Source organism: Brachionichthys hirsutus, unplaced genomic scaffold, assembly GCF_040956055.1.
Source record: "Brachionichthys hirsutus isolate HB-005 unplaced genomic scaffold, CSIRO-AGI_Bhir_v1 contig_453, whole genome shotgun sequence".
NCBI classification, from domain to species: Eukaryota; Metazoa; Chordata; class Actinopteri; order Lophiiformes; family Brachionichthyidae; genus Brachionichthys; species Brachionichthys hirsutus.
The window spans coordinates 3,239-74,670 of record NW_027180494.1 but is presented as its reverse complement, the minus strand read 5'-3'; the positions used below and the strand labels follow the sequence as shown (position 1 = coordinate 74,670).

General features: G+C 47.5%; 1 protein-coding gene, 2 long non-coding RNA genes and 2 pseudogenes across 3 annotated transcripts; 2 read left to right on the top strand and 3 right to left on the bottom strand.

Moving 5' to 3' along the window:
- Positions 1 to 22,133: 22,133 nt before the first annotated feature.
- LOC137915578 (uncharacterized) lies at positions 22,134 to 22,663 on the bottom strand. The gene is made up of 3 exons (XR_011106439.1): positions 22,588 to 22,663; positions 22,404 to 22,498; positions 22,134 to 22,316 (listed from the first exon to the last, which is right to left on the bottom strand). It is a non-coding gene; the product is annotated as an uncharacterized lncRNA (long non-coding RNA).
- A 3,254-nt stretch (positions 22,664 to 25,917) lies between these two features.
- On the top strand, positions 25,918 to 27,678 carry LOC137915582 (ankyrin repeat and MYND domain-containing protein 2-like; annotated as a pseudogene).
- Positions 27,679 to 54,870: 27,192 nt separating this feature from the next.
- Positions 54,871 to 58,600, bottom strand: LOC137915581 (zinc finger CCCH domain-containing protein 11A-like). The gene is made up of 14 exons (XM_068758777.1): positions 58,547 to 58,600; positions 58,325 to 58,444; positions 58,007 to 58,133; positions 57,739 to 57,918; positions 57,581 to 57,646; positions 57,305 to 57,496; positions 57,129 to 57,188; positions 56,945 to 57,031; positions 56,664 to 56,867; positions 56,534 to 56,568; positions 56,073 to 56,448; positions 55,847 to 55,962; positions 55,593 to 55,744; positions 54,871 to 55,135 (listed from the first exon to the last, which is right to left on the bottom strand). Exons 1-14 carry the CDS (start codon positions 58,598 to 58,600, stop codon positions 54,871 to 54,873), a joined length of 2,034 nt encoding a protein of 677 aa, XP_068614878.1.
- Positions 58,601 to 60,587: 1,987 nt separating this feature from the next.
- Positions 60,588 to 61,087, bottom strand: LOC137915586 (uncharacterized). Its single transcript, XR_011106440.1, has 3 exons — positions 61,025 to 61,087; positions 60,841 to 60,935; positions 60,588 to 60,753 (listed from the first exon to the last, which is right to left on the bottom strand). It is a non-coding gene; the product is annotated as an uncharacterized lncRNA (long non-coding RNA).
- Positions 61,088 to 64,686: 3,599 nt separating this feature from the next.
- On the top strand, positions 64,687 to 66,447 carry LOC137915580 (ankyrin repeat and MYND domain-containing protein 2-like; annotated as a pseudogene).
- The last annotated feature ends 4,985 nt before the right edge of the window (positions 66,448 to 71,432 follow it).

The window sequence follows — 71,432 nt, the reverse complement described above, 5'->3', positions numbered from 1 at the left end:
CTCGCAACATTCGGCAAAGACGCTGGACTTGTTGCACTCGTGGAGGCGATCGGGTTAAGTATGATGACTGACATTGTGTTTGTGTTGTCCTGAATTATGGCCGCCGCCGTGTCCAGATTGGATTTGGTTGCCTCGGCTCTGAAAATGCTGCAATCACAGGTTCCAAAAGGAAAGTCCTGTTATAATGCTCGCCATGCAAACAAACACATTTCCAAAGACTCTGAATACTGCGTACTGTTTTAACACAAAACATTAAATACATGCAGAAATATTCAGTATTGTAATGGGAATATTTATTCAGACATATAGATAATGTTGGCAGTTCACAGCCCCCTCTAACAGACGCAGCTATCGGCTACAGCGCTAATGCTAGCACTGTCAGTTTGCTTGTATGATGATCTGACAATGTATCATGGGTAAAACGAATTGTGTGACTTGGAGTTGGACATGGCCATAGGTGAGTTAAACTTTTGTACACATGCATGTACTTCAGATTATTTTTACTCCAAGTTTTTTATTCCTGCAGTTGTTATTGTGTAGAGTTGTAGTCGTAAAACACAACTGTGTATAAAATCTGTAGCTATGAGAAGGATTCGTTTTACGGCTGTTCTGCTGGGTTTGGATTGTGGCCAGGCCACAGAATAAGGGACCCCTGAAGTGGACTGGTAGTGAAGTTTAGTCTGTGACTGATGGAGTGAGGATGGAGACAGACATAGGGTGAACTCGGATGTACTCAAAGATTACAGACAGCCTCTTCAGTGATGTGTAGGCATCTACTGCAGAGAAGCGCTGCGGCATCGTTCCATTATGATCACACTCTTCTATTACTTTGGACTTATAATGTACCGCTTAGAGACTTTGAATGCATCATTATGTAACCCTCTATTTACTATAATGGACTTTTGTTCTCTCTAGACCTTTTTCAGGCTTTGAGGATAGATTGAAAGAAATGCAGTTGACAGTGCCACCAGTTAAATTAGAGTTAGTCGTTCCTTAATTCATTCTTACTAGGTGGGACCTGCTATCGCTAAGTCATATTATACAATACAATACAGCAAAAGTCAGAAGATCATATGTAGTTAATGAAAATCTGATCTGAGCTATGAGTTTTCCTGCGACAGTGAAGTAATTCCTTTGTGTGTCTACATAGTCGCTACTTGTGCTCACTGTTTAGTTCTTATGCTAAAGACCGTTTACAATGGAGCAAGTTTCTTTGAGGATGACTTCGGGAAGCGTTATATATTAAGGATTATTTTCCAATAACTTTTCAGATATTGTAGTGAATGACTGCTTTGCTTGCTTTTAGATATATATCCCTTACATCAGATATCAGACCGATCCACCTTCCTCAGTTAGTGCATGATTACAATCCACACAGACAGACTGCTTTAGGTGCATATCAGGACATGATGTAGTTCAGTTAGCTGCAGGATACTATTAAGTCTTTGGTAATCAATGCTGCATAAGGCCCTTCTGTGAGATCAAACAATGTACAGGGCTTCTGTCCTGATGTCTCATTTACTGAAAACCAGAGTGAATGCCATGCAGACTGACGTGTGGGCATGGATCAGGCGTCTCCTGCCGTCTGAACATCCTCATTCTAACCAGAAACAGTCAATGCAGAACATCGGTGGTTCACCCTGTTAAGTTGTGACAACAATACTGTATTTCTTCAAACATCAAAGTGATGATGAGTAAACTGGAGCTTAGAAAGCATCTTCTTTCATTCACAGTGGACTCCAGTAGGGGGCTCGTTGATGTTCTTGCATGTTGATGGTAGGATGGTGACAGTAGGGTGGGGATGGTAGGATGGTGATGGTAGGATGGTGATGGTAGGGTGGTGATAGTAGGATGGTGACAGTAGGGTGGTGATGGTAGGATGTTGACGGTAGGGTGGTGATGGTAGGGTGGTGATAGTAGGATGGTGACAGTAGGGTGGGGATGGAAGTGTGGTGATGGTAGGATGTTGATGGTAGGGTGGTGATGGTAGGATGTTGATTGTAGGGTGGTGACAGTAGGGTGGTGATGGTAGGGTGGTGATTGTAGGATGTTAATGGTAGGATGGTGATGGTAGGATGTTGATGGTAGGGTGGTGATGGTAGGATGTTGATTGTAGGGTGGTGACAGTAGGGTGGTGATGGTAGGGTGGTGATTGTAGGATGTTAATGGTAGGATGGTGAGAGTAGAATGGTGCTGGTAGAGTGGTGACAGTAGGGTGGTGACAGTAGGGTGGTGATGGTAGGATGGTGATGGTAGGGTGGTGATGGTAGGGTGGTGACAGTAGGGTGGTGATGGTAGGATGTTGATTGTAGGATGGTGATGGTAGGATGTTAATGGTAGGATGGTGATGGTAGGGTGGTGATTGTAGGATGTTAATGGTAGGATGGTGAGAGTAAAATGGTGCTGGTAGGGTGGCGATAGTAGGATGGTGACAGTAGGGTGGTGATGGTAGGGTAGTGATGGTAGGGTGGTGATGGTAGGATGTTGATGGTAGGGTGGTGACAGTAGGGTGGTGATGGTAGGGTGGTGACAGAAGGGTGGTGATGGTAGGGTAGTGATGGTAGGGTGGCGATGGTAGGATGTTGATGGTAGGGTGGTGATGGTAGGGTGGTGATGGTAGGATGTTGATGGTAGGGTGGTGACAGTAGGGTGGTGATGGTAGGGTAGTGATGGCAGGGTGGTGACCATTTGGTGGTGATGGTAGGATGTTGATGGTAGGGTGGTGATGGTAGGATGTTAATGGTAGGGTGGTGAGAGTAGAATGGTGCTGGTAGATGGGGACAGTAGGGTGGTGATGGTAGGATGTTGATTGTAGGGTGGTGATTGTAGGATGTTAATGGTAGGATGGTGAGAGTAGAATGGTGCTGGTAGGGTGGTGACAGTAGGGTGGTGACAGTAGGGTGGTGATGGTAGGATGTTGATTGTAGGGTGGTGATGGTAGGATGTTAATGGTAGGGTGGTGACAGTAGGGTGGTGATGGTAGGATGGTGATGGTAGGGTGGTGACAGTAGGGTGGTGATGGTAGGATGGTGATGGTAGGGTGGTGACAGTAGGGTGGTGATGGTAGGATGTTGATTGTAGGGTGGTGATGGTAGGATGTTAATGGTAGGATGGTGATGGTAGGGTGGTGATTGTAGGATGTTAATGGTAGGATGGTGAGAGTAGAATGGTGCTGGTAGGGTGGTGATAGTAGGATGGTGACAGTCAGGTGGTGATGGTAGGGTAGTGATGGTAGGGTGGTGATAGTAGAATGTTGATGGTAGGATGGTGATGGTAGGGTGGTGACAGTAGGGTGGTGGTGGTAGGATGGTGATGGTAGGGTGGTGACCGTTTGGTGGTGATGGTAGGATGTTGATGGTAGGGTGGTGACAGTAGGGTGGTGATGGTAGGGTGGTGACAGAAGGGTGGTGATGGTAGGGTAGTGATGGTAGGGTGGCGATGGTAGGATGTTGATGGTAGGGTGGTGATGGTAGGATGTTGATGGTAGGGTGGTGACAGTAAGGTGGTGATGGTAGGGTAGTGATGGTAGGGTGGTGACCGTTTGGTGGTGATGGTAGGATGTTGATGGTAGGGTGGTGATGGTAGGATGTTAATGGTAGGGTGGTGAGAGTAGAATGGTGCTGGTAGGTGGGGACAGTAGGGTGGTGATGGTAGGATGTTGATTGTAGGGTGGTGACAGTAGGGTGGTGATGGTAGGGTGGTGATTGTAGGATGTTAATGGTAGGATGGTGAGAGTAGAATGGTGCTGGTAGGGTGGTGACAGTAGGGTGGTGATGGTAGGATGTTGATTGTAGGGTGGTGATGGTAGGATGTTAATGGTAGGGTGGTGACAGTAGGGTGGTGATGGTAGGATGGTGATGGTAGGGTGGTGACAGTAGGGTGGTGATGGTAGGATGGTGGTGGTAGAGTGGTGACAGTAGGGTGGATATGGTAGGATGTTGATTGTAGGGTGGTGATGGTAGGATGTTAATGGTAGGATGGTGATGGTAGGGTGGTGATTGTAGGATGTTAATGGTAGGATGGTGAAAGTAGAATGGTGCTGGTAGGGTGGTGATAGTAGGAGGATGACAGTCGGGTGGTGATGGTAGGGTGGTGATGGTAGGATGTTGATGGTAGGATGGTGATGGTAGGGTGGTGACAGTAGGGTGGTGACAGTAGGGTGGTGATGGTAGGGTAGTGATGGTAGGGTGGCAATGGTAGGATGTTGATGGTAGGGTGGTGATGGTAGGGTGGTGATGGTAGGATGTTGATGGTAGGGTGGTGACAGTAGGGTGGTGATGGTAGGGTGGTGATAGTAGGATGGTGACAGTAGGGTGGTGATGGTAGGATGGTGATGGTAGGGTGGTGACCGTTTGGTGGTGATGGTAGGACGTTGATGGTAGGGTGGTGATGGTAGGATGTTAATGGTAGGGTGGTGAGAGTAGAATGGTGCTGGTAGATGGGGACAGTAGGTTGGTGATGGTAGGGTGGTGATAGTAGGATGGTGACAGTAGGGTGGTGATGGTAGGATGTTGATTGTAGGGTGGTGATGGTAGGATGTTAATGGTAGGGTGGTGACAGTAGGGTGGTGATGGTAGGGTGGTGATAGTAGGATGGTGACAGTAGGGTGGTGATGGTAGGGTGGTGATGGTAGGATGCTGATGGTAGGGTGGTGACAGTAGGGTGGTGATGGTAGGGTGGTGATAGTAGGATGGTGACAGTAGGGTGGTGATGGTAGGATGGTGATGGTAGGGTGGTGACCGTTTGGTGGTGATGGTAGGACGTTGATGGTAGGGTGGTGATGGTAGGATGTTAATGGTAGGGTGGTGAGATTAGAATGGTGCTGGTAGATGGGGACAGTAGGGTGGTGATGGTAGGGTGGTGATAGTAGGATGGTGACAGTAGGGTGGTGATGGTAGGATGTTGATTGTAGGGTGGTGATGGTAGGATGTTAATGGTAGGGTGGTGACAGTAGGGTGGTGATGGTAGGGTGGTGATAGTAGGATGGTGACAGTAGGGTGGTGATGGTAGAATGTTGATTGTAGGGTGGTGATGGTAGGATGTTAATGGTAGGGTGGTGACAGTAGGGTGGTGATGGTAGGATGGTGATGGTAGGATGGTGATGGTAGGGTGGTGACAGTAGGGTGGTGATGGTAGGATGTTGATTGTAGGGTGGTGATGGTAGGATGGTGATGGTAGGGTGGTGATTGTAGGATGTTAATGGTAGGATGGTGAGAGTAGAATGGTGTGGGTAGGGTGGTGATAGTAGGATGGTGACAGTAGGGTGGTGATGGTAGGATGGTGATGGTAGGGTGGTGACCGTTTGGTGGTGATGGTAGGATGTTAATGGTAGGGTGGTGAGAGTAGAATGGTGCTGGTAGATGGGGACAGTAGGGTGGTGATGGTATGATGTTGATTGTAGGGTGGTGACAGTAGGGTGGTGATGGTAGGGTGGTGATTGTAGGATGTTAATGGTAGGATGGTGAGAGTAGAATGGTGCTGGTAGGGTAGTGATGGTAGGGTGGTGATAGTAGGATGGTGACAGTAGGGTGGTGATGGTAGAATGTTGATGGTAGGATGTTGATGGTAGGGTGGTGACAGTAGGGTGGTGATGGTAGGATGTTAATGGTAGGGTGGTGAGAGTAGAATGGTGCTGGTAGATGGGGACAGTAGGTTGGTGATGGTAGGGTGGTGATAGTAGGATGGTGACAGTAGGGTGGTGATGGTAGGATGTTGATTGTAGGGTGGTGATGGTGGGATGTTAATGGTAGGGTGGTGACAGTAGGGTGGTGATGGTAGGGTGGTGATAGTAGGATGGTGACAGTAGGGTGGTGATGGTAGGGTGGTGATGGTAGGATGTTGATGGTAGGGTGGTGACAGTAGGGTGGTGATGGTAGGGTGGTGATAGTAGGATGGTGACAGTAGGGTGGTGATGGTAGGATGGTGATGGTAGGGTGGTGACCGTTTGGTGGTGATGGTAGGACGTTGATGGTAGGGTGGTGATGGTAGGATGTTAATGGTAGGGTGGTGAGATTAGAATGGTGCTGGTAGATGGGGACAGTAGGGTGGTGATGGTAGGGTGGTGATAGTAGGATGGTGACAGTAGGGTGGTGATGGTAGGATGTTGATTGTAGGGTGGTGATGGTAGGATGTTAATGGTAGGGTGGTGACAGTAGGGTGGTGATGGTAGGGTGGTGATAGTAGGATGGTGACAGTAGGGTGGTGATGGTAGAATGTTGATTGTAGGGTGGTGATGGTAGGATGTTAATGGTAGGGTGGTGACAGTAGGGTGGTGATGGTAGGATGGTGATGGTAGGGTGGTGATGGTAGGATGGTGATGGTAGGGTGGTGACAGTAGGGTGGTGATGGTAGGATGTTGATTGTAGGGTGGTGATGGTAGAATGGTGATGGTAGGGTGGTGATTGTAGGATGTTAATGGTAGGATGGTGAGAGTAGAATGGTGCGGGTAGGGTGGTGATAGTAGGATGGTGACAGTAGGGTGGTGATGGTAGGATGGTGATGGTAGGGTGGTGACCGTTTGGTGGTGATGGTAGGATGTTAATGGTAGGGTGGTGAGAGTAGAATGGTGCTGGTAGATGGGGACAGTAGGGTGGTGATGGTATGATGTTGATTGTAGGGTGGTGACAGTAGGGTGGTGATGGTAGGGTGGTGATTGTAGGATGTTAATGGTAGGATGGTGAGAGTAGGGTGGTGATGGTAGGATGTTGATGGTAGGGTGGTGATAGTAGGATGGTGACAGTAGGGTGGTGATGGTAGGATGTTGATGGTAGGATGTTGATGGTAGGGTGGTGACAGTAGGGTGGTGATGGTAGGGTGGTGACAGTAGGGTGGTGATGGTAGGGTGGCGATGGTAGGATGGTGATGGTAGGATGTTGATGGTAGGGTGGTGATGGTAGGGTGGTGATAGTAGGATGGTGACAGTAGGGTGGTGATGGTAGGATGTTGATGGTAGGATGTTGATGGTAGGGTGGTGACAGTAGGGTGGTGATGGTAGGGTGGCGATGGTAGGATGTTGATGGTAGGGTGGTGATGGTAGGATGTTGATGGTAGGGTGGTGACAGTAGGGTGGTGATGGTAGGGTAGTGATGGTAGGGTGGTGATGGTAGGATGTTGATGGTAGGGTGGTGACAGTAGGGTGGTGATGGTAGGGTAGTGATGGTAGGGTAGTGATGGTAGGGTGGTGATGGTAGGATGTTGATGGTAGGGTGGTGACAGTAGGGTGGTGATGGTAGGGTAGTGATGGTAGGGTGGTGATGGTAGGATGTTGATGGTAGGATGGTGATGGTAGGGTGGTGACAGTAGGGTGGTGATGGTAGGATGGTGATGGTAGGGTGGTGACCGTTTGGTGGTGATGGTAGGATGTTGATGGTAGGGTGGTGACAGTAGGGTAGTGATGGTAGGGTGGTGACAGAAGGGTGGTGATGGTAGGGTAGTGATGGTAGGGTGGCGATGGTAGGATGTTGATGGTAGGGTGGTGATGGTAGGATGTTGATGGTAGGGTGGTAACAGTAGGGTGGTGATGGTAGGGTAGTGATGGTAGGGTGGTGACCGTTTGGTGGTGATGGTAGGATGTTGATGGTAGGGTGGTGATGGTAGGATGTTAATGGTAGGGTGGTGAGAGTAGAATGGTGCTGGTAGATGGGGACAGTAGGGTGGTGATGGTAGGATGTTGATTGTAGGGTGGTGATGGTAGGATGTTAATGGTAGGGTGGTGACAGTAGGGTGGTGATGGTAGGATGGTGATGGTAGGGTGGTGACAGTAGGGTGGTGAGGGTAGGATGGTGGTGGTAGGGTGGTGACAGTAGGGTGGTGATGGTAGGATGTTGATTGTGGGGTGGTGATGGTAGGATGTTAATGGTAGGATGGTGATGGTAGGGTGGTGATTGTAGGATGTTAATGGTAGGATGGTGAAAGTAGAATGGTGCTGGTAGGGTGGTGATAGTAGGAGGGTGACAGTCGGGTGGTGATGGTTGGGTAGTGATGGTAGGGTGGTGATGGTAGGATGTTGATGGTAGGATGGTGATGGTAGGGTGGTGACAGTAGGGTGGTGATGGTAGGGTGGTGACAGTAGGGTGGTGATGGTAGGGTAGTGATGGTAGGGTGGCAATGGCAGGATGTTGATGGTAGGGTGGTGATGGTAGGGTGGTGATGGTAGGATGTTGATGGTAGGGTGGTGACAGTAGGGTGGTGATGGTAGGGTGGTGATAGTAGGATGGTGACAGTAGGGTGGTGATGGTAGGATGGTGATGGTAGGGTGGTGACCGTTTGGTGGTGATAGTAGGACGTTGATGGTAGGGTGGTGATGGTAGGATGTTAATGGTAGGGTGGTGAGAGTAGAATGGTGCTGGTAGATGGGGACAGTAGGGTGGTGATGGTAGGGTGGTGATAGTAGGATGGTGACAGTAGGGTGGTGATGGTAGGATGTTGATTGTAGGGTGGTGATGGTAGGATGTTAATGGTAGGGTGGTGACAGTAGGGTGGTGATGGTAGGGTGGTGATAGTAGGATGGTGACAGTAGGGTGGTGATGGTAGGATGTTGATTGTAGGGTGGTGATGGTAGGATGTTAATGGTAGGGTGGTGACAGTAGGGTGGTGATGGTAGGATGGTGATGGTAGGGTGGTGACAGTAGGGTGGTGATGGTAGGATGGTGATGGTAGGGTGGTGACAGTAGGGTGGTGATGGTAGGATGTTGATTGTAGGGTGGTGATGGTAGGATGGTGATGGTAGGGTGGTGATTGTAGGATGTTAATGGTAGGATGGTGAGAGTAGAATGGTGCGGGTAGGGTGGTGATAGTAGGATGGTGACAGTAGGGTGGTGATGGTAGGGTAGTGATGGTAGGGTGGTGATGGTAGGGTAGTGATGGTAGGGTGGCGATGGTAGGATGTTGATGGTAGGGTGGTGATGGTAGGGTGGTGATGGTAGGATGTTGATGGTAGGGTGGTGACAGTAGGGTGGTGATGGTAGGGTGGTGATAGTAGGATGGTGACAGTAGGGTGGTGATGGTAGGATGGTGATGGTAGGGTGGTGACCGTTTGGTGGTGATGGTAGGATGTTAATGGTAGGGTGGTGAGAGTAGAATGGTGCTGGTAGATGGGGACAGTAGGGTGGTGATGGTATGATGTTGATTGTAGGGTGGTGACAGTAGGGTGGTGATGGTAGGGTGGTGATTGTAGGATGTTAATGGTAGGATGGTGAGAGTAGAATGGTGCGGGTAGGGTGGTGATAGTAGGATGGTGACAGTAGGGTGGTGATGGTAGGATGGTGATGGTAGGGTGGTGATTGTAGGATGTTAATGGTAGGATGGTGAGAGTAGAATGGTGCGGGTAGGGTGGTGATAGTAGGATGGTGACAGTAGGGTGGTGATGGTAGGATGTTGATGGTAGGATGGTGAGAGTAGAATGGTGCTGGTAGGGTAGTGATGGTAGGGTGGTGATAGTAGGATGGTGACAGTAGGGTGGTGATGGTAGGATGTTGATGGTAGGGTGGTGACAGAAGGGTGGTGATGGTAGGGTGATGGTAGGGTGGTGACAGTAGAGTGGTGATGGTAGGGTGGCGATGGTAGGATGTTGATGGTAGGGTGGTGATGGTAGGATGTTGATGGTAGGGTGGTGACAGTAGGGTGGTGATGGTAGGGTAGTGATGGTAGGGTGGTGATGGTAGGATGTTGATGGTAGGGTGGTGACAGTAGGGTGGTGATGGTAGGGTAGTGATGGTAGGGTGGTGATGGTAGGATGTTGATGGTAGGGTGGTGACAGTAGGGTGGTGATGGTAGGGTGGTGATGGTAGGATGTTGATGGTAGGGTGGTGACAGTAGGGTGGTGATGGTAGGGTAGTGATGGTAGGATGTTGATGGTAGGGTGGTGATTGTGTAGAGGATGGTGATGGAAGAACCTGCTCTTCCAGGACCGTCCACCCTTGTTGTGTCCTTGGTGTATGTTCTGCTACTGTACAGGGGACACATACACCCTCTGCGGATGTAGCATGATTTAGTACATCAGTGAAAAATGTCCTGCCTGGTTCGGGTTCCTGGAAACATGTGACATAGTATCCCGTCTGTCTGTCCTCCCTGTCCATATTATTGCATGTCCCTTCTGTGGAAGTGTGACCTCTTTGCTGTTGAGAAATGTGCTACTGTGTGTGGATTATTGTTCACTATACCGCACCCAGTTCCTATATCTATCCTCTAATTATAACCTGTTCTTCTACCTGCATGGTAATTCTTGATCCTGTAAACCAGTCTGACCCCCTATAGCTGGATCCTGGCCTCCCTTTCTTGACCTGGTCGAACCCAAAGACAAAAACACCCCGCATGAAACATCCTCCCTTTAACTGAAATTTGGTCTGTCAGAACTCCAACAAAAGAGATCATTAATTAATCTTATTATGGTTTGTTTTCAATGGAACAGAGACACCCAGAGATGAAGGCCAATATCAGATGCTTATTTAGAATATACCTTCCTCTCTTCCTATAATGTCCTAAAGTCGCTCTCTTTCTTCTTTATTTTCATGTTAAAATCGCCACATCTAATGTGGACATTTTAATAATAAGTGCCTGTCCTTCTCAAGACTGTGTAAGTAGGTGATCTAAGTTACAGAAATAATTCAGTTCCAGATTCTCTGTTTTATTCTCATTCTAGGTTTTACTGCAATAATCCGTTTTCAGTTGAACCATGCTAACTTATTTTAACATCTACTCTTCCTCCTCAGAAGCATTTATATTCCTCGTGTGTTCCTGGGTTGATCCTCCTTTGCCCTGTATTGATCTAATATATAATTGTGCAGCTCTTATTGTACAAACCTAGCCCTATTTTCTAGGTAAGTTTTATAATGCATCGACATCGTCTACATGCAGTGTTCTGTTCATATTTAAGATCTTCATTCAGTGCCTGCAGGGCTTCTAATGATCTCATTCTGCTTTATTTTGGACTAATGTTTTGCATTAGTTTATGGTCGTATCTAAACGCAGTAGGAACGAGTAACTGGTCACCGTTGACTATCATCAAAACCCTCTCATAGCAGTGTCCTCATTCACACTTGTTCGTTTTGTTTAAAAAGGGAAAATGTATTTCATTCACTTCATTTAATTCAGGAAGTCTGTGTCTAAATTAGGGCACTGTATGTGTGTATACAGTGCACCCCCCTGTGTATATGTGCACCCCCCCCCCCCCCCGTTATTCTGTGGGTAGTCCCGGCCCGAGCTTTAGCAATGGCCTGCTGCTAGAGGGGATGGCTGCTGTCCCTCTAGTCAGTGCATGTATCCTTGTCCAGGGATCCAGAGTCGATACAAAGGATCTGGACCTTCCCCTCCTGAGGGCTGTGTTTAAAAACACAGCACTCACTAAATCATCGATCCCCGTCAAGTCCAAGTGGAAAGGCAAGGAGAAAGCCGGAGTAGCCAGCGCGCTAGCCCTGGCCAGAGCCAATAGCTGTACAACGTGCAGGTGCAGGTGCAGACAGAAGGCCGTATGAACGATGGGATAGAGTCAGTTATCAGAGGACACTGAGCACAGAGGGAAATAATGACAGCATGTGCAGTTCAATCGTCTCACCAATAACTCCCCTAATACGTTATTAATACTCCATTAGTGCTTTCCGTTGTTAGTCTAATTACAGTGACCCCTGTCTCCCTACTCTGATCTATGTTGGACTCTCAGGTGACTGGTAAGAGTCCAGGTAGATGTAATGTGTTAACCTCTCATCAAGGCCCCAAAATGTCTTTATATATCTATCTCAGTCTTCAATAGTTGTTATCTCAGTTATGTTGCTTAACTGTCTCTGAAAAGTCCAAATTAAGTCACTGAACCTGGGACTCCAAACCCTTTTCTGACGTTCATATGGTTCAGTGTGATTAAAAGCAGATTAAATTTGTTTCGTGAGCTGGCTCTGGAGGGATTCCCAGGAGACCCTTTGCATTTCTGGCATTTACCAGACCGTTTATGTCTCGCACGGGGTCTGCCACCCAATCCAGTGCAGTTTTCGGCTGGACCGGACCGTGCCGTCAACCAACCGGACGTCACCGCTGGCAACGCTGCCTGCACAGGCCGCGAACAGACCGCGTCTTCAAACGCTCTCTTTTTGTGCGGAGTGGGGTCGCCTTATCACTATTTCACCTCTTACTTATATCGCGCTTTCCTTATCAGTATTCAGTACACGGCAGTTCTGACCACTGTTCTCGTATCACAAAGCTGTGGTGTGGACGCCTCTCCCACTACCTGCGATCACACACCTGGACACGGATCGATGCCTCTGCCTTGAGATCACAAACACCTGAGAACGGACCGATGCCTCCGCCTTGAGATCACAAACACCTGAACCCAGACCGATGCCCCGCCTTGAGATCACAAACATCTGGACACTGATCAGGAGCCCAGATCAAGGTTTATAGCTCACAAAGTCACACAAGAGAGCAGGTGTGAATCAAGGCTCTCCCACGACTCAGGCTCCACACACACACGCATTTATCTAATTCCCCGTTCCTTTCCAGCTTTTAGAACAACAATACATGTCTTACATGCCTATAGCTCTGGTACCATTCTTAAACAGTTTCACTCTTTATACAGACCCACATGCTGAACCGGGCAAGCATCTGGCAGAAATTGTAGTCAAAGGGTTTCTGCTTACCTTTTAGATGCGCATTACAGATGTTGCCCGGCCCAGCACAGGAACTGCCACCTCCATTGAGATCCGGGTCACGGCACCAGCTGTTAGATTTCTCCTTTTTGCCCGGTTCTTTTATTATATCTCGTGTTGGAGGTGTTTATTCAATAATGAGTCAGGATTATAAAACGAATCAAGTTTACTGAATGTTTTCAGTAAGTACAAAGCTGGTAAGGAAATACAGCGCTGGGCTCTCCTACAGACGCGGGAGCGGGACTCTGTAGAAGAGTCCTGAATGTTCTACGGCAGTGATCTTTATAGCGGGCGTCAAAACACCCTCCTCCCAGGGGGTGCTTACACCCTCCTCCTGGGATGGGCCGTTAGGGTCCTCCATGTATCAGTTAACAATGTGTTGCTTTATATGTGATTAATCTATGTGTGTGATTATTACCACAAAGTATGTAGAGATAAAGAAACTAAGAGTGTTTGTGCACCCTGTGTATTGTGAGCGTGCATGCATAACTCAAATATCTAACACATGTATTACAGTACAAGTACAGTCAAACATCCTGTCTAAGAGGAGCATTTCTAAAAAGCCCTTGCGGTCTTGTTTCCATTGAAAGTCCTTAGTACACAAATCATCGACAATTAACAATACAAATTTAACAATACAAATAAAAATAAAACCAATATTCAATAACTCAATTGATGCAAAGTAACATTAGAAAAATAAAATGATTTTACACCATCGATGCAAACTAACAATAAATCTAAAATAAATTACACCACAGATGCAAAATGACAACAAATGGCAATAGATTACATAAATTACAATAAATTACAAAGACACTTAATATGTGCAACGTAGGTGGACAAAAAGGGGGTGGGGGGGGGTTGATCCGGAGAGAGTCGTGATGACTATCTCCGTTTCTGTCCCCATGAAAGGTGTATTTTTAGGGCCGTTTTGAAGGAGGCCAAAGAGGTGCATGTTTTGAGGGGAGGAGTCAAACAGTTCCACCCTTGGGGGGCAGTATTGTAAAAAGATGATTTACCCATGTTAGTCCTATAGGAGGGGGTAATCAGGTTGTTGTTTGAGCTCCCTCTAGTGTTGTGGCTGTGGGTGTTACTAAATCTGTGGAGGTGTTTATTCAGGTATGCAGGGATTGAGGGGACTGAGGGCAGAGCTGCATTGACTATTTTAAATGCCAATCCCATTTTGAGTTGTTTAACCCTGTCTTCTACCCTGAGCCATTTTAGGCTAGCAAAATGTCCAGGAAGAAGGTGGGTCATGGGCCCCAGATTGAGGAGTAGCTGAATCAGTTTGTTTTGGGAGGTTTGGAGCCTGGTTTTCAGGGACGCTTTGATGTTGGAATACCAGGAGGTGCTAGCATAGTCAAAGAGGGGCTGAACGAGGGCTGCAGCAAGCGTCCAGAGAGCACTTTTGTTGACAAAAGCAGACATTCTGCCCAAAAATCTTGTTCTCTGATTGACTTTTTTGATCACCTTAGTTGTCATACTATCGCCAGACAGGTATTTGTCAAGAACACAGCCCAAATAGGTAATCTCTTCTTTGCTGGAGATTAAAATAAAAACGCATCACTCCACCGACCCCTGAACACACACCCCTGATAGAAGAAAAGAGTGATTGGTGAATGAAAACGCATCACTCCACCGTGCACCAACCTCAGACTGTCGCTACCCCTCGGGGTCCCTTTGATTTGAGTTCCCTTGTGAAGCTGGTGATTTCAGCTTTTGTAGTGTGACAGAACAAGCTAAAGCAGTCTCACCTACCGTACTGGGCAACATAAACTGTGACTTAAATAAACTTGAGGTTCTATGCTTTCACACACACTGATGAAGTCTGGCTGCAGGCCATGACTGTTTTGAATTCCAATCGGACAATTTAACATGCTAATAAGTGATTTTGACATGGGTAAAGGTCAATCATTCAAATTATCATGGGTGCTTATGTTTTCCCTTGCATTAAAAAATCACTGCCTACTGTTTGCAAGTTGCTATTGCAGGTACGGATGTCACGGAACCTGATCCGTCACGTATAGATACTTGAGAATGAGAATGCTACAGAAAGACATTTTAAGTTAAGTTAACATCACATGATGTTATGTTTATGTGTTCATTAATGATAAAAAGGGGGGAATTGTTAGATAAATCTGCAAATGTGTTTATCATTAATTCACCAATGAGTAGCAGTAGTTATGTCATGGTTCTTTTAATGCCATTTATCCTTCATAATCTTACTCAAGATATTCATAAAGTATGTGACAATCGTAGATCCGTTATATGCTGACTAGACTGAGGAAGTGAACACTTTGTGTTGTCTGGAAGAGCTATCTGCTCAAGGTTGGAGTCTTCATGTCTGGGTGATTTACGCACGTACACATTCTGATCTGCTAATAAAACCAGCAGGGGGAGCTGTTTCTCTGAGAATTGAGGACGAGGCTAGCAGCTCCATTCTCCCTTGCTGACAGAAAGAATACGAGTCTCGTTTCTTACCGCAAGTAAATGGTTATTGGGTTGAATCTTTGGGGCTTGGTTCTGATTTTCTCTCTTTTACAGTGTCACAAACCTGACAATGATTTTCTTGAATAAAGGCTATACCAGCACCTTTTTTCTTTTAACAGGATGGTTCAGGCCTTTAACATTCCAGGTGACCAGATCAACGGAGGTAGCCATTGTGATGTACAATAAAGAATATAGTTTTAATATTTGGACAAAGGCTCTCCAAAGCAGTATTTGTCATCTCAATTTGTGACTGATTGCTCCAATAGGATAAAATAAAGCAAAACATTGGTCTCATAGCAATGACAGTAAAAAGTTATTTATTAACATAAACATAGTCAAAATGATGAACAAACAAATGAGCTGAAGAGAACAGGGCTGCTCAAATAAAAGGCATTAATAAAACAACAAAAGTAGTGAATTGGAGTTGATGTTTAACTGATTTTTGAATCTGTAAATGAAAGTTTAAATGAAATATTTGTTCTTGACTTCATTCTGGATCAGATCTGCATGACATTCTGTGGGGAGATAGAGGCCTCCACCCCACATGGCCCTGCTAAGTTCCATAAATATCGGTCAGTAATCAACAGAGGTATTGAGGAACACATTTTGAAGCTCCATTGACTGCAATGTGAACCAGAATCCAGGATCTGTTCTGGATCACCACCAAAATGTAATCGTCTGTTCCTGTTCATATTCCCAACAGTTCCTGAACATTCCCATACATCACTTCTTGAGTAATCTTGCTAACCATCAAACAAACAAACCCTCGGCTCGGCAGAGGTAACAACAGAGCAGAGCGAAACTGAGAGTTCAGCTGACGAGTAAAGGATGAAGAGTAAGGTGGAGAGTAGAGGAAGTTTTGTGCTACTCACAGCAACAACCGTCACCTGAGAAACTGTGACGGTGGAAAAGGGACCAGGTCACAATTTCTGCAAATTAATAATCTCACTGTAAAAAATTAGAGCAGACTTTGTCTTGTTTTGTTTGAGAGCTAACTTTTAAAAACGAGTCAAAATGACCTACCATTAAACAAAATGCACAACATATATATATATATATATATATTACAGAGTATAGTATACTTTATATTTATAATATATGTTGGTGTACAGCATGAAGCCGTATGGCACAATACAATTCTGTACCTTTGAGGCCATTTCCTACTCTGATGACTGGGTCGGTCCAGGACTGGAGCTGCCGGTCACCAGGCTCAAACAGTGATCATCAGTCACAGTGGAATGGAACTTAATCATCCTGATGGAGGAAAAGGCCGACTCAGAGACAAGTTGAGCTAAATACAGTCATTTTTCTAGATATAAGCGCTTTGACTTACGAGTGTTCTGAGATACGAGCAAAATGTTGCTTTGAGACGCGAGCAGAAACTTGAGATGCGAGGACCTCCCAGATGGTGGCGTTGATAGCCGAGCGCTCTGATGGCGCTTCAATCGATCAGTTCAGGTCTTCATCCCCTCCCGTACTCGTCTTCCTCGTCTCCCGTGCTGAGTTTCCATCATTTAGGTGATTTTGGCTGTATCTGGGAGGATTCCTCCTAAGTGATGGGTCCAAAGAAAGCGAGCGGTGAGGATGGCAGTGAGAAGAAACGACGATGATGATGATGGAGATGAAGCATGAAGTTATCGATCGCGACCGTGGTGTCCGTAAGTGATGGGACACGCCAGAACGAGCGGAGTACATCGACGATGCGTACAATCCTCAAACAGAAGGACGCTATCGAGAACACGAAGGCTTCCAGACCACAGCTATCATGCCTAAGGCCATGCACACACCTAGTTTTAAATAAATCTGAAGAACCTTCCTCCTCCGCTTCAAAATGATTATTTTTTGCATTCACAAGACCTCGTTTAAAAAAAACAACTCCATCCACATGTAACGGCATATCATGAAGAGCCGAAACGAGTCAACTGGACTTGTTCAAGTTAGCTTGAAGACGTTTCACCTCTCATCCAAGAGGCTTCTTCAGTTCTGAGAGACTGCTAGAGAGTTCAGATCAGGGGTCGGGAACCTTTTTGACTCGTAAAAAGGCAAAGAAAATTGATGGGTTTTTATGGAAAAACCGAATACATTATGTTAAGAAGTCAGTAGTAATTAATTCCTGAAAAATAAAATAAAAAATCTCCTGAAAGCTACTGTATTTGGAACAACTGATATTTAATACAAAAACAAGAGTTTGTTTCTAAAAACTTGGTTTGAGAAAAGTATTATTTTGTTCCATTTATAGTATGCTAAATCCTTAAATAGGGCTTTAAATACAATTTCCATGATGACTTTGGGTAACTTTAACACAAGAATAAATATGTTAGCTCCGAATGGGCTGGCTTGCTGTAAAATCAGCAGCAACACTGCGTAGCTTAAGTCCGTCCGCCGCTACGCTTGTCGGACACGACCGGTGCCGTTCCAAAGCAGTCAACAGCCGACGTTGGTCATTAAAAGTATTTTATTTACACGGTAATCTGTACAAGTCACTCTGAACAATACATTTGTGGGAAGGCTTCCGGATGGGGTGAGAACACAGACCAAATATCACCCCCCCCCCCCCCCCCCCACATTGAAAAGTTGAGCTCTCAGCTCTCGAGCATCTCCGACAGCTCCCGGAGCAGGTCGTCCTCTCCGACATCAAGGTCCACGACGTCCTGCAGATGTTCATCTGTGAATTCGTTGATGAACTCATCAAAGGAATCCACAGTGGTTCCGGAGGCGGTTCTGGTGGTGCTGGGGGCGGTGCTGGAGGCGGTGCTGGGGGCGGTGCTGGGGGCGGTTCTGGAGGCGGTGCTGGGGGCGGTGCTGGAGGCGGTTCTGGAGGCGGTTCTGGAGGCGGCCACGCTCGTTTTCAGCATCGGGCTGAGATGAAGAAGAAGAAGAAGAACAACAATTATACCTTGTTGATCCAGTCTGGAGGTTCTGTGCCTTGCTCAAGGACACATGGGCAGTGCCCAGGAGTTGCTCTAGCAGCAGTTTTTTTTATTTTTTTATCTACTAAGTGCATTCATGACACAGGGGAAGAAAAAGAAACCCTAAACTTGGCTGGGATCGTCTCATTTCTCCTCAAATCTAAAACGGCTCTGAACCGGTAGAATTAGAATTATCAACTCGTCTTAAAGTATGAAAGCAGGCAACGAAACGTTTTGGGTCAATAGTCGTTTGAAACCATTGATCCTATTCTGAAATCACATGCAGGAAGTCAGAGAGCCGCCTTTGAAAACATCTCATTAAGATGCGAACTTCACCGAGGGCGAGCAGCCGGAGGCTAAAACGTGGCACGAAGCCTCGCCGAGCCGCCGGCGTGTTTGACCCTTCACCTTTGGACGGCCGGGACGATGGCGCTCTGCTTGAACACGGGGATGGTCTGGAGCTCGGCGCTCGGCGGGCTGGAGCTCAGGTCCAACGCGGCGACGGGACTGTGGGGGAAGGCCGGGCTCAGTTGAGCCTCTGCACCGATGGATCGGAACACCTGCCGAGAGAAGAGGTCGGAGGTCACCGACAGCACGGCAACGCCTTCAGAACGTTCACTGCAGCCGTCACCAACGATGAGGAGAAGCGCCTTTTGACCTACTTCTACGTCTCCGCATGTCGCCTCCTGCAGTTGCTCCTCCAGTCCTGCTGAGGCACTGTTCAGGGGCTTCACAGCAGCGACAGCAGATCGCCCCGCCCCCCTTCGCTTGGGCCTCACTGAAAGAGAAGGATTTGATTGGCGTGTAAACCCCGTCGGTTGCGTGCTGCCTTCCGCTTTAGTGGCTCGCGGCTCGTCAGCGTCAGCGTGAAGGTAAAGGGGGCGGTACCTTTGGCCGGCGTGTGTTCCCGGGATTTCTTGGGCCTCTTCTTTGGCGTCCCGTTAGCCTCCGCTGCAGGACTCTGCGCTGCGGTTCTGGCCTGCTTGGACTTCCTCGCGGTTTTCGGAGCGACCTCCTTTGACCTGGTGGCGCTCGGCGAGTCGGACTCGGTTGGAGAAGAGTCAGGGGGGGCGGAGTCAGGCGGCGTCAGACTGACTGCAGCAGGAAACTTCCTCTTCAAGGTTCCTTCAGCCGGCGGTTTCTGGGAAGGTTCTGCTTCAGCCGGGACTCTGGCCTTCTCCGTTTCCTGCCTGCGAAGTCGTTTCTCTCGCACGATCTCCTCGAAGGTTTTGACTTTAACACTGTTACCGTTAGCAACGCTGGACTAAAGAGAGACGGGACAGTTAAGCTTCGGCCGGGGGTCACCGGGGGCGGCGCAGCTCGGTCCTACCTTAGGAGCCGCAGGTTGAGGTTTCACCGGCTTCTCTGCCGTGAGATTCAACACAAACGGAATCACGTTAGGAACACGAGATTTAACGGGAGGATCGGGTCGTCGTGCTGAAGCTTCCCGGCGATCTCACCTCGGGGAGCCGGTTTAAGGAGCGGCGGCAGGCGGGGCTTGTTCTCCTCGCCGTCAGAGCTCTTCTTGCTTCGGTCCTCTGAGGGCTGCTGAACCGGCAACCTTTCGGCCTTCTCCCTGCGGATCTCTTCCAGGGTCTTGACCCGGACCTCTCCGGCTCCAGAGCCCGTAGGAAACCCAAGTCTTTCCTTGACGGTCTTCAGAACTGCAGAAGAAACCCAAAACCCATGAAAACAACAACCTGTAGTATCGAGTCGACTCATCGATCAGGATGATGATCACCTTTCTGAGGCGGTCCTCGGTCCACGACTCGGCCGAGACGCTCCGACAGACTCCTCTTCAGACGGACGCCTTCCACACGTTGCTCATCTGCAGGAAGACGATTCATGAGCTTCTATTCCAAGATATCATCTCGAGATTATCTTTGTTAGCGACGCAAAGAAATCCGACCCGGGGGCAAATTTACCGGCGCCGGACGTCTTTCTTCCGAGTCTTTCAGCCACGCCTCCTCGCGGCCTCGCAGTGTCTGGAAGACAATTGGAGCCCCGAGTTCAACCGGATGACGCGACCGCCCGACGCTTCAGCTGGTCGAGCTGCACGCAAATGTGGCTGCGAGTTCGAACCCCGCTTACTTTGGTGCAGGTAGAATAGTAGAAGAAGTAGCAGTCGTCTCCTCGGTTGCTCATGGTGACGGTGAAGCTGTGACCTTTGACCGGCAGGTGGCTCTCTTCGGGGCTAACAGGACTCGCCCTGAGGTCAGAGACGCAGCCACACGTTAGACAGAACCCCGATACGACGTCCCTCAGTCGTCTTTTAAAACATCAACACGGGTTCGGGGCAGCTTTGACGCTGCTTGCGTGGCAGAGGATTTCTCAAAACGCTCCACGGGACACGCGAGGCAGGCGAGGGTCAGCGCCGGCGAAGGATTGGTTTAGGAGCCGAGCTCACCTGAGGTGGTTGAGAAGACGTCGTCCTCAAGCGGACTGCCGGGTGGGTGGTCTCCGGATCTGTTTGGTCCTGAAGGAACACTTGATCCGTGAGATCAGAGGTAAAGCGCTGCTGGGAGCGTCCTTTGAAGACTTCTCTTTTTATTATTGTTTATTAATGGCTGTAATCAATGAAATAAATAGAATATTATCAGCCAGACGAGAAAACACCTCAAATGTGTTCTCTTTGAACCGGTTCTGGACCTTTCCTGCTGCAGGAGTCCACTGCCGTCGGGGAATACCGCTTCCATTAAAGGATGGTCAGAGGCAATATTTAGGGGGGGGGGGGGTCAGGGTAACGGGGTCAGGGTCAGACCTAACGTGTCCCATCCACTGAAAAGGTGCGAATATAACGAGATAATGAACGCCGTTCGCTTCACGGGTTGTGCTTGTACTGTTATAACTGAGCGGTAAACAGCGGCCAGCATTAGCATTAGCATTAGCATTAGCATGCCGACTACCTTCAGCGAAAACACGTTTGCGTTTTTCCCACATTTCTACTCGGACCAGAAAACTAGTGGCTGTTCTCAGAATATCAACGCGTAACTGCGCATGCGCTACCGGACAAACCATAAATACACAATTCAGCTATTTCACTGAACGCTACATTTTAGAGACCTACCTTATCGCTAGCAGTAGCTGAACGTTGAAGACTGTTCCTTTCTTTGATATATATATACTATTATTTCACGTTTCGTATTCTAACACTACGTTAAGAGGCTGATGTAGTGTCTAAACAAAGTATACAGTAGTTGATTACCAGATTCAGATTTTTAAAAAATGGAAAATTAAGTAGCGGAGGACTTGATCCGAGCTTGTTAGCGACTTCAGCAAAACAAAAACAAAAACACTAACGGGAGTTTACGATGGTGACACTAAGACCCGCCCACCTCTACATTTGATTGGCTGATTCTGATCACTCTTATTGGCTACACCTAATCAACTCAACCAATCCAATCAATCAGAGGCATAATAATATCAATAATACCACAATATCAACCAATCAGCAGCTCTCTTCACACATACGAGTCAATACAGACAACTTGGAGTCATCAATTCACATAAGATGCGTGTTTTTGGAGGTGGATGAATCCGGAGAACCCAGAGAAATCCCACTACGCCACGAGAACCGGAACATTCTAGGATCAGAAATGATTATTTATGACAATAAGAATAATTAGCTAATGCTACATACAACCAAATTCTCACTGCTGAATTCAAACAGTGTGGCAGGTTCGATTAATCAATCAATCAAATCTTTATTGCAGACACAATGGTCCAATTAAAAAGCACACATAACATTTACAACGTTTACACAGTAAACACAGTAATCCTGTAATAACATCAGGTACTAATGACACCAAATACCTGAGTTAAACTTCACAGCACTTAGGCTTGGCTGAGTCAGTGTTCTGATGATGTCATTCCCTGAGTCATGCAGCCGACATATAAACCTGCATGCAGGTGCCTCAGCTGAGCATTAAGGGCGTTAACCCGACACCACAGAACATCTCACTGGCGCTGGACCATCTTGGTTCCTGAGAAGTATCCGCATGCAGTCATTGTACGCCACCCTCAACTTCTGCATGCTGGCCTGTTTGTACTTGATCCTCAAGGGGGCAGTATAGTCCCACAATGGCAAAGAGCAGGTCCGGTTCAAACAGTTTATTCTCATGAACAATGATTGTCATACATTTGTGCATATAAAATGGGTATCTGTTTAACAGCAATTATAAACAGTCATTAAATATAACAGGCAGCAAAAACACTTGGAAACCCAAAGCAGCAGCCACAAGGAGGGGAGAGCAGTGGCTGTGAACGGCCCACACGCCTCTTCAACCTTTGGAAAAATAAGAAAATAATATATCTAAATTATATTGCAGTCACAAGCTCGACGTGAAACTAAGCTGTAAAATAAAAGTCCTACCTTCCAGGAACAACCCGAACAGCGGAGCCAACACATCCGCAGCTCAATCTGACCTGGGATCAGACGAGCAGCCCAGCAGGATCCAAACGGGCCAGCTGCAGATCCAATCACATGCTGACGTCACCGGGGCGTGCATCGCGCCAATTATATGCAAGAGTGGCGCGTGAATGTTTTAGAAAGTTACCTGTTCGGACAACAAACCGCGCGCGCAGATCGCCACTCGCGTCAGTCACACCACGACAGCCACACGAGTAACCCGGAAGAGGTGTGGACGCGCGCCCGGCGACAAGGGGGGAGCCTACACATTGGCATAGCGCCCCACAGTGGCACGGAGGGAGACTAATAAAAATGCAAAGAAAATTGATGAGTTTTTATGGAAAAACCGAATACATTATGTTAAGAAGTCAGTAGTAATTAATTCCTTAAAAATTAAAAGAAAATAAAAAAAATCTCCTCAAAGCTACTGTATTTGGAACAACTCTGATATTTAATACAAAAACAAGAGTTGTTTCTAAAAACTTGGTTTGAGAAAAGTATTATTTTGTTCCATTTATAGTATGCTGATGATGATGAATATATTTATTAGATAGAATGTTAGAGTACAAGTACAGTCACACAGTAGCATGTATTACAGTACAAGTAAAGTCAAACATCCTGTCTAAGAGGAGCATTTCAAAAAAGCCCTTGCGGTCTTGTTTCCATTGAAAGTCCTTAGTACACAAATCATCGACAATTAACAATACAAATTTAATAATACAAATAAAAATAAAACCAATATTCAATAACTCAATTGATGCAAAGTAACATTAGAAAAATAAAATGATTTTACACCATCGATGCAAACTAACAATAAATCTAAAATAAATTACACCACAGATGCAAAATGACAACGAATGGCAATAGATTACATAAATTACAATAAATTACAAAGACACTTAATATGTGCAACATAGGTGGACAAAAAGGGGGTGGGGGGGGGTTGATCCGGAGAGAGTCGTGATGACTATCTCCGTTTCTGTCCCCCTGAAAGGTGTATTTTTAGGGCCTTTTTGAAGGAGGCCAAAGAGGTGCATGTTTTGAGGGCAGGAGTCAAACCGTTCCACCCTTGGGTGGCAGTATTGTAAAAAGATGATTTACCCATGTTAGTCCTATAGGAGGGGGTAATCAGGTTGTTGTTTGAGCTCCCTCTAGTGTTGTGGCTGTGGGTGTTACTAAATCTGTGGAGGTGTTTATTCAGGTATGCAGGGATTGAGGGGACTGAGGGCAGAGCTGCATTGCCTATTTTAAATGCCAATCCCATTTTGAGTTGTTTAACCCTGTCTTCTACCCTGAGCCATTTTAGGCTGGCAAAATGTCCAGGAAGAAGGTGGGTCATGGGCCCCAGTTTGAGGAGTAGCTGAATCAGTTTGTTTTGGGAGGTTTGGAGCCTGGTTTTCAGGGACGCTTTGATGTTGGAATACCAGGAGGTGCTAGCATAGTCAAAGAGGGGCTGAACGAGGGCTCCAGCAAGCGTCCGGAGAGCACTTTTGTTGACAAAAGCAGACATTCGGCCCAAAAATCTTGTTCTCTGATTGACTTTTTTGATCACCTTAGTTGCCATACTATCGCCAGACAGGTATTCGTCAAGAACACAGCCCAAATAGGTAATCTCTTCTTTGCTGGAGATGACTGTATTATCGACTGTGACCTTGAAATCATCAACATTTATCTCACTTAGAGAGTGTTTAGACCCAAAAAGAATAGATTCTGTTTTTCCAAGATGTAGTGACAGTTTGTTATCCGTAAGCCAAGTACGGATTTTGGTGACCTCAGAGCTGAGAGCTTCCTCAACCTGCACTTTGTCCTCTCCCGAAATCAGGAGTGCTGAGTCATCAGCAAACAGGAACAATTTGCAGTTACAGGCAGCACTCATGTCGTTAATGTATAGGAGGAACAGTAATGCAATTAAATTTGTCAAAAACGGTCTGCATGTTTTTCTCAAAGACAAAGTGCTCTGGTGCTGACCCAGATGTCTTTGTTTTGGAATACAATATGCCCACACCGGTGACCCCAGCATGCCCACACCGGTGACCCCAGCATGCTAACTGGCGGCTATCTTGCTGCGTACTATGCCCACACCGGTGACCCCAGCATGCTAACTAGCGGCTAGCTTGCTGCGTACTATGCCCACACCGGTGACCCCAGCATGCTAACTAGCGGCTAGCTTGCCGCGTACTATGCCCACACCGGTGACCCAAGCATGCTAACTAGCGGCTAGCTTGCCGCGTACTATGCCCACACCGGTGACCCCAGCATGCTAACTAGCGGCTAGCTTGCCGCGTACTATGCCCACACCGGTGACCCCAGCATGCTAACTAGCGGCTAGCTTGCTGTGTACTATGCCCATACCGGGGACCATAGCGTGCTAACTAGCAGCTAGCTTGCCGCATACTATGCCCACACCGGTGACCCCAGCATGCTAACTAGCGGCTAGCTTGCCGCGTACTATGCCCACACCGGTGACCTCAGCATGCTAACTAGCGGCTAGCTTGCTGTGTACTATGCCCACACCGGGGACCATAGCGTGCTAATTAGCGGCTAGCTTGCTGCATACTATGCCCACGCCGGTGACACCAGACATTGTGCTGTTTTTTCCTCACTGGAGCTGCTTTCAAACATAAATGTTGTATTTATAATGCATTAATGTTGACTTTCGTGCACGCAGGAAACGTGCACAAGGCCTCCCGGCTGCTGGGCTGTAAGGATGTCCGGGTGAACTGCTTGGACGAGGTAAAGTCGTCTCTTGTTAAGCTGTTCTAGTTTGCAGATGTTGATGTTTTGCCTTTTGTTCTGATCCGGTTTAGTTTAGTTTGTTTTTCTTCTCTGGTTACTGACAAAACAGAGCAAAATGGACTGAATTGCCCATTGGGATCAATAAAGTAGTCTCAATCTGAACCAGAATCTGAAAACGCTTCACAACAAAGAACGACGACAACGTCACCTGAAGGTGACGGGTCTCCCCCCCCCACACACACACACTTAGAAGGTACTACAATTTCATCAGTTTGTGACACATTCAAGTCACTTTAAAATCACGCCTCCCATAGGAACCACACAGTGTAAAATCACTTTGAAGCAAAATAACCTTACGTTTCAGACTCAAGAATTATTACTATCCTCCAAGGAGCTTCTGTTTTTAATGGCGTTTAATAAAAATCTGAAGATGTGTCTCGGTCTGACTTTTATCCCATTACATTTTGAGAGTGACACCTGGATTTGCCCATTTCCGATATGAACTTCTGGATCTGATCGTATCAAATGACCCGACAGGCTTGTATAAAGTCGGCCCTGTGTTTATCCTGATCCTTTATCCACCTGTAAGTCTTCCTGCAGAATTTCAGCGTCGCAGCTTTTCATTCTGTGGGGGGGCTGAAGGGTTCTGGTGACGCCCCTTCATGTCCGCCTGTCACTATCAGGTGTTCGTAATGGACGCTCTGTGTTCTAACGGCGTCTTTCTCTCCCCCCCCCCCCCCAGAACGGGATGACTCCTCTGATGCACGCTGCGTATAAAGGAAAAGCCGAAATGTGCCGGCTGCTGCTGCGACACGGCGCCGACGTCAATTGCAATTAACACGAGCACGGATACACGGCCCTGATGTTCGCCGGCCTGTCGGGTATTTAAGATTCTCATCGGCGCGGCGGCAGGGCTTTTAAAATGAAGATCTGCCCCCCCTGTGAGTCGTTTCTCCTCTCCCTCCGCGCCTGCAGGCAAGACGGACATCGCGTGGATGATGCTGGACGTCGGCGCAGAGACGGACGCCGTGAACTCCGTCGGCAGGACGGCGGCGCAGATGGCCGCCTTCGTCGGTGCGTTCGGACGCGACGCTCGCTCCCACGGCTGGAGTTCGTTCTGGCTTTTAGCCGTCGCTTAGCAACGACAGTGATGTCACCTCCTCCCTCCTCCTCCCCAGGTCAGCACGACTGCGTCACCGTGATCAACAACTTCTTCTCCCGCGCCCGCCTGGACTATTATACCAGGCCTCAGGGTCTGGAGAAGGACTCCAAGCTGCCCCCCAAACTGGCCGGACCCCTTCACAAAGTCATCATGAGCACCAACCTGAACCCGGTCAAGGTGGGGGGGCCCAGATACACGGGTTGGGGGGGTCGGCTTTAGCAGGAAGGGGGACCGACGGGCGGAGCCTCTGCTGCTCTTCGCAGATGGTGATGCTGGTGAAGGAGAACCCGCTGCTGGCGGAGGCGGCGGCGCTGGACAGGTGTCGCCGCGTGATGGAGCTCGTCTGCGAGAAGTGCATCAAGCAGCGGGACGCCAACGAGGTGCTCGCCGTGAAGATGCACTACATCGGCTGCGTGCTGGCGAAGTGCGGCTCCTTCCTGAAGGACCGCGAGGACAAGCTGGAGGGCCTGATCAGGAGGTGACCATCGCTCGCACTCGCGTTGTCCTCTGCCTCCGCCGGTTAGAACTCTTCCCCCCCTCCCCGTCCTGCAGCCTGCTGAAGGGTCGGGACGAGGACGGCTTCCCCGTCTTCCAGGAGAAGTTCGTCCGAGAGTGCATCCGCAAGTTCCTGTACTGCGACGCCACTCTGCTGCAGCAGCTGGTGCGGAGCGTCGCTCCCGTGGAGATCGTGAGTCGGATCCGCGGGAACGTTCCAGCAGGCCGGTGGGCGAGGGGCCGCGAGCTCTGACCCCCGGTTCCTTCCCGTTGCAGGGCAGCGACCCCACGGCGCTCTCCGTTCTGACCCAGGCCATCACGGGTCAGGTCGGCTTCGTGGACGCCGAGTTCTGCACGTCCTGCGGTGAGAAGGGAGCCGAGAAGAGATGCTCCGCCTGTAAGATGGTGAGCGGCGTTGGCTCGCTGTTTTATTGTAAACGTCTCTGTTCCTCTGTCGACTCTGAAACGGCGTTGAAACGGTGTTTGCTTCAGGTGATCTACTGCGACCAGCCCTGCCAGAAGATGCACCGGTTCACCCACAGGAAGGTCTGCAGGACGCTGCAGGCGCGGCGCGAGAAGCAGGAAGCCGAACTGAGGATGCAGCAGAGCAAAGGTGAGCGAGGCGTCTAAAGGGGAGGAGCCGAGGACCCGCCACTCGGGTTTGGTTCGATTCTAACTGCGGCGGAGCATTTTCACTCGCCCGATTGTCTCTGTGTTTCAGCGGAGAGCGAGGAGGCGCATGAGGCCATGCAGGAGCTCTCGGTTCGGGACGAGGGGGACGCCGCCCGCGTCGACTCTACGGAAGACAGCTCAAACCCCGCCCCCATCCCAGCTGCTGACAACTGAGGAACAACTGGGAGGAAACCACACCCCCTACAGAGCGCAGCCTGGCGTTGAGGCGCGAAGCCAGAGGACTGGTGAAAGATTCTAATTTATTAGACGCGAGGACGTCCTGAGGGAGGGGGGAGGGGGGAGGGGGGGGGGCAGCCACCTTTGACTTTTTTTATATATCGCTTTCAGATGGCGTCTTAATTGCCATCTGAAAGCGATATATAAATTGCAATGTCTTAATTGATGAAATGTCTTTAAATGCCATTTGAAAAAGTTATTTCTGTTATTAATTCCATACGCAGTGTTTATTTCCAGTACGAAGGAGGTCAGGTTAAAGAATGAACGTCTTTAGTTTGCCCTTCAAATAGATTAGCTAAGTTTGCATTTTTATCAGCCTGGACGGATGCAGCGTTCCACATGAAAAAGAGAACATTTGCATGGATTAGTAGATTTGAGACACAAACTTATAGTGTTATAAACCAGCTTCTGCGGCCGCAGCAACGACGGCTTCTGCCGACGGCACCGGTCCGTTCTTCTGTGTGGAGCTGCTGAGTCGGGATGGACTCACATGAAGCTGGAGCAGAGCATGATGAAATATCTAAAAGAGACTTTGAAGGGTCTGAAGGCTCTATTCAGGCTCTATTCGGCATCTATTCATGTTCTATTCAGGCTCTATTCAGGCTCTATTCAGGCTCTATTCAGGCTCTATTCGGCATCTATTCATGTTCTATTCAGGCTCTATTCGGCATCTATTCATGTTCTATTCAGGCTCTATTCAGGCTCTATTCAGGCTCTATTCAGGCTCTATTCAAGCTCTATTCATGTTCTATTCAGGCTCTATTCGGCATCTATTCATGTTCTATTCAGGCTCTATTCAGGCTCTATTCATGTTCTATTCAGGCTCTATTCGGCATCTATTCATGTTCTATTCAGGCTCTATTCGGCATCTATTCATGTTCTATTCAGGCTCTATTCAGGCTCTATTCATGCTCTATTCAGGCTCTATTCATGTTCTATTCAGGCTCTATTCGGCATCTATTCATGTTCTATTCAGGCTCTATTCAGGCTCTATTCATGCTCTATTCAGGCTCTATTCATGTTCTATTCAGGCTCTATTCGGCATCTATTCATGTTCTATTCAGGCTCTATTCGGCATCTATTCATGTTCTATTCAGGCTCTATTCATGCTCTATTCAGGCTCCATCTGTACAATGTTTTTATTTTCTGGACGCAGGACTCTGCTGATCTGTCTGAATAAAGGACTGAACTAAAATCAATGAATGAGAACATCGACAGAAAGAAGAAGAAAATCACTGGAGTGGGTTTCCTGTGTTTCAGGGTCAACAACCGACCGACCAACCGACCAACCAACTGATCATTGATAAGATGTAAGGTTTTACATGTTGTTAATAATTGTGTTTCACACTTGTGACTATTCTGCTTTTATGTTGTTGTTGTTCTCCATTGCTCTGGAGAATCTCCACTTGTCTCTCCTCCATCCGGCTAAGCTCACTTAACACCCTGAATCCGTTCATTAACATTCAGAAAAAGGATTAGACAAATATCTTTGCTCTTCCTGATGGATTTGAATAAGCTCAGTGGTAAATGAAGAGGCCCGACAGTGAGCGCAGTCGGACCGGGACCCACCAGACGTTCAGGACGTCTGCTCAAGGAACGTACAGGAACCATCGCTGCGGTCCACAGCAGGAGGGACTTCCTGCAGCCGACGGTAGGACCTGCGTAAATGTTCAGTAATGACGTTAACCAGGCCAAACGCGCTGCGGTCGCGTGTTTCCGCTCGTCAGCGCCTTCGTTCAGAGCAGGATGAAGAGGCTAATCGTCCTTTCTGTGTTGGTTCTCATCTCTACAGCAGTTATGGAAAGAGTCGTATTTCCTCTCCTACTCATTGCAGGTCAGTGTTTGTTTGTTTGTTGATTAGTGCGATATGACGAGCGAGCGCTCTCATCATATCCTCAACGCCGCCTGTGTGGCGTCACATAATGACGCTTATCCCGTCTCCCCGCAGCGCTGTGCTCTCTGTCCTCGTGTTTGGTCCAACAACCATATCGCCTCTTCGCCCAGACCAAAACCTGGCTTGATGCGCAAATTCACTGCAGGAGCCAATGCGTTGACCTGGTGACCGTAAGCGACATGGACCAGATGCAAACGCTCCTTGATCTGGTCGAGGACCAGCACGTGTTAACCACGTGGGTCGGAATACACAGTGGGGCTCCCGGTTGGCACAGCACCCTGACCAACAGAGAGGAAGAAAGGAACTACTGGAATCTGACAGCTACCGACGAGGACGAGGACGACTGCGTGTTTTACTCGGGTGGGAAGGCGTCAGCAGGAAGCTGCAGTGGCGGGAAATCTTCCGTCTGCTTTGATGGTGAGAATCCTTTTGTGTGAAACGGCTTTGATGCGGAGCCACACCTGAGCTTTGTCCAATGGTCTCTTTCCTCTTCAGGCAGCAAACAGGGACGTGACCAGTACGTGCTGGTTCCCTTGTTGCTGGGGTGGGTCGCCGCTCAGAAGCACTGCCGGACCTACCACACGGACCTGCTCAGCGTGAGGAGCCGCGCGGAGGAGGAGACGCTCGCTGCGGTGGCGGCCGGCCACGAGGTGTGGCTCGGCCACTTCAAAGACAGATGGGTGTGGTCGGACGGAACCTACTCCGCCTTCAGAGACTGGAGTGGAGTTCGTTTCGGCCTGGAAGGAGCGCCATCATGTGGTGTCATGTTTAAAGATGATAATGGAGAATGGGCGAGGGCGCCTTGCGACGATGTGAATTCGTTCATCTGCACCTGTGAGTGAGCGACGGTCCTGCTCCGATTCATCCGCGATGCATTCGGTCGCCTTCTTCACGCCAATGTGCTAAAAACAGCTAAATGGTCATTCGCGACGCTCCCCGCCGCCCGATTGGACAAATGTGGTCGATTCGCTTCTTTGGTTCCTCCTCACGAGACCGATGAACGAGTGCAAGGTGGTGCAGTGGGTAGCGCTGTTGCCTCATAGCAACAAGGGTCCCGGGTTCGGTTCCCTTCCGTGCGGCGTTTTGCATGTGAATGTGATCGGTTGCTTGTCGTTCGTGTGGCCCTTCCATGAGCTGGCGACTCATCCGGGGTGTTTTATAAAGCCTCCATTATAAGTAAATGGGAAAATCCTTTTTTTTTACTCTCTCATCCAGACGGGTATCCGGATCGCTCTCGAAATGTTATGGGATCTAAGTTAGACTTGGAGCTCATGTGTTGTTCTGTCTCTCCCAACATCAGGTCCCACCGAGAAAATCATCAAAATAAAGGCAATCCCGCAGGACTCGGCCTTGGATCTCAACGATCCTGCCGTTCTGGATGAAATACTGAAGCAAGTGAGTCTCCAGCATGTCAGTTAAAATCGTGATGCAAGACATATCATGTCGTTGACGCGACGTGATTGTATTTCTTCAGATCAGCCTGAAGCAGAGTCTCGTGACGGGGGACGATGCTGTCCGAATACGATGGCGAAAGCGTCCCGATGGCAAAGTTTTTACCAAGGAAGGAAACGGATGGCAAAAGAGAGAGGAGAACCAGAAAAGCTGTTTGAGTGTGTTATAATGCCAAATAATCTTTAATAATGCCTGCTGTCGTCTGTCTGTCCATCCTCTGCTCCACCGACATTCATGCGCGTATATTCCGATTAAAAACTGAAGCAGGCCATTTATGATGATCTTCTCTCCCTCTCTTTCATCTCCCTTTCCATTGTGCCGTCAGCCAAAAGGCAAACAGAACAGACAAGCAGAGGAATCATATTCAAATCATTTCATAATTTTGTTCAAACTCAATGTTGCTTCATGTTTGCTGGATGTGAGACAATCTTTCAAGCTGCCCCATTGAGACTATGAAAGTAAGGAAATGCAGCTTTGATATGAAATAAAGGCTCGTCTGACTTCCCTTGAATGTTTCCAGTTGCATGCGTCATATATATTATATAATGTCTGTTATTACTTCCGTCCTGTGGATCACAGTATAGACTCAGAAGCCGGTACCGCAGCACAGCACGTGGTTCATATTCTGAATGAACTTTCTAGATTCCTGTCTGTTGATTCTTTCAGAACATAATAGGGGTACCTACTTTATTATATATTTTCAAATGTCCATTTCACGACTAAGGAAATGTAACTTTGATATATATTGAGTAATTAGTAGTTATGTTTTTAATCTGTGGCTTGAAAAATCATCACGACCTGCCGGTGTAACAGTGACGTGCAGTCAGGGGAGGCAGGTGAGGCACAGCCTCACCTGTCATCATATAAAATCATATAACAATCATGTATTTGTATTATTAAAAATAATATAAAAATCATATAAGATATAATATAACATCAGTGATATTACATTATATATGTTATGATTTTTTCATTTTTAATAATACAATTAGTGCGTCACGTGTTCTTATACTCAGCGGCATTAAAATGCTGCAGAATGAGGCCGCATGTAATACGGCCTGCAGCCCATAGGAGACCAGTGAGTGATTCAGCGCACTCATCAGCTGATCCGCTCGTTCGAGACGGGCTTGTAAACACGGAAGCGCTGGCTGTCTGGATGTCTGGACGTCAAGCAAGAACCCGTGTTTTCTGCTTTTCCTGCCTTCTTTTCTCAACTTCTGAAGATGTCTGGACTCGGATGGGATATTGCGACATGAACAATTTACCGAGAAGCCTCCAAACACGAGCAGCGACCGCGCGTATTCATGGTCAAATTGAGGGACCGATTCGAGCAGAACCGCGGCGGACTGGGCCTGACAGAGTCCATTAGATGTGAACGAGTGTTCTGTAACGTTCTGGAGAACATAAGCTGTCAAATGAAGCCCAGCTTTTCCTGCGATATCGCTCGTATATCTGTCGGTCTGCGCTCTCCTCTCTCTCTCTCTCTCTCTTTCTCCCTCACCCACTCACTTGCTCCGTGTCGGCGAGCAGCGTGTCCCTGTCCCAGCGGACAGACAGGGACACACACACACACCCCCTCATCCACACACAGACCCGTCTCAGAACATGTGTTTAACAGTTAAACATCAGTTAAACTTTAACTGATCAACACACGCATCCACACACATCCAACGCTGCACGCACACTGATACGCAGAGTTTAATAATTTCACGTCATATAATTTCATTAAATATTTTGTAAATACGCAGATTATGTGTGGTCTCCCCTTTTTGTCATAAACTGATGAGCCAGGTTTGTGACAATATGTAAAAAATTCTGGTACAAATTTTTAAACAAAACACGTTAAATGTTGCCAATCAAATGATGAACAAGCTGTAGGTTCATTTATTTGTAAATCTGACTGTGCCTCACCAGACACGAACCCCACCGCACGTCACTGATTGTGCATCTGTCTCTGTTCCTAGACCTGGTATCTTGGCAACTAACTGGACTCGTGAGGAAGGATGATCAGCTCGTTGGAGCTCTCTCTCGCGCCTTGTGTGTGTGTGTGTACACAAACACACACACGCTGAGAAACTAAGGACATCCTGGATGGAAGAATGTTGCTGATACTTTGCAACCTGAACATGAGCTGAGTTCAGCAGTCTGGTGGGTCCCGGGGAGCTGGAGACCAGAACCTGGCATCAACACACCGGATCTGAACAAGCCTGAAACCTACATGTGTACACAGGATGTGGCCTCATACCTTGGCCTTTATAAACCCAAACTAACCGTACCCAAACTAAATCTCAGAGCCCCCACCCTGGTTCCTGGAATGTTCCTCTCCTCTCTAGGTGCTGCTTCTCAAATATGCAAATAAGCCTCTTTTTTTTCCTCAAATGATTACAAAGAGAGATCGAATTGTGAAAATCTCACGTTTCTTTGCACTTTTCATGTTATTGATGAGTTTCTTTCCTCAAAGGACACTCCCTTTTGTATTGGCAGTGCTCATTTGCTTTGTTAGTTTATGGTCACAGCTACTTTGCTGCGTCCTCTGGTGCAGCCGTGTGTTTCTGCTGCAGTAGATGTGAACCCAGTGCTGCTGCTAAGAGGAGACCTGTCTTCATGTGCAGGACATCTTGTTGGACAGGACTGTCCTGCTACTTCCTACCCGCAAGATGCTGGTCTGTCTTCCTGCAGGATTCATCCAAAGGCACAACGTTTGGCGGAGACAACCTCAGCAGAACTGAGAGCAGACGCAGAGACACTAAAGGCAGAGGCGTGTGACAGTAAAGTCACCGCTCAGGTGGAACCTTTCAGAAAGTGGCGCGGTGCTTGCGACTTTGTGTTTTGTACCTTGTGTTTATCGCATGTGTGTTACACTATGCTGAAGGTGTAGTGATGTGAGTACTGATGTCTCCTCCAGCACCAGAAGGAAGAGCGTTGCCTAGGAGACACATGAGAGGAACAACAATCTTCATGGTTTAACCAGTTTTACAATCAAAATTCATCAGTAAATTTCAATGCATTATGACAGTGCTCTTTTCAAGAAAAGCAATATTCTCTTCAGACTTTTTTTAGTGAAACTTAAAATTATCTGAACTGGCGCGGACTAATAGAAATGACATGTAAAAGCCATTACATGAAAGGATTTGGCCTTTTACATGGAGCAATACAGGGGAAAGGTCAAATGAATGAGGTTTAATTGTAATAAAATGTAATTTAATGATATAATTTCGGTGGGCCGAACTAAAAAGCCCAACGGGCCGTGTATGGCCCGCGGGCCGCAGTTTGCCCATGCCTGCTTTTGAAGCTCTAAGCCAAAGTTGAACTCCAGTCATTTGCCCCACAATCTGAGCCCTGCCTCTGAGCTAGAGGAGGACAGCATGATGGCTGGGACGTGTACCAGTGTGACCTTGTGACAGCGCACCGTCGTTACTGGTTACTGCAGAATGGGTGCTCCAGTCACAAACAGCCCTGTCCTGGCTGAATAAAGCTTTGCGGGCCGCATCCTCACCATCGTGTGTGGCGAGTTTGTGTGCTCACAGATGTTGCTCTCCTCTTAGCACAGTCGTGTCATCACTCTGGAATGTGTGGTGGAGGTTTTCCATGGAGGATGTCACTTTTTGTCTGACACAGAAGCATTCCCTTCCAGTCCGCTCTTCCTCTACCTGCCTGCATTCAGGATGGGGCTGTGTGTCGGGCGTGGGGTGTGGGGCGCAGGTGAACTCTCGCAGGTCGTGGAGTTAAAGCTGAGATAGTCGGGGCCTGCTAGGGTTCAGATTTTGTCCCGTTGGGATGCGAGCCTGGGTTTGGAATGGTGAGATGAAGTTAATGTATCTGCATGGTGCTGCTTTGGTCGCTGTGCTGACCTAATGGATGCATGGCTGAAAATGATGATACCTCCTCCATTGCCCCCCCCCCCCCCCCCCCCCCCGTACCCTGTACCCTGTCCTATCAGAGGACAGTGGATAGAGGGGGTTTGTTTCTTTATACTTTCATAAGAGACCTGTTTTTCAACCTTTGCATGATATTTCATGGAACATTATGTGCCTTGCGTTTAGTTACTATAATAATACATTATGGAAAGTGATTTCACTTTTCTTGGTACAGATGAAAAAAAGTTGCATGTGTGATAGCTTGATGCCAACCAGTGGAGTATGTCCACTATTTCAGGTTTCAGCTGAATGAACGTTAGCTTCGCTTTCAGTGCTAGCATTCAGCTGAAAGCTGGTGCAGACAGTAGCTCTGTTAGCCCTGACAAGCGTCATCTTCTACCGTTTCCCCTCACATTGAAGCGCGTCGTTGTTACAGATGTCATCCTGTGAGAGATGAAATAAAGTATGTCATACTTTGTTGATTCCTGTCAGAAAATGAAATCGCTTGTTCAGAGTTTACAATCTGTCTTCCAGGCACAAAAAACATCATCACAGAATTAAAGTTATGCTCTTTATTTAATGTGGAAATATCTGCATAAGATTACACTCGCAACATTCGGCAAAGACGCTGGACTTGTTGCACTCGTGGAGGCGATCGGGTTAAGTATGATGACTGACATTGTGTTTGTGTTGTCCTGAATTATGGCCGCCGCCGTGTCCAGATTGGATTTGGTTGCCTCGGCTCTGAAAATGCTGCAATCACAGGTTCCAAAAGGAAAGTCCTGTTATAATGCTCGCCATGCAAACAAACGCATTTCCAAAGACTCTGAATACTGCGTACTGTTTTAACACAAAACATTAAATACATGCAGAAATATTCAGTATTGTAATGGGAATATTTATTCAGACATATAGATAATGTTGGCAGTTCACAGCCCCCTCTAACAGACGCAGCTATCGGCTACAGCGCTAATGCTAGCACTGTCAGTTTGCTTGTATGATGATCTGACAATGTATCATGGGTAAAACTAATTGTGTGACTTGGAGTTGCACATGGCCATAGGTGAGTTAAACTTTTGTACACATGCATGTACTTCAGATTATTTTTACTCCAAGTTTTTTATTCCTGCAGTTGTTATTGTGTAGAGTTGTAGTCGTAAAACACAACTGTGTATAAAATCTGTAGCTATGAGAAGGATTCGTTTTACGGCTGTTCTGCTGGGTTTGGATTGTGGCCAGGCCACAGAATAAGGGACCCCTGAAGTGGACTGGTAGTGAAGTTTAGTCTGTGACTGATGGAGTGAGTGTTACGGACTGGTGCGAGAGGACCCCAAGAAACAGAGGACGGAGACAGTACAAACGTGACTATAAGCTTTACTGGAATGTTCATCAGCCGAGTCACTATCCCGGAGCTGCGCACGGGTTACGGGGCGGCTGGACACCAACGAAAATATCTTGTTAAACAAAAAGACACAGCCAATAGAACAATCCAAATAAGAAAGCTCAAAATACAAAACTCTAACAAAGGCAGATCCCAGGGATGAGGAGCGGCAGAAAGACGTTCTGTACGCAGGGACGCGATTCATGAAAAATAGTCCGACTGGGAACAGCGGGCGGAGCAGGGCTTATGAAGGCCGGTCGTAATCAGCCTCAGGTGTGTCTGGGATGAGAGGCAGCAAACAGGTGTGAGTCGTAGGCCAATCAGCCAGTGCAGCCACATGACCCTCACAGTGAGGATGAAGACAGACATAGGGTGAACTCGGATGTACTCAAAGATTACAGACAGCCTCTTCAGTGATGTGTAGGCATCTACTGCAGAGAAGCGCTGAGGCATCGTTCCATTATGATCACACTCTTCTATTACTTTGGACTTATAATGTACCGCTTAGAGACTTTGAATGCATCATTGTGTAACCCTCTATTTACTATAATGGACTTTTGTTCTCTCTAGACCTTTTTCAGGCTTTGAGGATAGATTGAAAGAAATGCAGTTGACAGTGCCACCAGTTAAATTAGAGTTAGTCGTTCCTTAATTCATTCTTACTAGGTGGGACCTGCTATCTCTAAGTCATATTATACAATACAATATAGCAAAAGTCAGAAGATCATATGTAGTTAATGAAAATCTGATCTGAGCTATGAGTTTTCCTGCGACAGTGAAGTAATTCCTTTGTGTGTCTACATAGTCGCTACTTGTGCTCACTGTTTAGTTCTTATGCTAAAGACCGTTTACAATGGAGCAAGTTTCTTTGAGGATGACTTTGGGAAGCGTTATATTTTAAGGATTCTTTTCCAATAACTTTTCAGATATTGTAGTGAATGACTGCTTTGCTTGCTTTTAGATATATATCCCTTACATCAGATATCAGACCGATCCACCTTCCTCAGTTAGTGCATGATTACAATCCACACAGACAGACTGCATTAGGTGCATATCAGGACATGATGTAGTTCAGTTAGCTGCAGGATACTATTAAGTCTTTGGTAATCAATGCTGCATAAGGCCCTTCTGTGAGATCAAACAATGTACAGGGCTTCTGTCCTGATGTCTCATTTACTGAAAACCAGAGTGAATGCCATGCAGACTGACGTGTGGGCATGGATCAGGCGTCTCCTGCCGTCTGAACATCCTCAATCTAACCAGAAACAGTCAATGCAGAACATCGGTGGTTCACCCTGTTAAGTTGTGACAACAATACTGTATTTCTTCAAACATCAAAGTGATGATGAGTAAACTGGAGCTTAGAAAGCATCTTCTTTCATTCACAGTGGACTCCAGTAGGGGGCTCGTTGATGTTCTTGCATGTTGATAGTAGGATGGTGACAGTAGGGTGGGGATGGTAGGATGGTGATGGTAGGATGGTGATGGTAGGGTGGTGATAGTAGGATGGTGACAGTAGGGTGGTGATGGTAGGATGTTGACGGTAGGGTGGTGATGGTAGGATGTTGATTGTAGGGTGGTGACAGTAGGGTGGTGATGGTAGGGTGGTGATTGTAGGATGTTAATGGTAGGATGGTGATGGTAGGATGTTGATGGTAGGGTGGTGATGGTAGGATGTTGATTGTAGGGTGGTGACAGTAGGGTGGTGATGGTAGGGTGGTGATTGTAGGATGTTAATGGTAGGATGGTGAGAGTAGAATGGTGCTGGTAGGGTGGTGACAGTAGGGTGGTGATGGTAGGATGGTGATGGTAGGGTGGTGACAGTAGGGTGGTGATGGTAGGATGTTGATTGTAGGATGGTGATGGTAGGATGTTAATGGTAGGATGGTGATGGTAGGGTGGTGATTGTAGGATGTTAATGGTAGGATGGTGAGAGTAAAATGGTGCTGGTAGGGTGGTGATAGTAGGATGGTGACAGGGTGGTGATGGTAGGGTAGTGATGGTAGGGTGGTGATGGTAGGATGTTGATGGTAGGGTGGTGATAGTAGGGTGGTGATGGTAGGGTGGTGACAGAAGGGTGGTGATGGTAGGGTAGTGATGGTAGGGTGGCGATGGTAGGATGTTGATGGTGGGGTGGTGATGGTAGGGTGGTGATGGTAGGATGTTGATGGTAGGGTGGTGACAGTAGGGTGGTGATGGTAGGGTAGTGATGGCAGGGTGGTGACCGTTTGGTGGTGATGGTAGGATGTTGATGGTAGGGTGGTGATGGTAGGATGTTAATGGTAGGGTGGTGAGAGTAGAATGGTGCTGGTAGATGGGGACAGTAGGGTGGTGACAGTAGGGTGGTGACAGTAGGGTGGTGATGGTAGGATGTTGATTGTAGGGTGGTGATGGTAGGATGTTAATGGTAGGGTGGTGACAGTAGGGTGGTGATGGTAGGATGGTGATGGTAGGGTGGTGACAGTAGGGTGGTGATGGTAGGATGTTGATTGTAGGGTGGTGATGGTAGGATGTTAATGGTAGGATGGTGATGGTAGGGTGGTGATTGTGATGATGATGATGAATATATTTATTAGATAGAATGTTAGAGTACAAGTACAGTCACACAGTAGCATGTATTACAGTACAAATAACGTCAAACATCCTGTCTAAGAGGAGCATTTCAAAAAAGCCCTTGCGGGCTTGTTTCCGTTGAAAGTCCTTTGTACATAAATCATCCACCAAAAACAATACAAATAAAAATAAATCCAATATTAAATTACGCAATTGATGCAACGTAACATTAGAAAGACAAAAATAAAATGTTATTATACCGCCAGTGCAAACTAACAATTAATCTAAAATAAATTACACCACTGATGCGAAATGACAATAAATAACTTACATAAATTACAATAAATTACTAAAGCAATTAATACGTGCAACATCGGTGGAAAAAAAAGGTGGGGGGGTTTGACCCGGAGAGAGTCGTGATGACTATCTCCGTTTCTGTCCCCCTAAAAGGTGTATTTTTAGGGCCTTTTTGAAGGAGGCCAAAGAGGTGCATGTTTTGAGGGCGGGAGTCAATCCGTTCCACCCTTGGGTGGCCGTATTGTAGAAAGATGATTTACCCATGTTAGTCCTATAGGAGGGGGTAATCAGGTTGTTGTTTGAGCTCCCTCTAGTGTTGTGCCTGTGGGTGTCACTAAATCTGTGGAGGTGTTCCGTCAGGTATGCAGGGATTGAGGGGACTGAGGGCAGAGCTGCAGTGATTATTTTAAATGCCAATCCCATTTTGAGTTGTTTAACCCTGTCTTCTACCCTGAGCCATTTTAGGCTAGCAAAATGTCCAGGAAGAAGGTGGGTCATGGGCCCCAGATTGAGGAGTAGCCGAATCAGTTTGTTTTGGGAGGTTTGGAGCCTGGTTTTCAGGGACATTTTGATGTTTGAATACCAGGAGGTGCTAGCATAGTCAAAGAGGGGCTGAACGAGGGCTGCAGCAAGCGTCCGGAGAGCACTTTTGTTGACAAAAGCAGACATTCTGCCCAAAAATCTTGTTCTCTGATTGACTTTTTTGATCACCTTAGTTGCCATACTATCGCCAGACAGGTATTTGTCAAGAACACAGCCCAAATAGGTAATCTCTTCTTTGCTGGAGATGACTGTATTATCGACTGTGACCTTGAAATCATTAACATTTATCTCACGTAGAGAGTGTTTAGACCCAAAAAGAATCGATTCGGTTTTACCAAGATGTAGTGACAGTTTGTTATCAGTAAGCCAAGTACGGATTCTGGTGAGCTCAGAGCTGAGAGCCTCCTCAACCTGCACTTTGTCCTCTCCCAAAATCAGGAGTGCTGAGTCATCAGCAAACAGGAACAATTTGCAGTTACAGGCAGCATTCATGTCGTTAATGTATAGGAGGAACAGTAACGGTCCTAGAATGCTGCCTTGAGGAACCCCGCAGCTTACCGGGAGGGACGAGGACAAGGTTCCGTTTATGTCTACCATTTGTTCTCGTCCCTCAAGGTACGATTTCATCCAGTTTGTTGATGTGCTATCAAAACCAATCGCCCCTAGTTTATTCAATAGGATTGAATGGTTAACGGTGTCAAAGGCCTTCTGGAGGTCCAGCATAACCATGCCGCAATACTTGCCCGAGTCTACTTCACGCTTAATGTAGTCGGTCAGATATATGAGGCACGTGTCAGTGGAGTGGGATGTTCTGAAGCCTGATTGGAATTCAAAGAGCAGGCTATGCTCGGCGAGGTAGCGGTTGATTTGCTCCTGGATTATTCTCTCCATAACCTTTGAGATGGAACAAAGGATGGAAACAGGGCGGTAGTTGCCAGGTTCTAATTTGTTTCCTTTTTTATACAGAGGGATAACCCGCGCCGTCTTGAATTCCTGTGGGACGTGGCACTGATTGATGGATAAATTTATCAGATGGGTTACCACGGGGGCGATAGAGACAGCTGCGTCTCTGAGGAACCGGGTGGGTATGTTGTCAAGGCCTGTGGCCTTGTTAGGTTGAAGGGCAATTAGTTGTTTTAGCACATCAACGGTATTTACAGGTGTGAAAGAGAAAGTGTCCTTTTTAGCACCTAGCTTCTCATAGTGAGTTTGGATGTGGTCAGAACCGTACAGACCTGAATGCGGGGGGAGTTTGCTGACTAACAGGGTGGCAATAGTGGTGAAAAAGCTGTTAAAACAATTTGCTACCACCAACCTGTCGGTCTGGAGCGAACCACTTGAGTTAATGCAGATATTCCTGGTTTTTGTTTGGAGTCTGTTGCTGCAGCCTAATTGTTTTAGGGCCTCCCACAGTTTTTGTGGGTTGCTTTTGTTTGCCTCAATGTTCTCATTTAAGAAATTCTTTTTGGCATTTTTTATCATTTTGTTGACCTCATTGCGTAGTTTTCTGCTTTTTTCAAGTAGTTCCTCGTTGTTGGTTTTTCTGTACTCAGAGTAACATTTGTTTCTGAGCTTGATGGCATTCAATATTTCCCCCTTCATCCAAGGTTCTGTACGGGCTCTGACCCGAACAGCAGTTATGGGTGCTATCTTATCGATTACGGACAGAAATGCAGATTTAAAGGAAGACCAGGTCCCCTCGACAGAGGCGGAGTTTAAAGTTTCAGACCAATCAGTTTCCTCCAGCGCTGTTGTTAGAGCTTCTGGGGAGTAATGCTTCATGGTTCTGCAGTTTATTGTGGTATGACAATGGGCTGCAGGTCTATGAATTTTTCGAGTGCAGAAGATCATGTTGTGATCACTTAGATTGCACTCGATGACACCACTGTTTTTGATTCTAGATTTGTCCGATGTCAGGATTAGGATTGTAGGATTGTTGTTAATGGTAGGATGGTGAGAGTAGAATGGTGCTGGTAGGGTGGTGATAGTAGGATGGTGACAGTCGGGTGGTGATGGTAGGATAGGGATGGTAGGGTGGTGATGGTAGAATGTTGATGGTAGGATGGTGATGGTAGGGTGGTGACAGTAGGGTGGTGATGGTAGGGTGGTGACAGCAGGGTGGTGATGGTAGGGTAGTGATGGTAGGGTGGCGATGGTAGGATGTTGATGGTAGGGTGGTGATGGTAGGGTGGTGATGGTAGGATGTTGATGGTAGGGTGGTGACAGTAGGGTGGTGATGGTAGGGTGGTGATAGTAGGATGGTGACAGTAGGGTGGTGATGGTAGGATGGTGATGGTAGGGTGGTGACCGTTTGGTGGTGATGGTAGGATGTTAATGGTAGGGTGGTGAGAGTAGAATGGTGCTGGTAGATGGGGACAGTAGGGTGGTGATGGTAGGATGTTGATTGTAGGGTGGTGACAGTAGGGTGGTGATGGTAGGGTGGTGATTGTAGGATGTTAATGGTAGGATGGTGAGAGTAGAATGGTGCTGGTAGGGTGGTGACAGTAGGGTGGTGATGGTAGGATGTTAATGGTAGGGTGGTGACAGTAGGGTGGTGATGGTAGGATGGTGATGGTAGGGTGGTGACAGTAGGGTGGTGATGGTAGGATGGTGATGGTAGGGTGGTGACAGTAGGGTGGTGATGGTAGGATGTTAATGGTAGGATGGTGATGGTAGGGTGGTGATTGTAGGATGTTAATGGTAGGATGGTGAGAGTAGAATGGTGCTGGTAGGGTGGTGATAATAAGAATGGTGACAGTAGGGTGGTGATGGTAGGGTAGTGATGGTAGGGTGGTGATGGTAGGATGTTGATGGTAGGGTGGTGACAGTAGGGTGGTGATGGTAGTAGTAGTAGTAGTAGTAGTAGTAATTTATTTCAGTCAGTATCTTAAATGAGAACAAGGAATTTAAAAAAAATCAACAACATAACAATGACTGAAAAGGTATTGGCGGAAGTGAAACACTTATTTATGCCAACCCTTATTATATCTTGAATGAAAACACCCAACTTACATAGTAACATAGAAAATAAACAAAATATATATAATTCCTATATAAATTTTAACAAAATAAATCTGTATTCGTTATATGCCCATTTCCTTAGTTGAGTATGGTCCATTCAATCATTGTAATGTAAAAAACAACCAGCAACAACAGAAAGCAAAAAAACCCAAAAGTGCATAAACAAAAAAATATTTTAAAAACAAAAAACAAAATGAAACAAAACAAAATGAAAAACAGACAGTTTAGGTGTGTAGTGCTGCATAACCATTAATTACATTGGATTTAAACCTTTTTTTAAATGATTGTACTGTCGTCGAGTTCTTTAATGTGTCATCCAGGCTATTCCATAAGTTTACTCCTGTAACTGAGATGGATCTGCATTTCGTGTTTGTTCTGGCTTCTCTTTTTTGATATATATAAGTTCCCCTCAATTCATAACCGGTTTCTCTTTGTTTGAACCTTTTTTGAATGCAGTGTGGAAGATTGTTATTGTGAACCCTAAACATAACCACAGCTGTGTTGCGATCGACTAAGTCCTTTAATTTTAATATATTTAGCTGAACAAACAGTGGGTTTGTTGGGGCATAATAATCGGCATAATTAATTAATCTGACTGCCTTTTTTTGCAAAATAAATATCGGTTTGATTATTGTTTTGTAATTATTCCCCCATAATTCCACACAGTAATTGAGGTAGGGAAGAATGAGGGTATTGTATAATAAACAGAGTGCTTTATTGTTTACAACTCCCTTAATTTTATACAATATGCCGATTGTTTTTGACACTTTTGTTTTCACGTAATTTATATGAACTTTCCAATTCAATCTATCATCAATATGCACTCCCAAAAATTTTATGTTACTCACCCTATCAATTTCTATTTGATTAATCTTTAATTTAGTTTGAGTATATATTTTTTTGTTTCCAAATATAATATATTTTGTCTTATTCAAATTCATTGATAATTTATTGTAATCAAACCATTTTTTTAGTATTTTTAAATCTTTTCCAACTGTAGTCATTAACTGCTCAATATTTTGTCCAGAACAATAGAGGCTGGTATCATCGGCAAACAAAATACATTGCATGTTCCTAAGGACTTCACAAATGTCATTAATGTACATTATAAACAATTTTATAATGGTAGGGTGGTGACAGAAGGGTGGTGATGGTAGGGTAGTGATGGTAGGGTGGCGATGGTAGGATGTTGATGGTAGGGTGGTGATGGTAGGGTGGTGATGGTAGGATGTTGATGGTAGGGTGGTGACAGTAGGGTGGTGATTGTAGGATGTTAATGGTAGGATGGTGAGAGTAGAATGGTGCTGGTAGGGTGGTGACAGTAGGGTGGAGACAGTAGGGTGGTGATGGTAGGATGTTGATTGTAGGGTGATGATGGTAGGATGTTAATGGTAGGGTGGTGACAGTAGGGTGGTGATGGTAGGATGGTGATGGTAGGGTGGTGACAGTAGGGTGGTGATGGTAGGATGGTGATGGTAGGTTGGTGACAGTAGGGTGGTGATGGTAGGATGTTGATTGTAGGGTGGTGATGGTAGGATGTTAATGGTAGGATGGTGAGAGTAGAATGGTGCTGGTAGGGTGGTGATAGTAGGATGGTGACAGTCGGGTGGGGATGGTAGGGTAGTGATGGTAGGGTGGTGATGGTAGGATGTTGATGGTAGGATGGTGATGGTAGGGTGGTGACAGTAGGGTGGTGATGGTAGGATGGTGATGGTAGGGTGGTGACCGTTTGGTGGTGATGGTAGGATGTTGATGGTAGGGTGGTGACAGTAGGGTAGTGATGGTAGGGTGGTGACAGAAGGGTGGTGATGGTAGGGTAGTGATGGTAGGGTGGCGATGGTAGGATGTTGATGGTAGGGTGGTGATGGTAGGATGTTGATGGTAGGGTGGTAACAGTAGGGTGGTGATGGTAGGGTAATGATGGTAGGGTGGTGACCGTTTGGTGGTGATGGTAGGATGTTGATGGTAGGGTGGTGATGGTAGGATGTTAATGGTAGGGTGGTGAGAGTAGAATGGTGCTGGTAGATGGGGACAGTAGGGTGGTGATGGTAGGATGTTGATTGTAGGGTGGTGATGGTAGGATGTTAATGGTAGGGTGGTGACAGTAGGGTGGTGATGGTAGGATGGTGATGGTAGGGTGGTGACAGTAGGGTGGTGAGGGTAGGATGGTGGTGGTAGGGTGGTGACAGTAGGGTGGTGATGGTAGGATGTTGATTGTGGGGTGGTGATGGTAGGATGTTAATGGTAGGATGGTGATGGTAGGGTGGTGATTGTAGGATGTTAATGGTAGGATGGTGAAAGTAGAATGGTGCTGGTAGGGTGGTGATAGTAGGAGGGTGACAGTCGGGTGGTGATGGTTGGGTAGTGATGGTAGGGTGGTGATGGTAGGATGTTGATGGTAGGATGGTGATGGTAGGGTGGTGACAGTAGGGTGGTGATGGTAGGGTGGTGACAGTAGGGTGGTGATGGTAGGGTAGTGATGGTAGGGTGGCAATGGTAGGATGTTGATGGTAGGGTGGTGATGGTAGGGTGGTGATGGTAGGATGTTGATGGTAGGGTGGTGACAGTAGGGTGGTGATGGTAGGGTGGTGATAGTAGGATGGTGACAGTAGGGTGGTGATGGTAGGATGGTGATGGTAGGGTGGTGACCGTTTGGTGGTGATAGTAGGACGTTGATGGTAGGGTGGTGATGGTAGGATGTTAATGGTAGGGTGGTGAGAGTAGAATGGTGCTGGTAGATGGGGACAGTAGGGTGGTGATGGTAGGGTGGTGATAGTAGGATGGTGACAGTAGGGTGGTGATGGTAGGATGTTGATTGTAGGGTGGTGATGGTAGGATGTTAATGGTAGGGTGGTGACAGTAGGGTGGTGATGGTAGGGTGGTGATAGTAGGATGGTGACAGTAGGGTGGTGATGGTAGGATGTTGATTGTAGGGTGGTGATGGTAGGATGTTAATGGTAGGGTGGTGACAGTAGGGTGGTGATGGTAGGATGGTGATGGTAGGGTGGTGACAGTAGGGTGGTGATGGTAGGATGGTGATGGTAGGGTGGTGACAGTAGGGTGGTGATGGTAGGATGTTGATTGTAGGGTGGTGATGGTAGGATGGTGATGGTAGGGTGGTGATTGTAGGATGTTAATGGTAGGATGGTGAGAGTAGAATGGTGCGGGTAGGGTGGTGATAGTAGGATGGTGACAGTAGGGTGGTGATGGTAGGGTAGTGATGGTAGGGTGGTGATGGTAGGGTAGTGATGGTAGGGTGGCGATGGTAGGATGTTGATGGTAGGGTGGTGATGGTAGGGTGGTGATGGTAGGATGTTGATGGTAGGGTGGTGACAGTAGGGTGGTGATGGTAGGGTGGTGATAGTAGGATGGTGACAGTAGGGTGGTGATGGTAGGATGGTGATGGTAGGGTGGTGACCGTTTGGTGGTGATGGTAGGATGTTAATGGTAGGGTGGTGAGAGTAGAATGGTGCTGGTAGATGGGGACAGTAGGGTGGTGATGGTATGATGTTGATTGTAGGGTGGTGACAGTAGGGTGGTGATGGTAGGGTGGTGATTGTAGGATGTTAATGGTAGGATGGTGAGAGTAGAATGGTGCGGGTAGGGTGGTGATAGTAGGATGGTGACAGTAGGGTGGTGATGGTAGGATGGTGATGGTAGGGTGGTGATTGTAGGATGTTAATGGTAGGATGGTGAGAGTAGAATGGTGCGGGTAGGGTGGTGATAGTAGGATGGTGACAGTAGGGTGGTGATGGTAGGATGTTGATGGTAGGATGGTGAGAGTAGAATGGTGCTGGTAGGGTAGTGATGGTAGGGTGGTGATAGTAGGATGGTGACAGTAGGGTGGTGATGGTAGGATGTTGATGGTAGGGTGGTGACAGAAGGGTGGTGATGGTAGGGTGATGGTAGGGTGGTGACAGTAGAGTGGTGATGGCAGGGTGGCGATGGTAGGATGTTGATGGTAGGGTGGTGATGGTAGGATGTTGATGGTAGGGTGGTGACAGTAGGGTGGTGATGGTAGGGTAGTGATGGTAGGGTGGTGATGGTAGGATGTTGATGGTAGGGTGGTGACAGTAGGGTGGTGATGGTAGGGTAGTGATGGTAGGGTGGTGATGGTAGGATGTTGATGGTAGGGTGGTGACAGTAGGGTGGTGATGGTAGGGTGGTGATGGTAGGATGTTGATGGTAGGGTGGTGACAGTAGGGTGGTGATGGTAGGGTAGTGATGGTAGGATGTTGATGGTAGGGTGGTGATTGTGTAGAGGATGGTGATGGAAGAACCTGCTCTTCCAGGACCGTCCACCCTTGTTGTGTCCTTGGTGTATGTTCTGCTACTGTACAGGGGACACATACACCCTCTGCGGATGTAGCATGATTTAGTACATCAGTGAAAAATGTCCTGCCTGGTTCGGGTTCCTGGAAACATGTGACATAGTATCCCGTCTGTCTGTCCTCCCTGTCCATATTATTGCATGTCCCTTCTGTGGAAGTGTGACCTCTTTGCTGTTGAGAAATGTGCTACTGTGTGTGGATTATTGTTCACTATACCGCACCCAGTTCCTATATCTATCCTCTAATTATAACCTGTTCTTCTACCTGCATGGTAATTCTTGATCCTGTAAACCAGTCTGACCCCCTATAGCTGGACCCTGGCCTCCCTTTCTTGACCTGGTCGAACCCAAAGACAAAAACACCCCGCATGAAACATCCTCCCTTTAACTGAAATTTGGTCTGTCAGAACTCCAACAAAAGAGATCATTAATTAATCTTATTATGGTTTGTTTTCAATGGAACAGAGACACCCAGAGATGAAGGCCAATATCAGATGCTTATTTAGAATATACCTTCCTCTCTTCCTATAATGTCCTAAAGTCGCTCTCTTTCTTCTTTATTTTCATGTTAAAATCGCCACATCTAATGTGGACATTTTAATAATAAGTGCCTGTCCTTCTCAAGACTGTGTAAGTAGGTGATCTAAGTTACAGAAATAATTCAGTTCCAGATTCTCTGTTTTATTCTCATTCTAGGTTTTACTGCAATAATCCGTTTTCAGTTGAACCATGCTAACTTATTTTAACATCTACTCTTCCTCCTCAGAAGCATTTATATTCCTCGTGTGTTCCTGGGTTGATCCTCCTTTGCCCTGTATTGATCTAATATATAATTGTGCAGCTCTTATTGTACAAACCTAGCCCTATTTTCTAGGTAAGTTTTATAATGCATCGACATCGTCTACATGCAGTGTTCTGTTCATATTTAAGATCTTCATTCAGTGCCTGCAGGGCTTCTAATGATCTCATTCTGCTTTATTTTGGACTAATGTTTTGCATTAGTTTATGGTCGTATCTAAACGCAGTAGGAACGAGTAACTGGTCACCGTTGACTATCATCAAAACCCTCTCATAGCAGTGTCCTCATTCACACTCACTGTTTTGTTTCAAAAGGGAAAATGTATTTCATTCACTTCATTTAATTCAGGAAGTCTGTGTCTAAATTAGGGCACTGTATGTGTGTATACAGTGCACCCCCCTGTGTATATGTGCCCCCCCCCCCCCCCCGTTATTCTGTGGGTAGTCCCGGTTCTGCTGCTAGAGGGGATGGCTGCTGTCCCTCTAGTCAGTGCATGTATCCTTGTCCAGGGATCCAGAGTCGATACAAAGGATCTGGACCTTCCCCTCCTGAGGGCTGTGTTTAAAAACACAGCACTCACTAAATCATCGATCCCCGTCAAGTCCAAGTGGAAAGGCAAGGAGAAAGCCGGAGTAGCCAGCGCGCTAGCCCTGGCCAGAGCCAATAGCTGTACAACGTGCAGGTGCAGGTGCAGACAGAAGGCCGTATGAACGATGGGATAGAGTCAGTTATCAGAGGACACTGAGCACAGAGGGAAATAATGACAGCATGTGCAGTTCAATCGTCTCACCTTACCAGTCACCCTAATACGTTATTAATACTCCATTAGTGCTTTCCGTTGTTAGTCTAATTACAGTGACCCCTGTCTCCCTACTCTGATCTATGTTGGACTCTCAGGTGACTGGTAAGAGTCCAGGTAGATGTCATGTGTTAACCTCTCATCAAGGCCCCAAAATGTCTTTATATATCTATCTCAGTCTTCAATAGTTGTTATCTCCGTTATGTTGCTTAACTGTCTCTGAAAAGTCCAAATTAAGTCACTGAACCTGGGACTCCAAACCCTTTTCTGACGTTCATATGGTTCAGTGTGATTAAAAGCCGATTAAATTTGTTTCGTGAGCTGGCTCTGGAGGGATTCCCAGGAGACCCTTTGCATTTCTGGCATTTACCAGACCGTTTATGTCTCGCACGGGGTATGCCACCCAATCCAGTGCAGTTTTCGGCTGGACCGGACCGTGCCGTCAACCAACCGGACGTCACCGCTGGCAACGCTGCCTGCACGGGCCGCGAACAGACCGCATCTTCAAACGCTCTCTTTTTGTGCGGAGTGGGGTCGCCTTATCACTATTTCACCTCTTACTTATATCGCGCTTTCCTTATCAGTATTCAGTACACGGCAGTTCTGACCACTGTTCTCGTATCACAAAGCTGTGGTGTGGACGCCTCTCCCACTACCTGCGATCACACACCTGGACACGGATCGATGCCTCTGCCTTGAGATCACAAACACCTGAGAACGGACCGATGCCTCCGCCTTGAGATCACAAACACCTGAACCCAGACCGATGCCCCGCCTTGAGATCACAAACATCTGGACACTGATCAGGAGCCCAGATCAAGGTTTATAGCTCACAAAGTCACACAAGAGAGCAGGTGTGAATCAAGGCTCTCCCACGACTCAGGCTCCACACACACACGCATTTATCTAATTCCCCGTTCCTTTCCAGCTTTTAGAACAACAATACATGTCTTACATGCCTATAGCTCTGGTACCATTCTTAAACAGTTCACTCTTTATACAGACCCACATGCTGAACCGGGCAAGCATCTGGCAGAAATTGTAGTCTAAGGGTTTCTGCTTACCTTTTAGATGCGCATTACAGATGTTGCCCGGCCCAGCACAGGAACTGCCACCTCCATTGAGATCCGGGTTACGGCACCAGCTGTTAGATTTCTCCTTTTTGCCCGGTTCTTTTATTATATCTCGTGTTGGAGGTGTTTATTCAATAATGAGTCAGGATTATAAAACGAATCAAGTTTACTGAATGTTTTCAGTAAGTACAAAGCTGGTAAGGAAACACAGCGCTGGGCTCTCCTACAGACGCGGGAGCGGGACTCTGTAGAAGAGTCCTGAATGTTCTACGGCAGTGATCTTTATAGCGGGCGTCAAAACACCCTCCTCCCAGGGGGTGCTTACACCCTCCTCCTGGGATGGGCCGTTAGGGTCCTCCATGTATCAGTTAACAATGTGTTGCTTTATATGTGATTAATCTATGTGTGTGATTATTACCACAAAGTATGTAGAGATAAAGAAACTAAGAGTGTTTGTGCACCCTGTGTATTGTGAGCGTGCATGCATAACTCAAATATCTAACACATGTATTACAGTACAAGTACAGTCAAACATCCTGTCTAAGAGGAGCATTTCTAAAAAGCCCTTGCGGTCTTGTTTACATTGAAAGTCCTTAGTACACAAATCATCGACAATTAACAATACAAATTTAACAATACAAATAAAAATAAAACCAATATTCAATAACTCAATTGATGCAAAGTAACATTAGAAAAATAAAATGATTTTACACCATCGATGCAAACTAACAATAAATCTAAAATAAATTACACCACAGATGCAAAATGACAACGAATGGCAATAGATTACATAAATTACAATAAATTACAAAGACACTTAATATGTGCAACGTAGGTGGACAAAAAGGGGGTGGGGGGTTTGATCCGGAGAGAGTCGTGATGACTATCTCCATTTCTGTCCCCCTAAAAGGTGTATTTTTAGGGCCGTTTTGAAGGAGGCCAAAGAGGTGCATGTTTTGAGGGCAGGAGTCAAACCGTTCCACCCTTAGGGGGCAGTATTATAAAAGGATGATTTACCCATGTTGGTCCTATAGGAGGGGGTAATCAGGTTGTTGTTTGAGCTCCCTCTAGTGTTGTGGCTGTGGGTGTCACTAAATCTGTGGAGGTGTTCCGTCAGGTATGCAGGGATTGAGGGGACTGAGGGCAGAGCTGCATTGACTATTTTAAATGCCAATCCCATTTTGAGTTGTTTAACCCTGTCTTCTTCCTGAGCCATTTTAGGCTAGCAAAATGTCCAGGAAGAAGGTGGGTCATGGGCCCCAGATTGAGGAGTAGCTGAATCAGTTTGTTTTGGGAGGTTTGGAGCCTGGTTTTCAGGGACGCTTTGATGTTGGAATACCAGGAGGTGCTAGCATAGTCAAAGAGGGGCTGAACGAGGGCTCCAGCAAGCGTCCGGAGAGCACTTTTGTTGACAAAAGCAGACATTCTGCCCAAAATCTTGTTCTCTGATTGACTTTTTTGATCACCTTAGTTGCCATACTATCGCCAGACAGGTATTTGTCAAGAACACAGCCCAAATAGGTAATCTCTTCTTTGCTGGAGATTAAAATAAAAACGCATCACTCCACCGACCCCTGAACACACACCCCTGATAGAAGAAAAGGGTGATTGGTGGATGAAAACGCATCACTCCACCGTGCACCAACCTCAGACCCCTCGGGGTCCCTTTGATTTGAGTTCCCTTGTGAAGCTGGTGATTTCAGCTTTTGTAGTGTGACAGAACAAGCTAAAGCAGTCTCACCTACCGTACTGGGCAACATAAACTGTGACTGAAATAAACTTGAGGTTCTATGCTTTCACACACACTGATGAAGTCTGGCTGCAGGCCATGACTGTTTTGAATTCCAATCGGACAATTTAACATGCTAGTAAGTGATTTTGACATGGGTAAAGGTCAATCATTCAAATTATCATGGGTGCTTATGTTTTCCCTTGCATTAAAAAATCACTGCCTATTGTTTGCAAGTTGCTATTGCAGGTACGGATGTCACGGAACCTGATCCGTCACGTATAGATACTTGAGAATGAGAATGCTACAGAAAGACATTTTAAGTTAAGTTAACATCACATGATGTTATGTTTATGTGTTCATTAATGATAAAAAGGGGGGAATTGTTAGATAAATCTGCAAATGTGTTTATCATTAATTCACCAATGAGTAGCAGTAGTTATGTCATGGTTCTTTTAATGCCATTTATCCTTCATAATCTTACTCAAGATATTCATAAAGTATGTGACAATCGTAGATCTGTTATATGCTGACGAGACTGAGGAAGTGAACACTTTGTGTTGTCTGGAAGAGCTATCTGCTCAAGGTTGGAGTCTTCATGTCTGGGTGATTTACGCACGTACACATTCTGATCTGCTAATAAAACCCAGCAGGGGGAGCTGTTTCTCTGAGAATCGAGGACGAGGCTAGCAGCAGCCACTCTCCCTTGCTGGGAAAGTCGATGGCTGCTGCTAGAGAGCAGCTCCATTCTCCCTTGCTGACAGAAAGAATACGAGTCTCGTTTCTTACCGCAAGTAAATGGTTATTGGGTTGAATCTTTGGGGCTTGGTTCTGATTTTCTCTCTTTTACAGTGTCACAAACCTGACAATGATTTTCTTGAATAAAGGCTATACCAGCACTCGTATTTTTCAGGTGAGTGAGAACCTTTTTTCTTTTAACAGGATGGTTCAGGCCTTTAACATTCCAGGTGACCAGATCAACGGAGGTAGCCATTGTGATGTACAATAAAGAATATAGTTTTAATATTTGGACAAAGGCTCTCCAAAGCAGTATTTGTCATCTCAATTTGTGACTGATTGCTCCAATAGGATAAAATAAAGCAAAACATTGGTCTCATAGCAATGACAGTAAAAAGTTATTTATTAACATAAACATAGTCAAAATGATGAACAAACAAATGAGCTGAAAAGAACAGGGCTGCTCAAATAAAAGGCATTAATAAAACAACAAAAGTAGTGAATTGGAGTTGATGTTTAACTGATTTTTGAATCTGTAAATGAAAGTTTAAATGAAATATTTGTTCTTGACTTCATTCTGGATCAGATCTGGATGACATTATGTGGGGAGATAGAGGCCTCCACCCCACATGGCCCTGCTAAGTTCCATAAATATCGGTCAGTAATCAACAGAGGTATTGAGGAACACATTTTGAAGCTCCATTGACTGCAATGTGAACCAGAATCCAGGATCTGTTCTGGATCACCACCAAAATGTAATCGTCTGTTCCTGTTCATATTCCCAACAGTTCCTGAACATTCCCATACATCACTTCTTGAGTAATCTTGCTAACCATCAAACAAACAAACCCTCGGCTCGGCAGAGGTAACAACAGAGCAGAGCGAAACTGAGGGTTCAGCTGACGAGTAAAGGATGAAGAGTAAGGTGGAGAGTAGAGGAAGTTTTGTGCTACTCACAGCAACAACCGTCACCTGAGAAACTGTGACGGTGGAAAAGGGACCAGGTCACAATTTCTGCAAATTAATAATCTCACTGTAAAAAATTAGAGCAGACTTTGTCTTGTTTTGTTTGAGAGCTAACTTTTAAAAACGAGTCAAAATGACCTACCATTAAACAAAATGCACAACATATATATATATATATATTACAGAGTATAGTATACTTTATATTTATAATATATGTTGGTGTACAGCATGAAGCCGTATGGCACAATACAATTCTGTACCTTTGAGGCCATTTCCTACTCTGATGACTGGGTCGGTCCAGGACTGGAGCTGCCGGTCACCAGGCTCAAACAGTGATCATCAGTCACAGTGGAATGGAACTTAATCATCCTGATGGAGGAAAAGGCCGACTCAGAGACAAGTTGAGCTAAATACAGTCATATTTCTAGATATAAGCGCTTTGACTTACGAGTGTTCTGAGATACGAGCAAAATGTTGCTTTGAGACGCGAGCAGAAACTTGAGATGCGAGGACCTCCCAGATGGTGGCGTTGATAGCCGAGCGCTCTGATGGCGCTTCAATCGATCAGTTCAGGTCTTCATCCCCTCCCGTACTCGTCTTCCTCGTCTCCCGTGCTGAGTTTCCATCATTTAGGTGATTTTGGCTGTATCTGGGAGGATTCCTCCTAAGTGATGGGTCCAAAGAAAGCGAGCGGTGAGGATGGCAGTGAGAAGAAACGACGATGATGATGATGGAGATGAAGCATGAAGTTATCGATCGCGACCGTGGTGTCCGTAAGTGATGGGACACGCCAGAACGAGCGGAGTACATCGGCGATGCGTACAATCCTCAAACAGAAGGACGCTATCGAGAACACGAAGGCTTCCAGACCACAGCTATCATGCCTAAGGCCATGCACACACCTAGTTTTAAATAAATCTGAAGAACCTTCCTCCTCCGCTTCAAAATGATTATTTTTTGCATTCACAAGACCTCGTTTAAAAAAAACAACTCCATCCACATGTAACGGCATATCATGAAGAGCCGAAACGAGTCAACTGGACTTGTTCAAGTTAGCTTGAAGACGTTTCACCTCTCATCCAAGAGGCTTCTTCAGTTCTGAGAGACTGCTAGAGAGTTCAGATCAGGGGTCGGGAACCTTTTTGACTCGTAAAAAGGCAAAGAAAATTGATGGGTTTTTATGGAAAAACCGAATACATTATGTTAAGAAGTCAGTAGTAATTAATTCCTGAAAAATAAAATAAAAAATCTCCTGAAAGCTACTGTATTTGGAACAACTGATATTTAATACAAAAACAAGAGTTTGTTTCTAAAAACTTGGTTTGAGAAAAGTATTATTTTGTTCCATTTATAGTATGCTAAATCCTTAAATAGGGCTTTAAATACAATTTCCATGATGACTTTGGGTAACTTTAACACAAGAATAAATATGTTAGCTCCGAATGGGCTGGCTTGCTGTAAAATCAGCAGCAACACTGCGTAGCTTAAGTCCGTCCGCCGCTACGCTTGTCGGACACGACCGGTGCCGTTCCAAAGCAGTCAACAGCCGACGTTGGTCATTAAAAGTATTTTATTTACACGGTAATCTGTACAAGTCACTCTGAACAATACATTTGTGGGAAGGCTTCCGGATGGGGTGAGAACACAGACCAAATATCACCCCCCCCCCCCCCCCCCCACATTGAAAAGTTGAGCTCTCAGCTCTCGAGCATCTCCGACAGCTCCCGGAGCAGGTCGTCCTCTCCGACATCAAGGTCCACGACGTCCTGCAGATGTTCATCTGTGAATTCGTTGATGAACTCATCAAAGGAATCCACAGTGGTTCCGGAGGCGGTTCTGGTGGTGCTGGGGGCGGTGCTGGAGGCGGTGCTGGGGGCGGTGCTGGGGGCAGTGCTGGGGGCGGTTCTGGAGGCGGTGCTGGAGGCGGTTCTGGAGGCGGCCACGCTCGTTTTCAGCATCGGGCTGAGATGAAGAAGAAGAAGAAGAACAACAATTATACCTTGTTGATCCAGTCTGGAGGTTCTGTGCCTTGCTCAAGGACACATGGGCAGTGCCCAGGAGTTGCTCCAGCAGCAGTTTTTTTATTTTTTTATCTACTAAGTGCATTCATGACACAGGGGAAGAAAAAGAAACCCTAAACTTGGCTGGGATCGTCTCATTTCTCCTCAAATCTAAAACGGCTCTGAACCGGTAGAATTAGAATTATCAACTCGTCTTAAAGTATGAAAGCAGGCAACGAAACGTTTTGGGTCAATAGTCGTTTGAAACCATTGATCCTATTCTGAAATCACATGCAGGAAGTCAGAGAGCCGCCTTTGAAAACATCTCATTAAGATGCGAACTTCACCGAGGGCGAGCAGCCGGAGGCTAAAACGTGGCACGAAGCCTCGCCGAGCCGCCGGCGTGTTTGACCCTTCACCTTTGGACGGCCGGGACGATGGCGCTCTGCTTGAACACGGGGATGGTCTGGAGCTCGGCGCTCGGCGGGCTGGAGCTCAGGTCCAACGCGGCGACGGGACTGTGGGGGAAGGCCGGGCTCAGTTGAGCCTCTGCACCGATGGAACGGAACACCTGCCGAGAGAAGAGGTCGGAGGTCACCGACAGCACGGCAACGCCTTCAGAACGTTCACTGCAGCCGTCACCAACGATGAGGAGAAGCGCCTTTTGACCTACTTCTACGTCTCCGCATGTCGCCTCCTGCAGTTGCTCCTCCAGTCCTGCTGAGGCACTGTTCAGGGGCTTCACAGCAGCGACAGCAGATCGCCCCGCCCCCCTTCGCTTGGGCCTCACTGAAAGAGAAGGATTTGATTGGCGTGTAAACCCCGTCGGTTGCGTGCTGCCTTCCGCTTTAGTGGCTCGCGGCTCGTCAGCGTCAGCGTGAAGGTAAAGGGGGCGGTACCTTTGGCCGGCGTGTGTTCCCGGGATTTCTTGGGCCTCTTCTTTGGCGTCCCGTTAGCCTCCGCTGCAGGACTCTGCGCTGCGGTTCTGGCCTGCTTGGACTTCCTCGCGGTTTTCGGAGCGACCTCCTTTGACCTGGTGGCGCTCGGCGAGTCGTACTCGGTTGGAGAAGAGTCAGGGGGGGCGGAGTCAGGCGGCGTCAGACTGACTGCAGCAGGAAACTTCCTCTTCAAGGTTCCTTCAGCCGGCGGTTTCTGGGAAGGTTCTGCTTCAGCCGGGACTCTGGCCTTCTCCGTTTCCCGCCTGCGAAGTCGTTTCTCTCGCACGATCTCCTCGAAGGTCTTGACTTTAACACTGTTACCGTTAGCAACGCTGGACTAAACAGAGACGGGACAGTTAAGCGTCGGCCGGGGGTCACCGGGGGTCACCGCGACAGCGACCGGCGGCGCAGCTCGGTCCTACCTTAGGAGCCGCAGGTTGAGGTTTCACCGGCTTCTCTGCCGTGAGATTCAACACAAACGGAATCACGTTAGGAACACGAGATTTAACGGGAGGATCGGGTCGTCGTGCTGAAGCTTCCCGGCGATCTCACCTCGGGGAGCCCGTTTAAGGAGCGGCGGCAGGCGGGGCTTGTTCTCCTCGCCGTCAGAGCTCTTCTTGCTTCGGTCCTCTGAGGGCTGCTGAACCGGCAACCTTTTGGCCTTCTCCCTGCGGATCTCTTCCAGGGTCTTGACCCGGACCTCTCCGGCTCCAGAGCCCGTAGGAAACCCAAGTCTTTCCTTGACGGTCTTCAGAACTGCAGAAGAAACCCAAAACCCATGAAAACAACAACCTGTAGCATCGAGTCGACTCATCGATCAGGATGATGATCACCTTTCTGAGGCGGTCCTCGGTCCACGACTCGGCCGAGACGCTCCGACAGACTCCTCTTCAGACGGACGCCTTCCACACGTTGCTCATCTGCAGGAAGACGATTCATGAGCTTCTATTCCAAGATATCATCTCGAGATTATCTTTGTTAGCGACGCAAAGAAATCCGACCCGGGGGCAAATTTACCGGCGCCGGACGTCTTTCTTCCGAGTCTTTCAGCCACGCCTCCTCGCGGCCTCGCAGTGTCTGGAAGACAATTGGAGCCCCGAGTTCAACCGGATGACGCGAGAACAAGGGACGCCGTCACTCTGGATACATTTATTTGAATCGGCAGTTTGACGTTTACTATGAAGGAGTTTTACGCGGTTGTATTTCATCACGTTTCCCGTCTTTACCGTCTCTTGGTCGAAACGACGAGTTGGCGTTCTCTCTCTCTCGGCTGGCTGTGGCGTCGGCATTCCGGAGCGGGTAACCCTGCCTCTTCACGCTGGCCTTCAGCGCCTTCCGGAATCGGATCTCCTCCAGGGTGCTGAACCCAAAGTTCAGCGAGCCACCTGTCCAGAAACATCGGCAGCCAATGAGCAGAGGACTCCGGAGTAGCACGGCGACCGCAGTTTCACCTCCGACCACCGGATCACCTGATTTGTGCAGCTTTCTGGGAGAGATGCCGAACTTGCCGTCGCCTCCCTCCTCCGAGAACCGGTCTGCAACCAGAAGGGGCGCCGGCATTCACCATAAAATGAGAACGCCCTTTTGAAAATGAGGACCAGGATCTAGCTGAGGGGAGATGTCTCACCGTCCTCGTCCCCGTCTGCGGGACCGATCACCACTGGCGGGCGGGTGGGACTCGGGACCGGCTCCTGAGACTCGGCCTTGATGACGCTTCGGGGCTGGGGGTTGGGTGCGGTGGGGAGAGGGGGGGTGGTCGTCCCGTGAGCCGGTTCCTCGCTCGGCCGTTCCGTACTTTGGCTTTGACCTGAAGTTACGGAGATGTCGTTTGTCACAGCCTCAAACCTTCGGCGTTTGAATTTAAAGGGTTAATTAGCAACGACGAGACGCCTTACTGGTTGTATCGGCCGGGACGTCCCAGCCCCCGATGCAGCGGGGCTTTTGGTGGAAGAAGGCACAGCGTGGCTTCTGGCAGCCGTCCGGCTGCTTCTCCCAGTAACACAGAATCTCCTTTCTCCTTTTCTGTTTGGAGGAGAGACAGCCGCGCTCACGACTTTGACGCGCCGCTTTGCTAGCGCCTTCTACGGCGGCTTTGACGGCACGGCCAGAGGCGAGTGGAGCTCCCGGCTCGGGGGTTGCCAGAGAGACTGTTTCTGCCCTTGGGCGATGTGGTTCCAGCGTTCCTCTAGAACAGGCGCTTCCTTCCTGCTTACCGTGATCGCCATGTGACGGAACCTGCAGGTGGTGCTGAAGCAGCGTCGCTCCTCCCACAGGCTGCAGACGGCCTCGCAGCCCACGGCTGCCTCGCAGTGTCGGAACGGGCAGCCGTCTCCCTGCGCGGCAAACGGGACACTGTGGGACTCTCCCCCGACCGCCCGACGCTTCAGCTGGTCGAGCTGCACGCAAATGTGGCTGCGAGTTCGAACCCCGCTTACTTTGGTGCAGGTAGAATAGTAGAAGAAGTAGCAGTCGTCTCCTCGGTTGCTCATGGTGACGGTGAAGCTGTGACCTTTGACCGGCAGGTGGCTCTCTTCGGGGCTAACAGGACTCGCCCTGAGGTCAGAGACGCAGCCACACGTTAGACAGAACCCCGATACGACGTCCCTCAGTCGTCTTTTAAAACATCAACACGGGTTCGGGGCAGCTTTGACGCTGCTTGCGTGGCAGAGGATTTCTCAAAATGCTCCACGGGACACGCGAGGCAGGCGAGGGTCAGCGCCGGCGAAGGATTGGTTTAGGAGCCGAGCTCACCTGAGGTGGTTGAGAAGACGTCGTCCTCAAGCGGACTGCCGGGTGGGTGGTCTCCGGATCTGTTTGGTCCAGAAGGAACACGTGATCTGTGAGATCAGAGGTAAAGCGCTGCTGGGAGCGTCCTTTGAAGACTTCTGTTTTTATTATTGTTTATTAATGGCTGTAATCAATGAAATAAATAGAATATTATCAGCCAGACGAGAAAACACCTCAAATGTGTTCTCTTTGAACCGGTTCTGGACCTTTCCTGCTGCAGGAGTCCACTGCCGTCGGGGAATACCGCTTCCATTAAAGGATGGTCAGAGGCAATATTTAGGGGGGGGGGGGTCAGGGTAACGGGGTCAGGGTAACGGGGTCAGGGTCAGACCTAATGTGTCCCATCCACTGAAAAGGTGCGAATATAACGAGATAATGAACGCCGTTCGCTTCACGGGTTGTGCTTGTGCTGTTATAACTGAGCGGTAAACAGCGGCCAGCATTAGCATTAGCATTAGCATTAGCATGCCGACTACCTTCAGCGAAAACACGTTTGCGTTTTTCCCACATTTCTACTCGGACCAGAAAACTAGTGGCTGTTCTCAGAATATCAACGCGTAACTGCGCATGCGCTACCGGACAAACCATAAATACACAATTTAGCTATTTCACTGAACGCTACATTTTAGAGACCTACCTTATCGCTAGCAGTAGCTGAACGTTGAAGACTGTTCCTTTCTTTGATATATATATACTATTATTTCACGTTTCGTATTCTAACACTACGTTAAGAGGCTGATGTAGTGTCTAATAAAAGTATACAGTAGTTGATCACCAGATTCAGATTTTTAAAAAATGGAAAATTAAGTAGCGGAGGACTTGATCCGAGCTTGTTAGCGACTTCAGCAAAACAAAAACAAAAACACTAACGGGAGTTTACGATGGTGACACTAAGACCCGCCCACCTCTACATTTGATTGGCTGATTCTGATCACTCTTATTGGCTACACCTAATCAACTCAACCAATCCAATCAATCAGAGGCATAATAATATCAATAATACCACAATATCAACCAATCAGCAGCTCTCTTCACACATACGAGTCAATACAGACAATTTGGAGTCATCAATTCACATAAGATGCGTGTTTTTGGAGGTGGATGAATCCGGAGAACCCAGAGAAATCCCACTACGCCACGAGAACCGGAACATTCTAGGATCAGAAATGATTATTTATGACAATAAGAATAATTAGCTAATGCTACATACAACCAAATTCTCACTGCTGAATTCAAGCAGTGTGGCAGGTTCGATTAATCAATCAATCAAATCTTTATTGCAGACACAATGGTCCAATTAAAAAGCACACATAACATTTACAACGTTTACACAGTAAACACAGTAATCCTGTAATAACATCAGGTACCAATGACACCAAATACCTGAGTTAAACTTCACAGCACTTAGGCTTGGCTGAGTCAGTGTTCTGATGATGTCATTCCCTGAGTCATGCAGCCGACATATAAACCTGCATGCAGGTGCCTCAGCTGAGCATTAAGGGCGTTAACCCGACACCACAGAACATCTCACTGGCGCTGGACCATCTTGGTTCCTGAGAAGTATCTGCATGCAGTCATTGTACGCCACCCTCAACTTCTGCATGCTGGCCTGTTTGTACTTGATCCTCAAGGGGGCAGTATAGTCCCACAATGGCAAAGAGCAGGTCCGGTTCAAACAGTTTATTCTCATGAACAATGATTGTCATACATTTGTGCATATAAAATGGGTATCTGTTTAACAGCAATTATAAACAGTCATTAAATATAACAGGCAGCAAAAACACTTGGAAACCCAAAGCAGCAGCCACAAGGAGGGGAGAGCAGTGGCTGTGAACGGCCCACACGCCTCTTCAACCTTTGGAAAAATAAGAAAATAATATATCTAAATTATATTGCAGTCACAAGCTCGACGTGAAACTAAGCTGTAAAATAAAAGTCCTACCTTCCAGGAACAACCCGAACAGCGGAGCCAACACATCCGCAGCTCAATCTGACCTGGGATCAGACGAGCAGCCCAGCAGGATCCAAACGGGCCAGCTGCAGATCCAATCACATGCTGACGTCACCGGGGCGTGCATCGCGCTAATTATATGCAAGAGTGGCGCGTGAATGTTTTAGAAAGTTACCTGTTCGGACAACAAACCGCGCGCGCAGATGGCCACTCGCGTCAGTCGCACCACGACAGCCACACGAGTAACCCGGAAGAGGTGTGGACGCGCGCCCGGCTACAAGGGGGGAGCCTACACATTGGCATAGCGCCCCACAGTGGCACGGAGGGAGACTAATAAAAATGCAAAGAAAATTGATGAGTTTTTATGGAAAAACCGAATACATTATGTTAAGAAGTCAGTAGTAATTAATTCCTTAAAAATTAAAAGAAAATAAAAAAATCTCCTCAAAGCTACTGTATTTGGAACAACTCTGATATTTAATACAAAAACAAGAGTTGTTTCTAAAAACTTGGTTTGAGAAAAGTATTATTTTGTTCCATTTATAGTATGCTGATGATGATGAATATATTTATTAGATAGAATGTTAGAGTACAAGTACAGTCACACAGTAGCATGTATTACAGTACAAGTAAAGTCAAACATCCTGTCTAAGAGGAGCATTTCAAAAAAGCCCTTGCGGTCTTGTTTCCATTGAAAGTCCTTAGTACACAAATCATCGACAATTAACAATACAAATTTAATAATACAAATAAAAATAAAACCAATATTCAATAACTCAATTGATGCAAAGTAACATTAGAAAAATAAAATGATTTTACACCATCGATGCAAACTAACAATAAATCTAAAATAAATGACACCACAGATGCAAAATGACAACGAATGGCAATAGATTACATAAATTACAATAAATTACAATAAATTACAAAGACACTTAATATGTGCAACGTAGGTGGACAAAAAGGGGGTGGGGGGGGTTGATCCGGAGAGAGTCGTGATGACTATCTCCATTTCTGCCCCCATGAAAGGTGTATTTTTAGGGCCGTTTTGAAGGAGGCCAAAGAGGTGCATGTTTTGAGGGCAGGAGTCAAACAGTTCCACCCTTGAGTGGCAGTATTGTAAAAAGATGATTTACCCATGTTGGTCCTATAGGAGGGGGTAATCAGGTTGTTGTTTGAGCTCCCTCTAGTGTTGTGGCTGTGGGTGTTACTAAATCTGTGGAGGTGTTTATTCAGGTATGCAGGGATTGAGGGGACTGAGGGCAGAGCTGCATTGACTATTTTAAATGCAAATCCCATTTTGAGTTGTTTAACCCTGTCTTCTACCCTGAGCCATTTTAGGCTAGCAAAATGTCCAGGAAGAAGGTGGGTCATGGGCCCCAGATTGAGGAGTAGCCGAATCAGTTTGTTTTGGGAAGTCTGAAGCCTGGTTTTCAGGGACGCTTTGATGTTGGAATACCAGGAGGTGCTAGCATAGTCAAAGAGGGGCTGAACGAGGGCTCCAGCAAGCGTCCGGAGAGCACTTTTGTTGACAAAAGCAGACATTCGGCCCAAAAATCTTGTTCTCTGATTGACTTTTTTGATCACCTTAGTTGCCATACTATTGCCAGACAGGTATTTGTCAAGAACACAGCCCAAATAGGTAATCTCTTCTTTGCTGGAGATTACTGTATTATCGACTGTGACCTTGAAATCATCACCATTTATCTCACTTAGAGAGTGTCTTGACCCAAAAAGAATAGATTCTGTTTTTCCAAGATGTAGTGACAGTTTGTTATCCGTAAGCCAAGTACGGATTTTGGTGACCTCAGAGCTGAGAGCCTCCTCAACCTGCACTTTGTCCTCTCCCGAAATCAGGAGTGCTGAGTCATCAGCAAACAGGAACAATTTGCAGTTACAGGCAGCACTCATGTCGTTAATGTATAGGAGGAACCGTAATGCAATTAAATTTGTCAAAAACGGTCTGCATGTTTTTCTCAAAGACAAAGTGCTCTGGTGCTGACCCAGATGTCTTTGTTTTGGGGGAAAGGCTGCAGATTGTTTCCGAATACAATATGCCCACACCGGTGACCCCAGCATGCTAACTAGCGGCTAACTTGCTGCGTACTATGCCCACACCGGTGACCCCAGCATGCTAACTAGTGGCTAACTTGCTGCGTACTATGCCCACACCGGTGACCCCAGCATGCTAACTAGCGGCTAGCTTGCTGCGTACTATGCCCACACCGGTGACCCCAGCATGCTAACTAGCGGCTAACTTGCTGCGTACTATGCCCACACCGGTGACCCCAGCATGCTAACTAGCGGCTAACTTGCTGCATACTATGCCCACACCGGTGACCCCAGCATGCTAACTAGCGGCTAACTTGCTGCGTACTATGCCCACACCGGTGACCCCAGCATGCTAACTAGCGGCTAACTTGCTGCGTACTATGCCCACACCGGTGACCCCAGCATGCTAACTAGCGGCTAGCTTGCTGCGTACTATGCCCACACCGGTGACCCCAGCATGCTAACTAGCGGCTAGCTTGCCACGTACTATGCCCACACCGGTGACCCCAGCATGCTAACTAGCGGCTAGCTTGCCGCGTACTATGCCCACACCGGTGACCCCAGCATGCTAACTAGCGGCTAGCTTGCCGCGTACTATGCCCACACCGGTGACCCCAGCATGCTAACTAGCGGCTAGCTTGCTGTGTACTATGCCCATACCGGGGACCATAGCGTGCTAACTAGCAGCTAGCTTGCCGCGTACTATGCCCACACCGGTGACCCCAGCATGCTAACTAGCGGCTAGCTTGCCGCGTACTATGCCCACACCGGTGACCTCAGCATGCTAACTAGCGGCTAGCTTGCTGTGTACTATGCCCACACCGGGGACCATAGCGTGCTAACTAGCGGCTAGCTTGCTGCATACTATGCCCACGCCGGTGACACCAGACATTGTGCTGTTTTTTCCTCACTGGAGCTGCTTTCAAACATAAATGTTGTATTTATAATGCATTAATGTTGACTTTCGTGCACGCAGGAAACGTGCACGAGGCCTCCCGGCTGCTGGGCTGTAAGGATGTCCGGGTGAACTGCTTGGACGAGGTAAAGTCGTCTCTTGTTAAGCTGTTCTAGTTTGCAGATGTTGATGTTTTGCCTTTTGTTCTGATCCGGTTTAGTTTAGTTTGTTTTTCTTCTCTGGTTACTGACAAAACAGAGCAAAATGGACTGAATTGCCCATTGGGATCAATAAAGTTGTCTCAATCTGAACCAGAATCTGAAAACGCTTCACAACAAAGAACGACGACAACGTCACCTGAAGGTGACGGGTCTCCCCCCCCCACACACACACACTTAGAAGGTACTACAATTTCATCAGTTTGTGACACATTCAAGTCACTTTAAAATCACGCCTCCCATGGGAACCACACAGTGTAAAATCACTTTGAAGCAAAATAACCTTACGTTTCAGACTCAAGAATTATTACTATCCTCCAAGGAGCTTCTGTTTTTAATGGCGTTTAATAAAAATCTGAAGATGTGTCTCGGTCTGACTTTTATCCCATTACATTTTGAGAGTGACACCTGGATTTGCCCATTTCCGATATGAACTTCTGGATCTGATCGTATCAAATGACCCGACAGGCTTGTATAAAGTCGGCCCTGTGTTTATCCTGATCCTTTATCCACCTGTAAGTCTTCCTGCAGAATTTCAGCGTCGCAGCTTTTCATTCTGCGGGGGGCTGAAGGGTTCTGGTGACGCCCCTTCATGTCCGCCTGTCACTATCAGGTGTTCGTAATGGACGCTCTGTGTTCTAACGGCGTCTTTCTCTCCCCCCCCCCCCCCAGAACGGGATGACTCCTCTGATGCACGCTGCGTATAAAGGAAAAGCCGAAATGTGCCGGCTGCTGCTGCGACACGGCGCCGACGTCAATTGCAATTAACACGAGCACGGATACACGGCCCTGATGTTCGCCGGCCTGTCGGGTATTTAAGATTCTCATCGGCGCGGCGGCAGGGCTTTTAAAATGAAGATCTGCCCCCCCTGTGAGTCGTTTCTCCTCTCCCTCCGCGCCTGCAGGCAAGACGGACATCGCGTGGATGATGCTGGACGTCGGCGCAGAGACGGACGCCGTGAACTCCGTCGGCAGGACGGCGGCGCAGATGGCCGCCTTCGTCGGTGCGTTCGGACGCGACGCTCACTCCCACGGCTGGAGTTCGTTTTGGCTTTTAGCCGTCGCTTAGCAACGACAGTGATGTCACCTCCTCCCTCCTCCTCCCCAGGTCAGCACGACTGCGTCACCGTGATCAACAACTTCTTCTCCCGCGCCCGCCTGGACTATTATACCAGGCCTCAGGGTCTGGAGAAGGACCCCAAGCTGCCCCCCAAACTGGCCGGACCCCTTCACAAAGTCATCATGAGCACCAACCTGAACCCGGTCAAGGTGGGGGGGCCCAGATACACGGGTTGGGGGGGTCGGCTTTAGCAGGAAGGGGGACCGACGGGCGGAGCCTCTGCTGCTCTTCGCAGATGGTGATGCTGGTGAAGGAGAACCCGCTGCTGGCGGAGGCGGCGGCGCTGGACAGGTGTCGCCGCGTGATGGAGCTCGTCTGCGAGAAGTGCATCAAGCAGCGGGACGCCAACGAGGTGCTCGCCGTGAAGATGCACTACATCGGCTGCGTGCTGGCGAAGTGCGGCTCCTTCCTGAAGGACCGCGAGGACAAGCTGGAGGGCCTGATCAGGAGGTGACCATCGCTCGCACTCGCGTTGTCCTCCGCCGACGCCGGTTAGAACTCTTCCCCCCCTCCCCGTCCTGCAGCCTGCTGAAGGGTCGGGACGAGGACGGCTTCCCCGTCTTCCAGGAGAAGTTCGTCCGAGAGTGCATCCGCAAGTTCCTGTACTGCGACGCCACTCTGCTGCAGCAGCTGGTGCGGAGCGTCGCTCCCGTGGAGATCGTGAGTCGGATCCGCGGGAACGTTCCAGCAGGCCGGTGGGCGAGGGGCCGCGAGCTCTGACCCCCGGTTCCTTCCCGTTGCAGGGCAGCGACCCCACGGCGCTCTCCGTTCTGACCCAGGCCATCACGGGTCAGGTCGGCTTCGTGGACGCCGAGTTCTGCACGTCCTGCGGTGAGAAGGGAGCCGAGAAGAGATGCTCCGCCTGTAAGATGGTGAGCGGCGTTGGCTCGCTGTTTTATTGTAAACGTCTCTGTTCCTCTGTCGACTCTGAAATGGCGTTGAAACGGCGTTTGCTTCAGGTGATCTACTGCGACCAGCCCTGCCAGAAGATGCACCGGTTCACCCACAGGAAGGTCTGCAGGACGCTGCAGGCGCGGCGCGAGAAGCAGGAAGCCGAACTGAGGATGCAGCAGAGCAAAGGTGAGCGAGGCGTCTAAAGGGGAGGAGCCGAGGACCCGCCACTCGGGTTTGGTTCGATTCTAACTGCGGCGGAGCATTTTCACTCGCCCGATCGTCTCTGTGTTTCAGCGGAGAGCGAGGAGGCGCATGAGGCCATGCAGGAGCTCTCGGTTCGGGACGAGGGGGACGCCGCCCGCGTCGACTCTACGGAAGACAGCTCAAACCCCGCCCCCATCCCAGCTGCTGACAACTGAGGAACAGCCTGGCGTTGAGGCGCGAAGCCAGAGGACTGGTGAAAGATTCTAATTTATTAGACGCGAGGACGTCCTGAGGGAGGGGGGAGGGGGGAGGGGGGGGGGGGGGCAGCCACCTTTGACTTTTTTTATATATCGCTTTCAGATGGCGTCTTAATTGCCATCTGAAAGCGATATATAAATTGCAATGTCTTAATTGATGAAATGTCTTTAAATGCCATTTGAAAAAGTTATTTCTGTTATTAATTCCATACGCAGTGTTTATTTCCAGTACGAAGGAGGTCAGGTTAAAGAATGAACGTCTTTAGTTTGCCCTTTAAATAGATTAGTTAAGTTTGCATTTTTATCAGCCTGGACGGATGCAGCGTTCCACATGAAAAAGAGAACATTTGCATGGATTAGTAGATTTGAGACACAAACTTATAGTGTTATAAACCAGCTTCTGCGGCCGCAGCTACGACGGCTTCTGCCGACGGCACCGGTCCGTTCTTCTGTGTGGAGCTGCTGAGTCGGGATGGACTCACATGAAGCTGGAGCAGAGCATGATGAAATATCTAAAAGAGACTTTGAAGGGTCTGAAGGCTCTATTCAGGCTCTATTCGGCATCTATTCATGTTCTATTCAGGCTCTATTTGGCATCTATTCATGTTCTATTCAGGCTCTATTCAGGCTCTATTCAGGCTCTATTCGGCATCTATTCATGTTCTATTCAGGCTCTATTCAGGCTCTATTCATGTTCTATTCAGGCTCTATTTGGCATCTATTCATGTTCTATTCAGGCTCTATTCGGCATCTATTCATGTTCTATTCAAGCTCTATTCAGGCTCTATTCAGGCTCTATTCATGCTCTATTCAGGCTCTATTCATGTTCTATTCAGGCTCTATTCGGCATCTATTCATGTTCTATTCAGGCTCTATTCAGGCTCTATTCGGCATCTATTCATGTTCTATTCAGGCTCTATTCAGGCTCTATTCAGGCTCTATTCATGCTCTATTCAGGCTCTATTCATGTTCTATTCAGGCTCTATTCATGCTCTATTCAGGCTCCATCTGTACAATGTTTTTATTTTCTGGACGCAGGACTCTGCTGATCTGTCTGAATAAAGGACTGAACTAAAATCAATGAATGAGAACATCGACAGAAAGAAGAAGAAAATCACTGGAGTGGGTTTCCTGTGTTTCAGGGTCAACAACCGACCGACCAACCGACCAACCAACTGATCATTGATAAGATGTAAGGTTTTACATGTTGTTAATAATTGTGTTTCACACTTGTGACTATTCTGCTTTTATGTTGTTGTTGTTCTCCATTGCTCTGGAGAATCTCCACTTGTCTCTCCTCCATCCGGCTAAGCTCACTTAACACCCTGAATCCGTTCATTAACATTCAGAAAAAGGATTAGACAAATATCTTTGCTCTTCCTGATGGATTTGAATAAGCTCAGTGGTAAATGAAGAGGCCCGACAGTGAGCGCAGTCGGACCGGGACCCACCAGACGTTCAGGACGTCTGCTCAAGGAACGTACAGGAACCATCGCTGCGGTCCACAGCAGGAGGGACTTCCTGCAGCCGACGGTAGGACCTGCGTAAATGTTCAGTAATGACGTTAACCAGGCCAAACGCGCTGCGGTCGCGTGTTTCCGCTCGTCAGCGCCTTCGTTCAGAGCAGGATGAAGAGGCTAATCGTCCTTTCTGTGTTGGTTCTCATCTCTACAGCAGTTATGGAAAGAGTCGTATTTCCTCTCCTACTCATTGCAGGTCAGTGTTTGTTTGTTTGTTGATTAGTGCGATATGACGAGCGAGCGCTCTCATCATATCCTCAACGCCGCCTGTGTGGCGTCACATAATGACGCTTATCCCGTCTCCCCGCAGCGCTGTGCTCTCTGTCCTCGTGTTTGGTCCAACAACCATATCGCCTCTTCGCCCAGACCAAAACCTGGCTTGATGCGCAAATTCACTGCAGGAGCCAATGCGTTGACCTGGTGACCGTAAGCGACATGGACCAGATGCAAACGCTCCTTGATCTGGTCGAGGACCAGCACGTGTTAACCGCGTGGGTCGGAATACACAGTGGGGCTCCCGGTTGGCACAGCACCCTGACCAACAGAGAGGAAGAAAGGAACTACTGGAATCTGACAGCTACCGACGAGGACGAGGACGACTGCGTGTTTTACTCGGGTGGGAAGGCGTCAACAGGAAGCTGCAGTGGCGGGAAATCTTACGTCTGCTTTGATGGTGAGAATCCTTTTGTGTGAAATGGCTTTGATGCGGAGCCACACCTGAGCTTTGTCCAATGGTCTCTTTCCTCTTCAGGCAGCAAACAGGGACGTGACCAGTACGTGCTGGTTCTCTCGGCGCTGGGGTGGCTCGCCGCTCAGAAGCACTGCCGGACCTACCACACGGACCTGCTCAGCGTGAGGAGCCGCGCGGAGGAGGAGACGCTCGCTGCGGTGGCGGCCGGCCACGAGGTGTGGCTCGGCCACTTCAAAGACAGATGGGTGTGGTCGGACGGAACCTACTCCGCCTTCAGAGACTGGAGTGGAGTTCGTTTCGGCCTGGAAGGAGCGCCATCATGTGGTGTCATGTTTAAAGATGATAATGGAGAATGGGCGAGGGCGCCTTGCGACGATGTGAATTCGTTCATCTGCACCTGTGAGTGAGCGACGGTCCTGCTCTGATTCATCCGCGATGCATTCGGTCGCCTTCTTCACGCCAATGTGCTAAAAACAGCTAAATGGTCATTCGCGACGCTCCCCGCCGCCCGATTGGACAAATGTGGTCGATTCGCTTCTTTGGTTCCTCCTCACGAGACCGATGAACGAGTGCAAGGTGGTGCAGTGGGTAGCGCTGTTGCCTCATAGCAACAAGGGTCCCGGGTTCGGTTCCCTTCCGTGCGGCGTTTTGCATGTGAATGTGATCGGTTGCTTGTCGTTCGTGTGGCCCTTCCATGAGCTGGCGACTCATCCGGGGTGTTTTATAAAGCCTCCATTATAAGTAAATGGGAAAATCCTTTTTTTTTACTCTCTCATCCAGACGGGTATCCGGATCGCTCTCGAAATGTTATGGGATCTAAGTTAGACTTGGAGCTCATGTGTTGTTCTGTCTCTCCCAACATCAGGTCCCACCGAGAAAATCATCAAAATAAAGGCAATCCCGCAGGACTCGGCCTTGGATCTCAACGATCCTGCCGTTCTGGATGAAATACTGAAGCAAGTGAGTCTCCAGCATGTCAGTTAAAATCGTGATGCAAGACATATCATGTCGTTGACGCGACGTGATTGTATTTCTTCAGATCAGCCTGAAGCAGAGTCTCGTGACGGGGGACGATGCTGTCCGAATACGATGGCGAAAGCGTCCCGATGGCAAAGTTTTTACCAAGGAAGGAAACGGATGGCAAAAGAGAGAGGAGAACCAGAAAAGCTGTTTGAGTGTGTTATAATGCCAAATAATCTTTAATAATGCCTGCTGTCGTCTGTCTGTCCATCCGCTGCTCCACCGACATTCATGCACGTATATTCCGATTAAAAACTGAAGCAGGCCATTTATGATGATCTTCTCTCCCTCTCTTTCATCTCCCTTTCCATTGTGCCGTCAGCCAAAAGGCAAACAGAACAGACAAGCAGAGGAATCATATTCAAATCATTTCATAATTTCGTTCAAACTCAATGTTGCTTCATGTTTGCTGGATGTGAGACAATCTTTCAAGCTGCCCCATTGAGACTATGAAAGTAAGGAAATGCAGCTTTGATATGAAATAAAGGCTCGTCTGACTTCCCTTGAATGTTTCCAGTTGCATGCGTCATATATATTATATAATGTCTGTTATTACTTCCGTCCTGTGGATCACAGTATAGACTCAGAAGCCGGTACCGCAGCACAGCACGTGGTTCATATTCTGAATGAACTTTCTAGATTCCTGTCTGTCGATTCTTTCAGAACATAATAGGGGTACCTACTTTATTATATATTTTCAAATGTCCATTTCACGACTAAGGAAATGTAACTTTGATATATATTGAGTAATTAGTAGTTATGTTTTTAATCTGTGGCTTGAAAAATCATCACGACCTGCCGGTGTAACAGTGACGTGCAGTCAGGGGAGGCAGGTGAGGCACAGCCTCACCTGTCATCATATAAAATCATATAACATTCATGTATTTGTATTATTAAAAATAATATAAAAATCATATAAGATATAATATAACATCAGTGATATTACATTATATATGTTATGATTTTTTCATTTTTAATAATACAATTAGTGCGTCACGTGTTCTTATACTCAGCGGCATTAAAATGCTGCAGAATGAGGCCGCATGTAATACGGCCTGCAGCCCATAGGAGACCAGTGAGTGATTCAGCGCACTCATCAGCTGATCCGCTCGTTCGAGACGGGCTTGTAAACACGGAAGCGCTGGCTGTCTGGATGTCTGGACGTCAAGCAAGAACCCGTGTTTTCTGCTTTTCCTGCCTTCTTTTCTCAACTTCTGAAGATGTCTGGACTCGGATGGGATATTGCGACATGAACAATTTACCGAGAAGCCTCCAAACACGAGCAGCGACCGCGCGTATTCATGGTCAAATTGAGGGACCGATTCGAGCAGAACCGCGGCGGACTGGGCCTGACAGAGTCCATGTGAACGAGTGTTCTGTAACGTTCTGGAGAACATAAGCTGTCAAATGAAGCCCAGCTTTTCCTGCGATATCGCTCGTATATCTGTCGGTCTGCGCTCTCTCTCTCTCTCTCTCTCTCTCTTTCTCCCTCACCCACTCACTTGCTCCGTGTCGGGGAGCAGCGTGTCCCTGTCCCAGCGGACAGACAGGGACACACACACACACCCCCTCATCCACACACAGACCCGTCTCAGAACATGTGTTTAACAGTTAAACATCAGTTAAACTTTAACTGATCAACACACGCATCCACACACATCCAACGCTGCACGCACACTGATACGCAGAGTTTAATAATTTCACGTCATATA

Bases quoted from the DNA above. Each gene is read 5' to 3' on its own strand.
- LOC137915581 (XM_068758777.1), bottom strand. From the start codon at position 58,600: ATGAGCAACCGAGGAGACGACTGCTACTTCTTCTACTATTCTACCTGC. The intron at 57,647-57,738 runs GTGAGACATCTC...TTCTGGTTGCAG, and splicing joins CGCAGACGGGGACGAGGACG to ACCGGTTCTCGGAGGAGGGA. The intron at 55,136-55,592 runs GTGAAGGGTCAA...TCTTCATCTCAG, and splicing joins ATCGTCCCGGCCGTCCAAAG to CCCGATGCTGAAAACGAGCG.